Source organism: Hyperolius riggenbachi, chromosome 5 (assembly GCF_040937935.1).
Source record: "Hyperolius riggenbachi isolate aHypRig1 chromosome 5, aHypRig1.pri, whole genome shotgun sequence".
NCBI classification, from domain to species: Eukaryota; Metazoa; Chordata; class Amphibia; order Anura; family Hyperoliidae; genus Hyperolius; species Hyperolius riggenbachi.
Window position 1 is genome coordinate 215,759,889 of NC_090650.1, and position 72,089 is coordinate 215,831,977.

The window sequence follows — 72,089 nt, forward strand, 5'->3', positions numbered from 1 at the left end:
CAAACCATGCGCGGCGATTCAGCTGTGAATCACCACACATGCATGGATATGGCAGACAGTGCAGTCTATGCACTGTCTGCTGCCCCTGCGATTGCGTTTCCATAAGTGCACATGAAAGCGCGCTATATGGAAATGAGTCCTTAAATGCAGAAAAGGAATTTCCCATGACTACTTCCTGTGGTAAGATATTCCTCGTTTTAACCACTCTTACTGAACCTTTGTATAAGCCTAGGGACAAAACGTTCATCTACCAAGCTTTGGTGTTGCCTCTAATGTATTTATACATGTTAATTAAATCATCTCTAAGGGCTGAAACCCACTGGGAGTCGCTGCAGCTCTTTTAAATCGCACCAGCGCTGTGTGCAGCGATTACTACGGCGATTACAATTGCGTTTTGGTACAATTTCAAGTGCTATATAGTAAACTGTACAGTGCTTCCAATTAGCGTTTAGTTATTTTTTTTTTTATTAACTTTATTATACTTACCAGTTGTCCTGATGTCTGGCTTCCATCCGTAGCCCTAAAGGAAGAGTTCATAGGTGCATCTCTAGGACCAATCAGAGAAGCACCTGTGACCTCTTCTGTGAGGGGGCTTGGCTACGGAGGGAAGCGGGACATCGGGACACCCGGTAAGTATAATTAACTTTATGTAAAATTTCAAATGCTTGCCCCCCATCACTGAATAATCGCTTTTCATTTGCAATTAACCCTAAGGCCCGGTTCACACTTGCGGTTTTGCAAAAACCGCACCGGATGTCCGGACCGCACCGGAGCCGGATCGGACCTGAACCGTACGGTTCCTGTCCGGATCCGGTCCGGTTGCATACGGTTTCCGTGCGGTATGAACACGGTTGCGGTCCGGATCCGGATTCTTAAAGAGATAACAACCTGTATAAAAACAAAAAAAAATGTTGGGGTCTGGGAGGTCAGCAGAAGGGGGACCTGTGGAATCAGGCCCTCCGCTGTTTAGCACTCACCTCCACCTCCAACATGCTGCCAACATCTCCAGCTCGTGCTGCTCCACTCCAAAATGGTTGCCCATGTGTCCCCGATACAATATCGCCGCAACAATCCTCATAGGAAGTGGGGTAGAACATCCGGATTTTTTGCCAGTGTGTTGTGCGCTCTCCGGTTCTCATTGGTTTCCATTGGCCGGATGGTGCAGTCCGGCTCCGCCCCGGATACGGCTGCCGGAGGAGCCGGACCAAAAAATAGCGCATGTTGGAACGGACACCGGAGTCCGGATCCGGTCCGGCTCCGGTCCGGACGAAACGGACACATGTGAACCCTGGCATAGACTTACATTGCTATGCCGTGCGTCCGTTTCGTCCGGCCAGCATGCGGTGCGGCTCCGGCACGGCTATTCCGGATAGCCACCGCTAATGTGAACCGGGCCTAATCGCAATCGCACTAGTGGGTTCCCCACCATTTAGATACATTGGCAAAGGTTTTTTTTTAATTGCGGGCTATTGTCGGCGATCCAAGAATGCTGCCAAAATTAAGTGAGTCCCAGCCACTGCATGGGATTATGAAGAATGTTATAGGGAATCATAAAAAGGTAAGTATTTTTGTTAAAAAAATTATTTAGATTATGTTCACAGTGTCACTGTGTATTTTTTTCCTTGTACTTCTTTATAGGGAAGGATAAGGAGTAATACAATTCTCATATACTTTTTTCCTGTGAGAGAGAGGGGAATATATGGAATCACCCTATTTAAAAGGGGGCATCTCAATTTTCACCATACTGACTAATTACCTCCACTCAAAGAGGGGATGAGTCCTTTGGCCTTAAAATGAGCAAGGAAGCGTTATAAAAGAGGTAAGATAGTTTTTCTCCTTGTTAAGGTAGCTTTAATAATCTCTAATATATACACCACATATGCTGATATTATGCAGGTGTAAAGCCCAAAACTTATGGGTTTTCAAATTACCTAGAGAAAGCCAGTCTGGGCTGGGGACAAGGTCAAAATTATTACTTGTTATATGTATTTTTTATAGAACAATTGCACAGTGCTACTTGCACTGTATCTGTTTACTCTTTTCAATAAAATTTAAATAAAATGTAAAAAAGGTTTCACCAATTGACCCAGTAAAAAAAATAAATGTTTATGCATAGTGATGCTAACGAGTTAAAAATCACAACAATATTCTTCTTTCCCATCACATTTTTTGGTGGGGTTCCCATAAATGTTCTTGACGTCCCCAGTAAATTTGGTGAAGATAGTACGTTTGGATGGCTAAGAGTTGAAAGGGAAACAAAGATATTTCACAATAGAATTTAATGAAAAAAAACACCTGAACTGTGACAAAAAAAAAACAAAAAACCTTTAAATTGCCTGGGCCTTTTTCTATTCCCCCATATTCTTTAAGGTCCTTTGGTGTCCTCCAGGTCCTCTACCTTGTGCTGCTGGACACCCCCTTAGAAAGATCTCCAACAAGGCTTAATCGCAGGCTACTGCACATTGTAGCACTTCCACTCAAAATACACATCATTTGGCAGCATTTCCCCCAAGACACCACATAATTTGGCATTGTTAACCCCCCAAAAAATGCATAAGGCAGCATCTCCCCACCCCCCAAAAAACAAGCAGCTTTTTACCCCAAAAATTCACAGGCAGCAACCCCACCCCAACAAATATACAGCTTTTCAGCCCAAACACACATTAGGCCGTGTTTTCTCCCTTAAAATCATTTGGTACCCTATTAATTTGGTACTCCCCTGCCACTCAGTTAGTGCCCCCTAATATCCCTGGTGTTAGTGGTGGTAGAAATTATTTACTCACCTTTCAGATGACTTTTATCTTGTCCTCCAGTTCTGCTTCCAAATCTTCACAATAGCAAACCTCCTGCACTGCCTCAGTCTGTAATGTAGTCCCGGGTGATGCGGTTAGAGTGTGTATCACTCTGCATTATAGCTCTTATTACAGCTGGCCCCAAAGGGAAGAGGGGTGAGAGTTCCTCTGCTACTCTGCATTCAGAACTTCTAGGAAGAGAGTGGGGTTAGAGATTTGCACAGCACAAGGCCAAAAGCAGTGGACGGGCCACAGCAAAAACTCTGGTGGGCTGAGTGCCACCAGTTGGACAGCACTGCATTAGGGAATCAGCATCACTTCTTTCTTACTCAAAACAGATTCCTGGTCATTGATACAGAGCTATAATCTATTAACAATAAAAGAGACTCCGTAACAAAAATTGCATCCTGTTTTTTATCATCCTACAAGTTCCAAAAGCTATTCTAATGTGTTCTGGCTTACTTCAGCACTTTCTACTATGACAGTCTCTGTAATAAATCAATGTATCTTTCCCCTGTCAGACTTGTCAGGCCTGTTTCTGGAAGGCTGCCAAGTTCTTCAGTGTTGTGGTTCTGCTATGAACTCCCCCTTCTGGCCCCTCTCTGCACACTGCCTGTGTGTTATTTACGATTAGAGCAGCTTCTCTCTTCTCTCTTATCTTTTACAAGCTGGATAAATCATCCTCTGAGCTGGCTGGGCTTTCACATACTGAGGAATTACAAACAAGGGCAAAACTGTTTGCAGGAAGAAAAGAGCAGCCTGAAACTTCAGTGCATGGGGGAAAGAAACACACAAATGATCTCTTGAGATTCAAAAGGAATGCTGTATACAGCCTGCTTGTGTATGGATGTATTTTCTATGTGTGGACATGCTGTACATCAACCTACTTCCTGTTTTGGAGGCCATTTTGTTTGTTTACAAACAAACTTTTTAAAACTGTTTTTAACCACTTTTAATGCGGCGAGGAGCGGCGAAATTGTGACAGAGGGTAATAGGAGATGTCCCCTAACGCACTGGTAGGTTTACTTTTGAGCGATTTTAACAATACAGATTCTCTTTAAGCCTTAATATCTCCTTATCCAACCATGCAGGTTGGTTGGCCAGGATCAATGACCAATACAAACCCACAGGATCAAAATCCTCCTTCTTGCAAAACACCTTTGTACCTAAGTCAAGAAAAGAGAAGCTCAAACCCACCTTTGGTGCCCAATTAGTGTACTGTATTATAATGGTTGCTGCTTTGGGGTGCAGTGAGAATATTAGAATGTGTGCAGCGAGTGTATTAACTTTTGGGTGCAGCGAGTGTATTAGAATGGGTGCAGCTTTTGGGTGCAGCGAGTGTAAAGAGAATTTGATTACCCCTACTCCTCCTGTGCATGTGGGGGTGGGGATGTGCCCTTTGTCTCTCAACACTGAGACAAGTGTGCTGGGCAGGGGGTAGGTTTTGTGAAGGTTTTGCAATGTATCTCCCAGTGAGAAAAGTCATGAAGGTTGGTATTCCTCATTGTTCCTCATTGCTCATTGCCACCTGACCTGCAGGATTAGATAATGGATTGTTAAGGATTTGGTAAACAGGATGGCTATGTTGATTTAAAAACTTTTTTTTAGTGTAGAGAGCTGTGGGAGTCTAGGGTTCTCTGACCACCAAGGACACATTGCTGCCTGGTTGGGATACAATCACATTCAGCCCAGTGGATGAGAGGTTAGAGCAATGCACAAAGCTAAACTGATCACAATTGTCCTCTAAACTCAGTTTCTAGCGGTGACACTCCATGTATTTTAATGCTAAAATAAGAGTACTTCTACAGATGATGCATACAGTGCTGAATGTTCTAGCAATGTGGAGATCAAATCTAGCAATATTAAAATGTGTGATTAGTCTTTCAAATGTGACATTTGGATGACAGACAATTTAATAAAATTGCTATAACTCTGATTAGATGCACTTGAATACAAAGCTTCATTTATCATTCACTAGTCTCCAGTGACTTTTGTTCTTCTGTCAGGCAGTAGCTGTATTACAGTTAGCCATTATCATAAAGTGTGGACATTCATGGAAATAAATGAATAGTAAAAATAAAAGTTTCATTTGAATGCCAAAGATGTGCTTAAGGTTTGTTATTAAGGTGCTAAATGGCTCTGTGTAAGTAGCAGTGAGGTTAGATGCAGAATGGTTCATAAAGATGCCTACCTCACCAAACAGCTCTCTAATGAGGTGTGATACTTGAGATTACCATGACTCACTTTTACATAGCCAATTTAAACAAGGTTAAGCTTCACATTAGGCGAATCACTAATGAGGCTCTCCATAATCATTTTATTGTTCCTCTTTAAATAGAAATTACCAAGTTACACACTTACAGTTTTATTACACACATCTCTTTGTTGTCAAATAACTTCCAAGTTTTTAAGAGTAAAAAGTCAGACCATTAGAAAATAAATTAAAAGTTTACTCGTTTGAAGACAACATCCAGGGACCTGACCGTATAAACGTTATAAAGTGAACAAGATGTTACAGACTAGCATTAAAGCGGATCCGAGATGAAAAACTAAATATAACAAGTGACTTGTCTATATATCTTATCTAAAGTTTAGATAGTTTACACAGCAAATCTATCTTCAAACAGCTTCAACAGTATATTAATATTTTTTCCTGTGATACAATGGGAGCAGACATGTTTTCTGCTTGTCACTATTACACAATTACACACACAGGCAAGCTTATCTGTATCTAGGCATGCTAATCTGCATATTCTGTGAAAACTCCACTCTTATCTCCTCCATTACACAGGCAACTGATCTGTATCTGCACTGCAGCTCTCAGATTGTGAAAACTCTGCCTCTGAAATCTATAGCTAGTAACACCTTTTTCACCTGCCCAGATTGAAATCCCACAATCCCTTGCAAGCGCCAAGGCACTCTGGAGAAGCTGTGGGTGTGGCTTGTTTAGTTTATAGGAAGGGTATTAAAGCAAAACAAGTATTTGGCTTGAGGAATGCCCTATAAACTATATGTAAGGAACACAATTATGCAAGGAGTAAAAGTTCATCTCGGATCCACTTTAAGGCCCATTTTCCTTTAAAGGGAACCTAAACTGAGAAGGATATGGATTTTCCTTTTAAAATAGCTGGCTGCCTGCGATCCAGCACTACCTCTCATAACACAGTAGAGCGGTTACCCTTGCTTTGTAAAATAATACCAGTTGCCTGTGACTCTCCTGCTGATCCTGTGTCTCTAATAATTTTAGCCACAGCCCTCCAACAATTATAAACATCAGATGCTCTGACTGGATTAGCTGCATGCTTGTTTCAGGTGTGTGATTCAGCCACTACTGCAGCCAAAGAGATCAGCAGGACTGCCAAGCAACTGGTGGTGTTTAACCATTTCAGCCCTCAGATGTTTTTCAACTTATGCATCCAAGCAATTTTCACCTCCCATTCATTCATCCATCAATAACTGTATCACTACTTATCACAATGAATTGATCTATATCTTATTTTTTCCACCACCAATTAGGCTTTCTTTGGGGTGGTAAATTTTGCTAAGAATTATTTTTTTTCTAAAGGCATTTTAACAGGAAAATTAAGAAACAAATGGGAAAAATTCCTTATTTTTCAGATTTTTGCCATTATAGCATTAAAATAATACATGCTACCATAAATAAAACGCACACATTTTATTTGCCCATTTGTCTCGGTTATTACACCATTTAGATTATGTCCCTATCACAATGTATGGTGCCAATATTTTATTTGGAAATAAAGGTGCATTTTTTTCAGTTTTGAATCCATCACTATTTACAAGCTTATAATTTAAAAAAATATTAGTAATATAATCTCTTGACATGCATATTAAAAAAAAAGTTTAGACTCTTAGGTAACTATTTATGTTTTTTTTTTTCAAATTGTATTTTTTTTTTTCAGTAAAAAAAATGTATTAGGGTATTTTTTGAGTGTGGGGGGTAAACAGTTAATTTTAATTTAAATTTATTGTGTTTTATGTTAAAAAAAAATGTATGAACATGTAGTTTTACTATTTGGCCACAATATGGCCACAGTGATTTTCTTTAATTCCCATCCTGTAAGGCCCGGTTCACACTTGCGGTTTTGCAAAAACCGCACCGGATGTCCGGACCGCACCGGAGCCGGATCGGACCTGAACCGTACGGTTCCTGTCCGGATCCGGTCCGGTTGCATACGGTTTCCGTGCGGTATGAACACGGTTGCGGTCCGGATCCGGATTCTAAAAGAGATAACAACCTGTATAAAAACAAAAAAAAATGTTGGGGTCTGGGAGGTCAGCAGAAGGGGGACCTGTGGAATCAGGCCCTCCGCTGTTTAGCACTCACCTCCACCTCCAACATGCTGCCAACATCTCCAGCTCGTGCTGCTCCACTCCAAAATGGTTGCCCATGTGTCCCCGATACAATATCGCCGCAACAATCCTCATAGGAAGTGGGGTAGAACATCCGGATTTTTTGCCAGTGTGTTGTGCGCTCTCCGGTTCTCATTGGTTTCCATTGGCCGGATGGTGCAGTCCGGCTCCGCCCCGGATACGGCTGCCGGAGGAGCCGGACCAAAAAATAGCGCATGTTGGAACGGACACCGGAGTCCGGATCCGGTCCGGCTCCGGTCCGGACGAAACGGACACATGTGAACCCTGGCATAGACTACATTGCTATGCCGTGCGTCCGTTTCGTCCGGCCAGCATGCGGTGCGGCTCCGGCACGGCTATTCCGGATAGCCACCGCTAATGTGAACCGGGCCTTAGCAAGCACTTTCACTTACAGGAAGTATAAGGAGGACAAGCTGTTTTTTTTGGTCAGAAAAACAGCGGCTTCTTATAAGAAGCTGTCGGTCTTTCTACTGGGGACTTAGATCAATGAATGGGAACTATGTTCCCATTCATTGATTTCCGGGCTAACGGGGGGCAACACGTGAGCACGCGGGCGCGGGAGTGTGCAGCAGCGCAACAGCAGCCATCTGGATTTGATAATCAAATAAAATGGTTAAAGGATACATCCATATCCCTCTGGGTAATGTTTTGTCACTAATAGATCATAAAATGCAGAGTACAGTTAAAAGGGAATAACTGCGACTGTTTCCATAAGTGTAATCCGATTGTGGCACAATTTTTTGTATCCTCATCCCGCCATATTTTCGATGCAGTTGAGTTTTTTATACTTTGTATAGCAGCTCAATCGCAGTAAAGGAAATTAGGGAGAAACAAAATTGCAGAGTGATTGCGATAATGTTTCATACAGGAAAAGAGCCCTCACTCTGATAGGGTATAAAGGTCTGTTCACACTATGGCTCCTATGCAATTAACTTTTTCTCCTAAAGTGGTATGAAACTTAGCATTTCTTCTTTGCTCTAAAAGATTATTTACAACATAAAACCTAGTACTTGAAAAAAAAAATGGTAGCAGAAAAGTATCCAAACAGTTTTCACTAGTGCCAAATGCCGCGTTTCACAGGGAAATTCTCTTTATTTCTTCAATAGTTTGCCATCCAAATCACACATGCTGCAATTTCCTGAAACATGCCCTCAAATCCCTATAGCAGTGTATGGTACGGCTGAACAATCAGTATGTGTCCTCGCATCACTACAAGTGCCAACATGCGTCCTGCAAGACGCACGTTGGCTAAGTAGTAAATGGCCCTTAAACACAGCACTTTCTTCTTCAGTGGGAAGCTTAGTTCCGACACAAAGGAGGGGGTTACATTGTCTTTTGTTTACATTTCCTTATCAGTCACAATTAGTAAACTAGTAAACATTTTTAAGGTGGCCATACACTGGTCGATTTGCCATCAGATTCGACCAACGGATAGATCCCTCTCTGATTGAATCTGATCAGAGAGGGGTCGTATGGCCAACTTTATTGCAAACAGATTGTGAACCGATTTCCGCCTGAAACCATTCACAATCTGTGGTGGTGGTGGTGGTGCTGCCGCCGCTCCCTCCCATCCCCCCCCCCCCACATACATTACCTGCTCTGGCCCGGCACGAATCCCCGCTGTCACTGCTGTCTTATTCTCCGCTCTGGTTTGGTCTAGTCTCTGGCATGCTTCACTTCTTCCTGCCCGGCAGGAAGTTTAAACAGTAGAGCGCCCCAGACCAGACCAGACCAGAGCGGAGAAGACAGCAGTGACAGCGGGGATTCGCGCCGGCCGGAACAGGTAATGTATACCCACTGTATTGCGTCGGTTGTCGGGCATTCGAACACCGCTATCGACGCACTCCCGACCCGCCGGCGATCGAGAAAAATCTTCCGCACGGACAGATCGTCGGGAATCAACGGGAACGATCGATTTCGGACGGAAATCGATCGTTCTGTCAGCGGTGTGCGCGGCAATTTCACAGCCGATTCGATCACTGTGATCGAATCGGCTGTATATCTGCGGGAAAATCGTTAGGTGTATGGGCCCCTTTAGCAGTGCTGAAATTCAACTGCACACATAGCAGAAGCAGAGGGAGGTGAGACATGATCACTAGATAGATTGTGATATATAAATATAGCAGCTATGCAAAAAATGCAATGGCAGCTTTGAAGGCAGATAAAAATTTCTTTGGGACCTTGTAATTTGTAAACAGACAATATTACTTGAGCATAAAGCAAATACGATATCTTTAGGGGTAATAAAAATAGGAAAACAATTTTTTATTAAATGATATGTCAGCGTTTTATCCCCTGAAAGTTTTCTCCTTGGTGATTTTTTTCACAACTTATCAATAAAATGCCTTTTGAACTACCGGAAAGTACTGAGAATAACTTTGACAGTACATTTTCACTAAGTTTTGGTACTTTTTCAATTGCAATGTGCTGCAAACTTATTTGAGGGCTGGTGCACACCAAGCGGCTTTTTCCGCGTTTTCAGATCCGCTTGCGGCTGCGGATCTGCTTGGTCAATGTATCTCAATGGGGTGGTGCACACCAGAGCGGCAGGCGTTTTGCAGAAACGAAAAATGCCTGGGTGAGGCATTTTTTGGATTTCGGATGCGTTTCTGCCTCAATGTTAAGTATAGGAAAAACGCAAACCGCTCTGAAAAACGGCACTTCAGAGCGGTTTTGCAGGCGTTTTTGTTACAGAAGCTGTTCAGTAACAGCTTTACTGTAACAATATATGAAATCTACTATACTGAAAACCGCAGCAGCAATCCGCAAAACGCTAGCAAAACGCCTCATAAAAATAAAAAAAAGCGTTTAAAAATCTGCTAGCATTTTGCGGATCTGCTAGCGGGTTTTGGTGTGCACCAGCCCTGAAAGAGAAGATTAAAATGTATCTCCTAAGAGAAAACTTAGGAGAAAAAGTGAATTGCTTAAGGAGCCATGCTGGTTGTATATTAATACATACAATAAGTGCATGGTAATGCACAACACAACTCTGAATGTAGCCTTTCACAATTTCTTACAGCATTATGCACTTCATATTTTTTTTTTTTAAACTCTTTTTATTGAAGAATGTATCAATGAGTTATAAACATTACATTCAGTACAAAGTTCCATATGACATTTGTATAAGAAATACCATTTCAGGAATTATAAAACTGACAAGGTTGCAGGGTATATTATTAATTATTAGTCCAGTGTCAATCAAGTGAAGAAAACTTAGATATGAACCAAAGTTCTTGTGAGACTTAGAGAGTTAAATTACATAGTACTAGAGTCCAGTGTAGAATCTCACGAAAAATTCTGTCTGTTACGATCGATTAGAGTTGCAGACACTGCAATCGGGTCCATCCTGCAGAAATTAGTACTTACATAAAATATAAACAGCAACTTAGAAAAACATCTATAACTTAGCTACACCTTGGGCCTTATAGTATGTGGTCAAAGTAATAAAGCTTAAGAATTACAATTACAATCGAGCGGGGGGGGGGGGGAGCACTCCCTTTGTGTTGTGTCTCAGTCACAAGTGGACCTTTATTTGACTGAATACTAACGAATATTATGAATCTCAGTGATCATTGACGGTGATGGGGCTGTCTAGCCAAGGCGTCCAGGTAAGCAGATATTTACTAATACAACCACGATTTTTATAAGTTATCTGCTCTAGTGACAGGTTAGCATTTATAAGGCTCTTCCATTTTGCTATAGAGGGGAGTCTGGGATTCATCCAGTTCAAAACGATGGTCTTATTGGCAAAATAGCATGTTTTCCTAATTAGGGCTCTGTTTTGTTTGGTCCAGACTTCTTCATCTAATATGCCGAGAAGAGCAATTTGGGGGGAGGGGTCTACCTTCATCTCTAAAACCTGCGAGATAATTATGAAAATATCATTCCAATAGTTTTAAAGGTGCGGGCAGTTCCATACCATATGGAAATAGTCTGCTGCGTGTAACTTACATCTAGGGCAGGAATCTGATTGGGAGTTTCCCATTTTCATCAGTCTTTTAGGGGTGAGGTAAGCTTGGTGTATTAAATAGGTTTGAATGAGTCTATCGTTTGCAGCTACAGAGATTTGCGCAGGCAGATCCCACACCCCCTCCCAGTCCTCATTAGTTAAGGTTGGAATCACCTCTCGCCACCTGTCATATGAAGGATCACTGTCCGTTTTGGCAGTTACTGCGTATGAATATAGGGTTGAAATGAGGCCTGCAGGGCCCTGAGTTTTAAATATACCTATTAGCGGGAACTCAGAGAGGGATGGACATTCTCCTGAGAATTGCGTATTGAGCGCGTGTCGTAACTGTAAATATTTGTAGAAGCTTTGTCTGGGGAGACTAAACTGGAGCTGGATTTGCTGAAAGGTTTTGACCACATTAGCATCATATACCTGGTGAATATATTGCACTCCTTTAGCTATCCACCATCTGGCTTCCTGGGATGCCGCTAGCTCTGAAAAGGCAGGGTTAAACCATAAGGGGGTGTCTGGAATGGTATCTGAATATTTTACTACTTGCTTAATTTGTGACCAAATTTTGTAACTAAGTCTATGGACTGGAAGACCTCCCCTTCCAGCAAGTGTGCGTGCCTCCAAGAAACCCAGTAAAGGGCAGCTTCCCAGGTTATATGCGATGTGGCACTCAGATTTTGGCTTTAAGGTTTCGTCAAACCAGGATTTCATATATCTTAGTTGTCCAGCTAGGTAGTAAAGATAGAAGTCCGGGAGTGCCAGACCACCTGAATCTTTAGGTTTTTGTAGTGTAGCCAGTTTAAGTTTGGGCCTAGTGTTGCCCCAGATAAATGGGGACATCAGAGCGTTAAGGTCCTTGAAGAACCTGACAGGTACAGTAACTGCAACATGTTCCAGTATATATAAAATTTTTGGGAGGAGTATCATTTTGATCAGGTTTATGCGGCCAGCCACAGAGAGTGGTAGCTTCGACCATAACTTAAATTTGGACTTCACTAGATCTAATAGGGAGAATAGTTTTTTTGACAAAATATCTGATGGATTTTTGGTTATGGTTATCCCTAGGTATTTAAATTCTTCTACTAACGGGCCAGGACATCCTAGTCTACGAGGATTAATTGGGGTAGTTCCAAAAAACGTTATGACAGATTTGTCCCAGTTGATTAGTAATCCTGAGTACTTCCCGAAAACTTCAAGAAGCTTAATAGCCCTTGGCAGAGAGACTTCCAAATTATCCATAAACAAAATCATATCATCCGCATACAGCCCTATGCGTTCCTCCAGTTCCCCAATAATTATCCCCTGATATATCCGATCATTTCGAATAACAATGGCAAGGATTTCTATGGCAAGAGCAAACAGCATAGGCGACAATGGGCAACCTTGTCTTGTACCCCTGGCCAGCGAGAATAGTTTTGTTTGCTGATTATTCAGTTTGATGTTTGCAACCGGGTGATTATATATCATTTTAACCCATTTTATAAAATTGTCCTCTAGCTGAAATCTCTCTAGGCATTTGAATAAAAAAGGCCATTCAATAGAGTCGAAGGCCTTCGCCGCATCTAATGCGGCGAAGGCCCAGTCCCTCTGCTCCTGCCAAGCCATCTGTGCGACCACCTGTACCCGTCTGAGATTGATTGAAGTTGATCGTCCTGGCATAAACCCAGTTTGGTCCTCATTTACAAGATCTAATATTACCCGTTTAAGCCTGTTGACTAGCACCTTTGTAAGGAGTTTGTAGTCAGAATTTAGGAGTGAGATTGGCCTATATGAGGCACAATCTTCTGAGTCCTTTCCAGGTTTTTAGATTACAACTATTGTGGCCTCATTCATGGAGTCGGGTAGAGTATTGGTCTGTGTACAATATAGGAGTATGTCATTAAAGAATGGTAATAGGACTCCTGAGTATTTTTTATATAGCTTAGTGGGTATTCCGTCTGGCCCTGGAGATTTCTGATTAGGCATATCTGTGAGGGCTATTTCCAGTTCCTCAATTGTAATGGGGTTATTCAAAAGTTTAGCCATGTCCTGATGCAGGGTAGGAAATTCTATTTTATCTAGGTATTCATCAATCTCAGACTGAGGTACCCTAAGGGAAGAAGAATACAGGTTAGTATAGAATTCAAGAAATCTGGCATTGATACTTGTTATATCTGTGACCCTATTGCCTTCCCTGTCTCTAATGCGTAGAACATTTGTACCTCCCCTATCTTGTCTAACCATATGTGCAAGGAGACTGCTTGATTGGTTACCCATTTCAAAGAAATGCTGCTTAGTGAAAAAAAGTTTTCGTTTGGATTTCTCGTCCGTGTGGATTTTATATATACGCTGCGCCTGGAGCCATTGTTGTTTATTAGTTTCATACGGAAAAGAGGCGTATGCGTTCTCTGCTTGCTCTAAGCTCTGGGTGAGATGCAGTTCTGTTCTGTGCGTGTCCCTCTTAATGAAAGAAATAGATGACTTAACGCATCCCCTGAGGTAGGACTTAAAAGAGTCCCATAGTATTGCCTTGTTTTCAGTTGTGCTGTTAGCAGCAATATACTGCGTCAATTGGTCAGGGATTCTGTCATTTTTACCAAAAAGAGATAACCAGAATGGGTGTATTGAATAATTGAGTTGCCTTGGGGGGCCCGCACAGGACAGCTCGCAATAAACAGGTGAGTGATCAGATACTCCTCTCACTTTGAATTCCACTTTTTGTATCATTGTGGCTAGCCCCGGGCAGCCCAGTAAATGATCTATTCTGGAAAGCGTGTTATTATGGGAGGCGCAGCAGGTATAGGCTCGTATGGATGGATTCCTAAATCTCCAGATATCCAACCAGCCTGCACCAGTCAAAAAGGATTGTAAATATCCATCCCCCGTACCACCAGAGTGTGGTAATTTGTCTAAATTGGGATCGAGCATCAAGTTAAGATCACCGACGCAGATAGTGATCGCATTAGGGTACATGGTAGCAAAAGATAAAGCTTTAGTTAATATACCTATAGTTGTACCAGGGGGGTTGTAAATACACAGTAGGTTGAATAGTTTCCCATTGATTCCCGCGTGGATAAAAATGAATCTGCCTTCGCTGTCCAGGAGTACCCGATGCGCCTCCCATCTTATCCGTCTATGAATCAGTACCGTCACCCCTCTCGAGAAAGAAGTATGACATGAGTGTCTAGCCCATTGCACCCAGGACTTTGTCATTCGGTTGCAGGTGTCCTTAGTAAAGTGCGTTTCCTGAAGAACTACTATATGGGGGCTATAGCTTTTGATTTGTGATACAACTGCGCTTCTCTTTTGTGCAGCGCCCAACCCCCTCACGTTCCATGACACTATTCTTAATGTTTCAGCCATTGCCATACCTTCTAATTATACATAGTGACTGTTTAAGAGTAAGAGGGAAGTTTTGATAAATCAAGTAGCCCCGCCCCGCCCGAGCCCATAGTGCAGACAACATAACATATTTAACATATAAACACCTCCTCAACATGAGGAAAATAGTATAGAAACAGAGATAATGCAGATTCCTGCAGCAAATCAAATGGGGGAATTGCCTTTAGGATAATATCCCAGGCAATTTCTAGCCCAGATGGGTAAAATGCAGAGACACACAGATAGTGAGATCATAAACAGCTACATCAGGTTGTATTCAAAAGACTGATCTGTAGTTAAGGTCTGTTAATCAGGCACATAAGGGAAATCAGGGCAAAGTCTTGCCTGCAAATAGAGAGAGAAGGAAAGAAACTGAAACCTTTCTGAAGCAAGGCTGAGCATGGTTTCAGAGGGTAGTGATTATTCCAAACTGGGCAAAGTACCTTTCGTTGCCAACCAGTCCGCGACTTCCTTAGGTGTAGAGAAAAACTGGATTTTACTCCCGTCTATGACCCTGAGACGTGCAGGGTATGCCATGGAGTATTTGTAATCCTTAGCTTTCAGGAGTTTCTTAACGGCAATAAAAGAGGCTCGAATTTTTTGAAGTTCAACAGAGAAGTCAGGGTATATACTTAGAGAAACATTTTCAAAAGCGATGGTTTGCTTCTGCCGAGCCATTTGTAGAATTTTGTCCCGGTCTTTACAGTTCAGGAGCCTGGCAAGAAAGGGACGAGGAGGGGCTCCCGGGGGGAGAGGGGATGCAGGTACACGGTGTGCTCTTTCCACTGCATATGCTTGAGAGAAGTTCTCCCTGCCGAATTCCTTGACCAGCCATTCTTCGATAAATTCGGAGGGGTCTTTACCCTCTGCCCTCTCAGGGAGGCCTATAATCCGGATATTATTACGGCGTGAACGGTTTTCCAGGTCATCAGCTTTTTGTCGCCAGAATTCCACTGTTTTAACTAGTGCTTTATGATTACCTGGTAAAGGTTTAACAGTGTCCTCTAGTTCAGAGATTCTATGTTCTGTGTCTGTGACCCTGGATCTAATGTTTTGTAGATCTTGGCGAATTAGGCCCATATCAACTTTTACCTCCTCGAGTCTCCCGGTGAGATCTGTCTGCAGGGTTGATATAGCCCCTAGTAGCTGGTCTGCCACTTGTTTTAAAGTGGGCTCTGAGGCCTCCTGTTCTCCCTCGTCTGCGTTAGAGAGCTCGTCGTCATGGTTAGTGACCGTTCCCCACTCCTCCCCTGCTAACTGCCCGGCGGCGTACTCCGTATTTTTTTCCGCGTCTAAGTCTGGCGCTTGATTTTTGTTCTGACTCCTGTCCCCCGCTTTGGTGCCTTTAGACTGACCGTGTTTCGTAGATGTCCTCAGTGGCAGCGGGCCGTCCTTCTCCGAGGTGGTCGGAATGCTAGCGAGATCTTCAGCAGGGCTCGCCGCGCCCTTCCCAGTCTTGCGGGCGCCATCTTGGTTTTCAACTCGGGCGAATTCTTTAAGTTTCTCCATTGCCGTCTGCCTGGTATTCATCACGGCTGGTAGAAGGGGTGTCAGCACAGAAGAAGGAGCCCAGTTCGGCGATTTAAGTGCCCGAATTCACTGCAGGATTCTGCACTTCATAATTTAAAGCAAATATAGGCATAAAGTATATGTTAAAGGCTATACTTATTTTAATAAATGCATACAATATACATAGGGTGATGCTTAAAAACTAGTAAATCTTTCTGGAGTTTCAGTATTTTTACACAGATATATTATGGGACTTTGATCAAACAAGAAGAGGTATATCTACGGACCTCAGTACATAGCCGGTATTTGCAGAGAAGTCACAGACAATGGTCAGAGGTCCATCGAGTCTCTAAAGCAACATGCAAGCCATACAACAAATTCAATCTGGACTCACTAACGTGCTGTATCACCACTGTTTCCGCTGTTTCAATACAAACGAAAGACTTGGAGAATTTTTCCAGAGCAAGGGTTGAGTCTGAATTGGATTTTTTGTATTGCTTGAAGGTTAGAACTTTGTCCACATTAAAATAATAACTTTACCATGCTGTGAGTAAGCAACAAAGCATCCAGCCTAGCCATCCAGCTCTCTATGGTCCATTCAGTCATCTCCAAGGGAGCATAAAGAGCTGGATGGGTAGGCTATATGGGACTGCTCACCCAGCTTGCCGGCCCCATCAGTTCTCTGTGATTCAGTCACTGGCAAGGGAGCACAGCTGCTCGGGTGGTTTGGATGGGACCACCCAACCAGCTCTTTATGGTCTGGAGGCAGTGGCGTCAGTACAACTCTGGAAGAGGTGACAGATGAACAGGTTGGTGGAAGCGGAGATGTCCAGACTATAGAGATGGGGCAAAGAGGTGCCAGCACAGATGTGGAAGGTCCAGATTTGTGGGTTTGCGACTCTCCAAACCTGCAAACACTAGCATGTGGGTTCACCAATCAGCTGTTGAACCTCATGCAAGCAGTTTGCACCATCAGGTTTGCCTGAATCGCACTGCACCAATTTTGTCCAAAACTAAGCCCAAGCTGTTCTTATGTGCTGTTCCATAGAACACAACAAATTACTGTGTGATTACATTTCTGGCACAAGCAATTGGCACTTTGAAGACCTACATAACATAATTATTTATTTGATCAATAATAGCAATGAAATACAACAGACGCTTGGTTGTCTTACTATGCTTCAGCTTTAAAGTGGATGTATATTAAGAGGATATCAAATTTGAAATTACTGAGCTCATTCTCAAATGCCTATTGCCTAGCTATCATGCTAGTCTCACACCTGCAATAATCATGCAGGTAGTGATAGTTAGGAGGCATTTTCAACTACATATGATCCTGCATAAGTGCATTTATGAGTCATTACTAAAACCAGCCAAAAAATTTGAATCTATGTTGGACAATACATGTACCTTCACAGTCAGCAGTATGAGGAAATCTAAAATGATAACAAAATCTCTGCACATAGCAGAAAGAAAAAAAATCACAGGAGTGTCGATAGAGAGTGAGTCTAAAGCAAAATAAAAAAAACAGATACTCACCCAAGGTGAGGGAAGGCTCTGGGTCCAAATGAGCCTTCCTGTTCCTCTCCTGGTGCCCTCCTTCCAGCACTGGCTCCCCCGAGGGCCGGTCTGCACTGTGCATGCACAAGCACGCTCTCTCACACATGCGCAATACAGATCCGCTCGTCTTCGGCAGCACTCAGGCCCCCGAAGACTTCCAAAGCCTCTGGAGAGGAACAGGAAAACTCTATATGACCCAGAGCCTTCCCTCTCCTTAAATGGGTATCTATTTAGTTTTGTTTTTTTATTTTGCTTCAGACTCCCTGAAAATAACTTCTAACATTTTTTGAAAAAATACACACTGCTTAAATAAATTAAAGGAACACTGAAAACACATCAGATTGCAATGAGAAAAAAAAATCATGCTATAAATCTATGATACAGATTGGGTAACTTGTTATGAATGCCACATCATTTCATGGAAATGAAAATGATCACTCTACAGAGGGCTGACTTCAAAGGAACCCTGAAAATCAAAGCTAAAATATGATGTAGCTGGCTAGTTGATACATTTTCATTGTAGCAAATCAAAATTATACTCAGTAGTTTGTATGGCTCTACATGCTTGTACACATGTATGGCCTTGTCAGAAAGAACCTAAGACCCACTGCACCAACGTAGAGATGGCCCGAACAGTTCCCGGCGAACTTCCAGGGTTCGCGATCGCGTAGAACCGCAAACTTTTCTGGAAGTTCGGTTCACCCCCATAGTGCATCATGAGGGTCAATTTTGACCCTCTACATCACAGTCAGAAGGCGCATTGTAGCCAATCGGGTTACACTCCCTCCTGGAGCCACTCCCCTCCCCCTTATAAAAGGCAGGCAGCGTCAGGCTTTGGACTCACTCGCGTGCTTGCATTAATTAGAGAAGGGAAAGCTGCTGCAGACTCTCATAGGGAAAGCTTAGTTAGGCTCTTGTAGGCTTCTTAGCTTGCTCCTTGCCGATTCTTGTTGCTAAAAAGCACCCCTCAACAGCTCTTTTGAGAGCTAATCTTGTTCTTGTGATCTGTTTTTTTTTGTGTGTGTCCCACTGACACTTGTGTTGCATAAGAAAACACAATTTGATTCCCATAGAGAGAGCCTATATATATATATATATATATATATATAAAATATAACTTTTATTGTTCTACATTAAAACCATATTGTATTGTTTTACTTTTTACTATATGAAGTAGGTATAATATTTCATGATCAATAATTCGACCTGCAGGTCAAAATCACAATTGGTCACACCTATTCCTCACTAAGATTGCTTTGTGCTATTAAAGCGGAATATAACCCTGCATTTCAACTTTGCTCTAAAACATTATTTACAGCATATTATATGCAACCAGCATTTTTTTTTTTTTACTAGACCAGCATTGGAAGAGTTAAACGCAGAGGTTTAAAGTTCTGTGGAGAGATATGCAGAAGCTCAGATAGATACATTTAACTAAATAGAATGTAACAAGTGATAAATGTTACACACTCTTTGGCTGTCCTCCAGCTCCTTCTCAGTCAGAGAGAGCGAGTCACATTCAACACTTAGATACATTTATGTAAACAAAATGTATCTATGTAAGCTTCGGATGCGTCTGCAGTTCTCTCCAGGAACTTTAAAGCTCTGTGTAACCCTTCCAATGCTGGTCTCGTAAAAAAAAAATGCTTGTTGCATATAATATACTGTGAATAATGTTTTAGAGCAAAGTTGAAATGCAGGGTTATATTCCGCTTTAAAGACCCCCCACCACAAATCCAACATGTTTCAACTACCTATAATGGAGTCGTCATCAGGGATAATAAGTGCTATGTGCTAGGGTGCTAAGTGCATAAACACATCACATTGCAATCACGACATATAGAAAATAAAGCATGAGAGCTGTGCTCTCAAGCTCAGTCAAGCATCAAGTGAGCTCAGTCCGTGAGCAGCCTTATATACTCTTCAGAGAGGTGGAGTCATGCAAATTTGAAACCACCCTCTTGAAAGCTGCTCCTATTGCTCAGTATATCCATCAATCAGCATTTGCTATCTATGATTGGCTGCCCTATCGGTGGTAATGATGTTATAAAACAATGACAGGCCCGTCATTTTAGGGAGAAACATAAGGGTGACACCTCATGTTTAAAATATTTTGTGATTCAACAATGGAAGATGGGGCCGAGAGGTGGCAACCTGGATTTGAAACTTTGGCAATTGGAAGCCAAATGGATTTACCGTCTGGGAACCCTTAACCCAGGCGGGTTAAATGAGGGGTTCACGTATACTCCCTTTATTTAAGAAACATACTACTTTTTATCAGAAATATAGGAATGAGTAGTCCTGTGAAGTAGAGGCTACATTGAATATGGAGAGATGTTCACATACAATATACTATCTATATGTCTTGGAAAATACCTGTAACGATTGGTGTCAGCACACAGAGTGTATCTGATTATTGGTGATCTGCAGTATCACCAATAATACAGATGTTATACCTGATTATATGGTGATCTGCAGACTCACCAATAATACAAGTATAGCTTGACACAGGACACCTAATGTAATGTGAGTGTTTGGTGCAACAGTAAGAAAGGTTATCTCCCGAGGAGCGGGAGATACAGACATTACTGCAACCAAGGATTCCCTGAAGAGCAGGGAATTGGACTGCGCTGCAGCTAGTGGACACCTGAGGTGCAGGTGGCCTCTGGCTGTGTAGACACTAACCTCCTTAAGAGGAGGAGATGGAGGTTGTACTGCAGCCAGGGATTCCCTGATGGACCGGAAAAACAGACTGTACTGCAGCCAAGGATTCCCTGATGTGCTGGGAATCAGACTGTACTGCAGCCAGTGGACTCCTATAAGTAAAGTTCCCTGACTGGACTGTAAGAAGGACTTCCTGAGGAGCAGGCAGCCTTTACAGCTAATGGACACCTATAGAGTTGGTGTCACAAGGAGTACAGAGAGACTGTTCACCCAAGGGACGAGTGACAGCCAGAAGGGTCATACAAGCCAGGTCGTCAACACACGAGCAGATAAAGTACATAGACGGAAGACTGATACGGTATCCGGGTACAGGCAAGGTTGGCAACGGGTAGACAGATAGGCAAGGTACCGAATCAGTAAGCAGGAGAGAGGTCAGCAAAGCCAGGGATCATAACAGGTATCAATATAGCACAACCCTAGTCTGAGGTGTAAAGTCCTTGGTCTCAACACCTGGGAACTAGTCTGAAGTATAACAGTAGGAACACAGTAATCTCCTAGTCTTAGGTGTGAGGTCCTTGGTCTCAACACCCGGGAACTAGTCTGAAGTATAACAGTAGTAACACAGTAATCACCTAGTCTGAGGTGTGAGGTCCTTGGTCTCAACACCCGGGAACTAGTCTGAAGTATAACAGTAGTAACACAGTAATCACCTAGTCTGAGGTGTGAGGTCCTTGGTCTCAACACCCGGGAACTAGTCTGAAGTATAACAGTACAATAACACAATAGCGCCTAAAGCGGAATCTGGCTAAGTGTGAATTCCCAGTTCCAACTGGTTCTAACACACTGTAAGATCTGACTGAGGTCTGAATGCTCACACGTGAGTATTCGCAACGGCAGACAACCAGCAACTGACAAGCAAGTCCTATATATACTTACAGCGCTCCGCAGCGCCGCCCCAGCCACTCAGCCAATCCAGAGTCCAGCTTGGAACAGCTGATCGGCCTGATCAGCTGATTCCCCTTCTGCTGGCATAAAGGTCCTGTCGCCTGGCGCGAGCGTGCAGCTCTCCATGTGTGTGCACTAGAAAGACCAGGCGAACCAGAGACATGTTGCTGCGCGGAAAAGGCTGCCGGCTTGGACGCGGAGACAGCCGCCCTGCCGCTTGCCCGCGCGGCGGCATCTCCGCTATTCATTACAATACCACAGGATAAAGTAGCTGGTAATATAAATGGACAAGTACATGTGATTATGACATATGGTGGAAATAGTACCCAACCACTCAGTCGATTATAATTATGAGTGGTATTATGCCCTAGGGTGATATATCCCTGTCTTTGTCTCCAATATTTGTGGAGAGATAGTATCATCTTATATGATAATATGCAAATGCAGTCATCCCCTATATATTATTAATGTAGGACATCTACACAATGAATTAATAATCCTCTTTAATATGAATACTTACCTCATCCCATAAATTAATATAGTTATCCATATGACAGAATGTATGTGTCTCTTGAATGACTTATCAGAATAGAAAGTGAGAATAGGAACAGTAAAATGCCTCAGTAAGAATTACAGTCTTACAGATGCCTCCTATAAATCTATCTGAATATACCGTCTCAGAAAATCCTGATAACAGGGAGTTCCATAGCATTTATATATATATATATATATATATATATATATATATATATATATATATATATATATATATATATATGTATATATATATATATATATAATATATATATATATATATATATATATATATATATATATATATATATATATATATATATATATATATATATATATATATATTACTGGCCAATGCAGAAAGATTTAACAGCGCCGATGCATTGGTCAGGTTTGCCCAATAAATACAAAGGACCTATTAATATGCCGGCTGGAATAATGTAGTGCCGCACCGTACATTTGTTTACAATTGCTGTACAGCGCGAAGTGGTGCAGGGGCAGAGAGACCGGATAATACGGCAATAGGAAGCAACTAATGCATTCCTATGGCAAACGAGCGGAGCCCAATGACGTCCGCAATAGAGGTGGAACCCGGAGGCAGAGGGCCAATGGGGAGCATCCAATGCTTCCTTATGGCGAGCAAGACGGCGACCGGCGTTACAAGCCGCCGGTGCAAATAGATTATTGCCGGTAAGAGACTTGAAAGATAGAAGTGGAGAGATTTTGAGATAAAAACATTGGAAAATATAAATAAAAAACTCACAGAGGCTCAGAGGTGACCAAATACAAGGAACACCCTGATTTTAAACTTTAGGAAAAATTACAAAGGAAAGTACATGCACATAAAGAGTCGATTAAAACTAAGAAACAAAAAATACACCTGGGATTGGAGGGATTTTAAAACCGGGAAGGTATATAACTGGAAAAAATCCCTAAATAAACCTTCTCCCGAGCCAGCAACTTCAGCAACAGAAACTGAATCTGAATCAGAAGGGGAAACTCCGAATACAGGAACAAAACCCAAACAAGGAGCTTTTTTAGGCAAGGGCAAGAAGCCAAAACTAGCAGGGCCGAGTACACCTCGGGAACTTTGGAATCGAGAGAAATGGGCATACAAGCGCAGGAGCAGGGAGGAGGAATGGCAGAAAGTAATACAATGAGAGTAGCAGAAATTTCTGTCCTATCCAAGGGCTTGACATTTGTACCAAGTTAAGACTTCAACCTTTTTGAAACAATAAAAGACATCAACTTGTTCGGTAGGAAGTTGGCTATCTATAAATATATGAATTCCACTACTATGAAATCCAAAATGGCAGCTGAGAATGAGATTCGTTATTTGGAGATCCTAAATGAATTATTGGAGGAAAATAGAATGGGAGAAGTGAACCTGAGAATTCCAGAAAGTAATTTGGCAGGGGAGAGCAAATTCTGTCCCTCGATTAGTTCATATCCCCCAATCCAAATATTCTTGGAAACGGTGGAAAAGGATCTGGAAAAATTGGCCCATGATAAAAATGGGGGGACAAGTAACAACTTAAATAAGGAAGAAAGAAAAGCTCTGGAAAAATTAGGTAAAAATGATGAATTAATCATCAAAAAATCAGACAAAGGGGGTAATATTGTTGTGATTGGAAAAGACCAATACATAAATATGTGTATGCAAATTTTGAACAATAAGGAGAATTATATTAGACTTGAAGGAAATCTAACAGATGTCTTTTATAAAGTATTGGAACTCCTGCTGAATACAGCAGTAAGTAATAATATGCTAACTAAAAAAGATCTGACATGCACCCTGGTTAGTGAACAGTGTTCGCCACTGTTCGGGTTCTGCAGAACATCACCCTGTTCGGGTGATGTTCGGGTTCGGCCGAACACCTGATGGTGTTCGGCCAAACTGTTCGGCCATATGGCCGAACTAAGAGCGCATGGCCGAACGTTACCCGAACGTTCGGCTAGCGCTGTGATTGGCCGAACGGGTCACGTGTAGTGTTGGGCGAACATCTAGATGTTCGGGTTCGGGCCGAACATGGCCGAACTCCGAACATAATGGAAGTCAATGGGGACCCGAACTTTCGTGCTTTGTAAAGCCTCCTTACATGCTACATACCCCAAATTTACAGGGTATGTGCACCTTGGGAGTGGGTACAAGAGGGAAAAAAATTTAGCAAAAAGAGCTTATAGTTTTTGAGAAAATCGATTTTAAAGTTTCAAAGGGAAAACTGTCTTTTAAATGCGGGAAATGTCTGTTTTCTTTGCACAGGTAACATGCTTTTTGTCGGCATGCAGTCATAAATGTAATACATATAAGAGGTTCCAGGAAAAGGGACCGGTAACGCTAACCCAGCAGCAGCACACGTGATGGAACAAGAGGAGGGTGGCGCAGGAGGAGAAGGCCACGCTTTGAGACACAACAACCCAGGCCTTGCATGAGGACAAGAAGCGTGCGGATAGCAATTTGCATTTTGTCGCCATGCAGTCATAAATGTAATACAGATGAGAGGTTCAATAAACAGGGACCGGAAACGCTAACCCATCACAGATGTTCATTGTTCATGTTACTTGGTTGGGGTCCGGGAGTGTTGCGTAGTCGTTTCCAATCCAGGATTGATTCATTTTAATTTGAGTCAGACGGTCTGCATTTTCTGTGGAGAGGCGGATACGCCGCCGATCTGTGACGATGCCTCCGGCAGCACTGAAACAGCGTTCCGACATAACGCTGGCTGCCGGGCAAGCCAGCACCTCTATTGCGTACATTGCCAGTTTGTGCCAGGTGTCTAGCTTCGATACCCAATAGTTGAAGGGTGCAGATGGATTGTTCAACACAGCTACGCCATCTGACATGTAGTCCTTGACCATCTTCTCCAGGCGATCGGTGTTGGAGGTGGATCTGCACGCTTGCTGTTCTGTGTGCTGCTGCATGGGTGTCAGAAAATTTTCCCACTCCAAGGACACTGCCGATACCATTCCCTTTTGGGCACTAGCTGCGGCTTGTGTTGTTTGCTGCCCTCCTGGTCGTCCTGGGTTTGCGGAAGTCAGTCTGTCGGCGTACAACTGGCTAGAGGAGGGGGAGGATGTCAATCTCCTCTCTAAAGTCTCCACAAGGGCCTGCTGGTATTCTTCCATTTTGACCTGTCTGGCTCTTTCTTCAAGCAGTTTTGGAACATTGTGTTTGTACCGTGGATCCAGAAGGGTATAAACCCAGTAATTGGTGTTGTCCAGAATGCGCACAATGCGTGGGTCGCGTTCAATGCAGTCCTAGGCCGAAGAGGTCATAGCCTAGGGTCACAAAACCTGTTTATTGGGCAATTTCAATGGTGGCGAGTCTGACGTACATAAATCGCAGCAATGGCCGTTAGCAACGTCTGAATCTCACGAAATGTCTCATGCAGGTAGAAGACATATTGTTAGACTTGGGCTCCAAAGATGGGTTCCCTACATCTCTGCAAACCAGAGTTACAGGGCTCCAAATTTGGTAAAATCCCCCATAGGCTTTCATTGGGCCTCCTATTTACAGTTCCAAAATCTCACATCTTTTCAAAGGGCAATTACTCAGCAGTGGCAAATTTTCTAGCATTGTAGGGACCCTTAGGGGGAACATGACTGGTGAGTTTCGGGCCCCTAGGCCGAAGAGGTCATAGCCTAGGGTCACAAAAACCTGTTTATTGGGGCTATTTCAATGGTAGTGATGGTGACGTACATAAATCGCAGCAATGGCCGTTAGCAAAGTCTGAATCTCACGAAATGTCTCATGCAGGTAGAAGACATATTGTTAGACTTGGATTCCAAAGATGGGGTCCCTACATCTCTGCAAACCAGAGTTACAGGGGTCCAAAATTGGTAAAATCCCCCATAGGCTTTCATTGGGCCTCCTATTTACAGTTCCAAAATCTCACATCTTTTCAAAGGGCAATTACTCAGCAGTGGCAAATTTTCTAGCATTGTAGGGACCCTTAGGGGGAACATGACTGGTGAGTTTCGGGCCCCTAGGCCGAAGAGGTCATAGCCTAGGGTCACAAAAACCTGTTTATTGGGGCTATTTCAATGGTAGTGATGGTGACGTACATAAATCGCAGCAATGGCCGTTAGCAAAGTCTGAATCTCACGAAATGTCTCATGCAGGTAGAAGACATATTGTTAGACTTGGATTCCAAAGATGGGGTCCCTACATCTCTGCAAACCAGAGTTACAGGGGTCCAAAATTGGTAAAATCCCCCATAGGATTTCATTGGCTCCCTATTTCACTTTCCAAAATCTCACATCTTTTCAAAGGGCAATGGCTCAGCAGTACCAAATTTTCTAGCATTGTAGGGACCCTTAGGGGGAACATGACTGGTGAGTTTCGGGCCCCTAGGCCGAAGAGGTCATAGCCTAGGGTCACAAAAACCTGTTTATTGGGGCTATTTCAATGGTAGTGATGGTGACGTACATAAATCGCAGCAATGGCCGTTAGCAAAGTCTGAATCTCACGAAATGTCTCATGCAGGTAGAAGACATATTGTTAGACTTGGATTCCAAAGATGGGGTCCCTACATCTCTGCAAACCAGAGTTACAGGGGTCCAAAATTGGTAAAATCCCCCATAGGATTTCATTGGCTCCCTATTTCACTTTCCAAAATCTCACATCTTTTCAAAGGGCAATGGCTCAGCAGTACCAAATTTTTTAGCATTGTAGGGACCCTTAGGGGGAACATGACTGGTGAGTTTCGGGCCCCTAGGCCGAAGAGGTCATAGCCTAGGGTCACAAAAACCTGTTTATTGGGGCTATTTCAATGGTGGTGATGGTGACGTACATAAATCGCAGCAATGGCCGTTAGCAAAGTCTGAATCTCACGAAATGTCTCATGCAGGTAGAAGACATATTGTTAGACTTGGATTCCAAAGATGGGGTCCCTACATCTCTGCAAACCAGAGTTACAGGGGTCCAAAATTGGTAAAATCCCCCATAGGATTTCATTGGCTCCCTATTTCACTTTCCAAAATCTCACATCTTTTCAAAGAGCAATGGCTCAGCAGTACCAAATTTTCTAGCATTGTAGGGACCCTTAGGGGGATCATGACTGGTGAGTTTTGCCACTGCTGAGCCATTGCCCTTTGAAATGGTGTGAGATTTTGGAACGGTAAATAGGAGGCCCAATGAAAGCCTATGGGGGATTTTACCAATTTTGGACCCCTGTAACTCTGGTTTGCAGAGATGTAGGGACCCCATCTTTGGAATCTAAGTCTAACAATATGTCTTCTACCTGCATGAGACATTTCGTGAGATTCAGACGTTGCTAACGGCCATGGCTGAGATTTATGTACGCCACCATCACTACTATTGAAATAGCCCAAATAAACAGGTTTTTGTGACCCTAGGCTATGACCTCTTCGGCCTAGGGGCCCGAAACTCACCAGTCATGTTCCCCCTAAGGGTCCCTACAATGCTAGAAAATTTGGTACTGCTGAGCCATTGCCCTTTGAAAAGATGTGAGATTTTGGAAAGTGAAATAGGGAGCCAATGAAATCCTATTGGGGATTTTACCAATTTTGGACCCCTGTAACTCTGGTTTGCAGAGATGTAGGGACCCCATCTTTGGAATCCAAGTCTAACAATATGTCTTCTACCTGCATGAGACATTTCGTGAGATTCAGACTTTGCTAACGGCCATTGCTGCGATTTATGTACGTCACCATCACTACCATTGAAATAGCCCCAATAAACAGGTTTTTGTGACCCTAGGCTATGACCTCTTCGGCCTAGGGGCTCGAAACTCACCAGTCATGTTCCCCCTAAGGGTCCCTACAATGCTAGAAAATTTGGTACTGCTGAGCCATTGCCCTTTGAAAAGATGTGAGATTTTGGAAAGTGAAATAGGGAGCCAATGAAATCCTATGGGGGATTTTACCAATTTTGGACCCCTGTAACTCTGGTTTGCAGAGATGTAGGGACCCCATCTTTGGAATCCAAGTCTAACAATATGTCTTCTACCTGCATGAGACATTTCGTGAGATTCAGACTTTGCTAACGGCCATTGCTGCAATTTATGTACGTCACCATCACTACCATTGAAATAGCCCCAATAAACAGGTTTTTGTGACCCTAGGCTATGACCTCTTCGGCCTAGGGGCCCGAAACTCACCAGTCATGTTCCCCCTAAGGGTCCCTACAATGCTAGAAAATTTGGTACTGCTGAGCCATTGCCCTTTGAAAAGATGTGAGATTTTGGAAAGTGAAATAGGGAGCCAATGAAATCCTATGGGGGATTTTACCAATTTTGGACCCCTGTAACTCTGGTTTGCAGAGATGTAGGGACCCCATCTTTGGAATCCAAGTCTAACAATATGTCTTCTACCTGCATGAGACATTTCGTGAGATTCAGACTTTGCTAACGGCCATTGCTGCGATTTATGTACGTCACCATCACTACCATTGAAATAGCCCCAATAAACAGGTTTTTGTGACCCTAGGCTATGACCTCTTCGGCCTAGGGGCTCGAAACTCACCAGTCATGTTCCCCCTAAGGGTCCCTACAATGCTAGAAAATTTGGTACTGCTGAGCCATTGCCCTTTGAAAAGATGTGAGATTTTGGAAAGTGAAATAGGGAGCCAATGAAAGCCTATGGGGGATTTTACCAATTTTGGACCCCTGTAACTCTGGTTTGCAGAGATGTAGGGACCCCATCTTTGGAATCCAAGTCTAACAATATGTCTTCTACCTGCATGAGACATTTCGTGAGATTCAGACTTTGCTAACGGCCATTGCTGCGATTTATGTACGTCACCATCACTACCATTGAAATAGCCCCAATAAACAGGTTTTTGTGACCCTAGGCTATGACCTCTTTGGCCTAGGGGCCCGAAACTCACCAGTCATGTTCCCCCTAAGGGTCCCTACAATGCTAGAAAATTTGCCACTGCTGAGTAATTGCCCTTTGAAAAGATGTGAGATTTTGGAACTGTAAATAGGAGGCCCAATGAAAGCCTATGGGGGATTTTACCAAATTTGGAGCCCTGTAACTCTGGTTTGCAGAGATGTAGGGAACCCATCTTTGGAGCCCAAGTCTAACAATATGTCTTCTACCTGCATGAGACATTTCGTGAGATTCAGACGTTGCTAACGGCCATTGCTGCGATTTATGTACGTCAGACTCGCCACCATTGAAATTGCCCAATAAACAGGTTTTGTGACCCTAGGCTATGACCTCTTCGGCCTAGGACTGCATTGAACGCGACCCACGCATTGTGCGCATTCTGGACAACACCAATTACTGGGTTTATACCCTTCTGGATCCACGGTACAAACACAATGTTCCAAAACTGCTTGAAGAAAGAGCCAGACAGGTCAAAATGGAAGAATACCAGCAGGCCCTTGTGGAGACTTTAGAGAGGAGATTGACATCCTCCCCCTCCTCTAGCCAGTTGTACGCCGACAGACTGACTTCCGCAAACCCAGGACGACCAGGAGGGCAGCAAACAACACAAGCCGCAGCTAGTGCCCAAAAGGGAATGGTATCGGCAGTGTCCTTGGAGTGGGAAAATTTTCTGACACCCATGCAGCAGCACACAGAACAGCAAGCGTGCAGATCCACCTCCAACACCGATCGCCTGGAGAAGATGGTCAAGGACTACATGTCAGATGGCGTAGCTGTGTTGAACAATCCATCTGCACCCTTCAACTATTGGGTATCGAAGCTAGACACCTGGCACAAACTGGCAATGTATGCAATAGAGGTGCTGGCTTGCCCGGCAGCCAGCGTTATGTCGGAACGCTGTTTCAGTGCTGCCGGAGGCATCGTCACAGATCGGCGGCGTATCCGCCTCTCCACAGAAAATGCAGACCGTCTGACTCAAATTAAAATGAATCAATCCTGGATTGGAAACGACTACGCAACACTCCCGGACCCCAACCAAGTAACATGAACAATGAACATCTGTGATGGGTTAGCGTTTCCGGTCCCTGTTTATTGAACCTCTCATCTGTATTACATTTATGACTGCATGGCGACAAAATGCAAATTGCTATCCGCACGCTTCTTGTCCTCATGCAAGGCCTGGGTTGTTTTGTCTCAAAGCGTGGCCTTCTCCTCCTGCGCCACCCTCCTCTTGTTCCATCACGTGTGCTGCTGCTGGGTTAGCGTTACCGGTCCCTTTTCCTGGAACCTCTTATATGTATTACATTTATGACTGCATGCCGACAAAAAGCATGTTACCTGTGCAAAGAAAACAGACATTTCCCGCATTTAAAAGACAGTTTTCCCTTTGAAACTTTAAAATCGATTTTCTCAAAAACTATAAGCTCTTTTTGCTAATTTTTTTTTCCTCTTGTACCCACTCCCAAGGTGCACATACCCTGTAAATTTAGGGTATGTAGCATGTAAGGAGGCTTTACAAAGCACGAAAGTTCGGGTCCCCATTGACTTCCATTATGTTCGGAGTTCGGGTCGAACACCCGAACATCGCGGCCATGTTCGGCCTGTTCGGCCCGAACCCGAACATCTAGATGTTCGCCCAACACTAACCCTGGTGAAGTCCGCAACAATAGCCACCTTCTACTCATTTCCCAAAATACATAAGCGATTGGAAGATCCCCCAGGACGACCAATAGTCTCGGGCAGTGGATGTCTCACTGAAAGGATTAGCCAATATGTAGACTTCTTTCTAAGACCCTTTGTAGTCAGCTTCCCTTTATACATCAGGGATACGATGGATCTACTTAATAGATTACACAGAATAATGGTTAATGAGAACGTGTGGTTGGCCAGCCTGGATGTAGAATCCCTCTACAATAACATCAGACACAATCTAGGCATTGAAACAGTGAAATACTTCCTACGATCTAGAAGTATTTATCTGGAGGAACACTCTAGGTTCATTGTGGATCGCCTGTATTACATGTTGACCCACAATTATTTCCTATTCCAAAACAAATTTTATTGGCAAAGAAGAGGATGTGCTATGGGCACATCGTGTGCCCCCTCTTATGCAAATTTTTTTCTCGGTTGGTGGGAAGATACGATAGTCTTTGGTGAGGATCTGGCTGTGTATACCTCGCACATTTTGTTCTGGGGCCGTTTCATAGATGACGTGTTCATACTGTGGGACGGCCCCAGGACTATGTTTGTGGACTTTGTTGAGGTCTTGAACAAAAATAATATTGGAATGCTCTTCACATATGAAATTGACCGAAACTCCCTGAGTTTCTTGGATGTACAGATTACAAAAACAGATGGGGGAAGACTTGAAACTAAAATCTACCGTAAAGCTACCTCCACAAACTCCCTCCTGGCATGGAAAAGCCATCATCCAGTTCCTCTAAAAAAGGGGATCCCAAGGGGTCAATTTCTACTGGCAAGGAGGAACTGCTCAAGCCCTGAAGATTTTGAATCTAAATGTATAAATCTTCATAAAAGATTCAAAGAAAGGGGCTACCCAGAGAATATAATTATTGAGGCAAAAGAAAAAGCACAGGAAACCAACAGAGAGGACCTAATGACCCCCAAAAAGCGGGACCAAAATCAAAAAGAGGGAACAATGCGCATTATAAATTAATATCGTTATCCATATGACAGAATGTATGTGTCTCTTGAATGACTTATCAGAATAGAAAGTGAGAATAGGAACAGTAAACCGCCTCAGTAAGAATTACAGTCTTACAGATGCCTCCTATAAATCTATCTGAATATACCGTCTCAGAAAATCCTGATAACAGGGGGTTCCATAGCATTTATATATATATATGAATTACTGGCCAATGCAGAAAGAATTAACAGTGCAGATGCATTGGTCAGGTTTGCCCAATAAATACATAGGACCTATTAATATGCCGGCTGGAATAATGTAGTGCCGCACCGTACATTTGATTACAATTGCTGTACAGCGCGAAGTGAAACGAGCGCTGATTGGTGCAGGGGAAGAGAGACCGGATAATACGCCAATAGGAAGCAACTAATGTATTCCTATGGTGAGCGAGCGGAGCCCGATGATGTCCGCAATAGGGGTGGAACCTGGAGGCAGAGGGCCAATGGGGAGCGTCCAATGCTTCCCTATGGCGAGCAAGACGGCGACCGGCGTTACAAGCCGCCAGTGCAGATAGATTATTGCCGGTAAGAGACTTGAAAGATAGACGTGTTCCCACGATTTTGGAAATACAGAGATAATTGAAAATAGTGTTTTATAACATCATTACGATAGGGCAGCCAATCATAGATAGTAAATGCTGATTGATGGATATACTGAGCAATAGGAGCAGCTTTCAAAAGGGTGGTTTCAAATTTGCATGACTCCACCTCTCTGAAGAGTATATAAGGCTGCTCACAGACCGAGCTTACTTGATGCTTGACTGAGTTTGAGAGCACAACTCTCATTCTTTATTTTCTATATGTCGTGATTGCAATGTGATGTGTTTATGCACTTAGCACCCTAGCATGTAGGACTTTTTATCCCTGACGATGGCTCCATTATAGGGAGTTGAAACATGTTGGATTTGTGGTGGGGGGTCTTTAATAGCACAAAGCAATCTTAGTGAGGAATAGGTGTGACCAATTGTGATTTGGACCTGCAGGTCGAATTATTGCTCATGAAATATTATACCTACTTCATATATTAAAAAGTAAAACAATACAATGTGGTTTTAATGTAGAACAATAAAAGTTATATTTTATATGTATATATAGGCTCTCTCTATGGGAATCAAATTGTGTTTTCTGATAATTATCAGTTTATGTGTATTGAGACTTGTGTTGCATAGACAGCCTTGGTAATTCCTATTGTGTGTGCCACTTCCAGGCCCAGCACATTCGGTGACTACCTGTGTGTGTGACAGGTGCACATTGTAATACCCATTACTGCATATACCTACCTGTTGTTCACTGTGCACCCACCTACCTACGTGAGCACACGCAGTGTCACTGTGCCTGTCCGGTACCTGTCTGTGTGTGACAGGTGCATATCGAACTACCCATCACTGCATATACCTCCCTGTTGTTAACAGTGCACCCACCTACCTACGTGAGTGCACGCATTGTCACTGTGCCTGTCTAGTACCTGTCTGTGTGTGACAGGTGCACATTGTAATTCCCATCACTGCATATACCTACCTCTTGTTCACTGTATACCCATCTACCTACGTGAACACACGCATTGTTAATGCCACCAATCGCTGTACCTGTTTACGGTACGTGTGTGTGACAGGTGCTCATTTGTAATACCCATCACTGCATATACCTACCTGTTGTGTTCAGTGCACCCACCTCATCACTGCATATACCTACCTGTTGTGTTCAGTGCACCCTCCTACCTACATGAGTGCACGCAGTGTGATATACCAATCCGTGCATACCTGTTAACTGCACCTTGTATTAGTCAAGTCAGTTCATACCTTTCACTTCATCCCCCCAGATATGGAAAAAACTGACAAAACAGGTAGAGGCAGTGGTAGAGGCAGACCCAGTGGAAGGCCACCCGGCAGGTCTGTGCGAGGTCCTGCTGATGTGATTTCGTGCGGCCCTGGCCCGAAGTACAGTACTCAGAAGAAGGCACGTCCCATCAACTCCCAAGATTGTCAGGATGTGGTTGACTATTTAACACAGAACAACTCATCTTCCGCAGCCACCAGCGCTACTCCAAGTACCACATCCACTACATTTGACAGTTCGCAGGAGTTATTTGGTGGGGAAATTACTGATGCACAGCCATTATTGTCACAACCAGATGAAGGCGCTAAGCAAGTTACACCACCTCATATGTCTGAGTTAGGCGACATTATGGACGTAACGTGTGAGGAGGAGGATGATGAAGTACCTGCTGTTGATGCAGTTTTGGAGGTGTCTGAGGCAAGTGAAGCTGGGCAGGATGATTATGATGATGACGATGATACGGTGGAGAAACAAGTTGCCAGTGAAATGCCTCATTTGTGATAGCCCGATTCACTGAAATTTGACCCTCCTTATGTTCTCTTGCCTGCTAGAACAGGAGAAAGCTGTCACCCAGTACCTCTACAATTACAGTAGAAGGACACAATCTAGGGAGAAGGGGATATTCTGGCCCAACAACTGGACACTCATGCGAAATGCATGCAGGCTCATGTGACCGTTTGAGGAGGTGACCAACCTGGTGAGTCGCAGTGAAGGCACCATCAGTGACTTGATCCCGTACGCTTACTTCCTGGAGCATGCCGTGCGTAGAGTGGTGGATCAAGCTGTAGAGGAGCGTGAAACAGGAACAGTTACAGGAGGAATCGTTGTGGGATCAATTCTCATCAGAACCAGATGTTTCCTCAACACCTGCGGCAGCACAGACGGGGGAGGAGGAGGAAGAGTCATGTGGGGAAGAGGAGTCAGACTCGGATGATGAGAAAGGTGTTTCTTTGGAGGAGGAGGCAGCGGCAGAAGAACCACCGCAGCAGGCGTCGCAGGGGGCTTGTGCTGCTCAAAGTTCCCGTGGTATTGTTCGTGGCTGGGGGGAGGAGGAGTGTCACGGAAGACCCGTGAGAAAAGAGAACGCAATCGCAATCGGTTTACTGCACCGATTGTTGTTGACGTGCCAGATCAGAATCGTCTGTCTGTGGATACCAGGCAGTCAAGCCTGGGGGTCTCTGTTGCAACCATAGGTGTTAGGGTTCTTTTCATGAAAGCCAAGTGTGCTGTCTGATAATGCCTGTGTGGTTAATTAACTTGATCAAAGGAGTCCCTTTCCTGCCAGTGACACCAGGTGTGAAAGCTTCCCCCAGCAGCAAGCAAATGGCAAGTGTTACTGCCTTTTGAAGAGACAGGATAAGCTCAGCATGAGACCAGACTGTCTGACTCCGTCAGAAGCAGAGAGTAAGTGAATGCTGTATATGATTTTTTTGCCTCTTTACGGAATCTAGTATCTAGGATAATTATGAGAGTTGCATCATTGGGTTTGTAGTGTCTTGCTGAATCTTTTGATACCAGTCTTGAAGGGCAAGGGGTACTTTACAACCAAGTTATTAAACTTCTCAGGAACGGGACCCTCTACCCTAATCAAGTCTAATGTCATAGGAATTGTCATAATCTGAGGAATATTAATCTGCTATCAGCACAAATGTGGCATTTATCAGTTTTGAATTACAGCGTTTTATAAGTTTAAACCTAAATCTCTCTCCCAGGGAATGAACTGTGATTGGTTTGTTATTCAGAGGGGGCAGGCGTTGCCACACCAAAAACCAGCTTCATCAAAAGCACATTGCCAGCATGCGGACCTCAGTCCTCCCCTATGTACCATCACCGGATCAAGCCAGCCAGAGGACCACGTGGCTGGCGGCCATTTTCCTGAACTGAAACAAAGGACATTTTCCATGGGCTTAGATTTCCCCAGAAAGGACATATTTCCACGAACTTAAGTATTTTATTCCCTTTTTATTTTTTCATACTGCACTATTATTTGTCTCTATAATTGTTGTTTTCTGTATATATTAATTATTTATGTTGCATTTTTAATAAACAACGCTAACCTTATTTATTTATTCGGCTACACCTATTATTCAGCAACACAAAACTGAACCCTGGCTTCTGAAGAGCCGCTACTATTGTTGATAGCTAGATAAAATAGAGTGTGTTTAACTGTTTTCTAGAGGTCTAGAGTCAGCCAGTCAGTGGGTTCCTCTGTCCCATGGTAACAGAGGTGTGGCAGTTATACCCTGAAATAGTGTGTAATTTGTATTACCGTAACTCACAGGCTCCCTTCTAGTCGGTCTGCTGCCAAAATCCCAGCGGTTTCTGCGCACCGATTGCGACCACAGATTGTATGGTATGTGTGCTGAAATCGATAGGAAGGCATTGTGCGGTCCGGCCACTAGGGGGCTTGTGACAGTGGTGGCAGTGGTGGGATCTTTGTGTTGTGCTGAAAATATCTCAGAGAGCGCTGTCAAATTAGCCCTGTCGGGAAACAAACTAATTTGTTGGATGTAGCTCAGTGCAATTTATTTTTTATATATACAGAGAGACTGTGTAGCCAGTACCCCTCCCCAAAAGTTTTATTTTATTTTGCGTGAAAATGTCTGGGAACTACAAGACCATGTGCCAAGCAGATCTGGCAAATCTTTGTCAAATGTGGGGCATTGACACCTTCCGCAAGAACAAACAGGACATGATAACAGACTTGTATCAATGGGATACCCGGCAACTTCGGGAGCGGGATGTGTCCGCTGAGGTGGACACCAGCCCATATGACTCAAATCGAGGGGAACCAGAGACTAAAGATCCTATGCGTACAGAGGTTGAGCATCCTGCAGGCCCTGCTACAACAGTTACGCAGGAGACTGTCAGTATAGACCCCGATCTCAGAGGTTCTCCAAGTACTCGCCTGGAACCGCCCAGTACTGGACTGTCCATTTGTGCTGACCCAGAAATGCAGCTGGCATTACAAAAGCTGATGGACACTGACCTGGAAAAGTACCTGCAGTACATAGCGGAGCAAAATCAGGAAGAATGCCAAGCCGCCGCTGCAGAAGCACGTGAGGAGCGCCAGGCTGCAGAACAGGAGCGCCAACGACAGCATGAACTGAACACGGCCAAGGTTCAACAGGCCAGCCGGAGTTCATCGCCCAGCCTCCCTGCTGAAGGAGCCGCCTCCCCTGTAAGTGCAAAATTTAAATTTGCTATTATTGAAAAAGACACTGACATTGACTTGTTCTTGCGATCTTTTGAAAAAGCGTGCAATCAGTATCGTCTGTCCCAAGACCAGTGGGCCAGACATCTGACGCCTTTGCTGCGCTACAAAGCGCTTGATGCTTTCACAGAGTTACCTGCGGAAAAAGATAATGATTATGCCGCTATAAAAGACGCTATCATTACTAAATATCAGCTGACGCCAGAAGCTTATCGCAAAAAGTTCAGGTCCTGGCAGAAAAAATCTACGGACTCTTATCGAGATGTGGTCAGTAGCTTACTCACCACACTCCGCCAGTGGACTCTCGGCCTCACCAAAGGGTCTTATGATGTCTTGTAGGACTTGATAGTCCTAGAACAGTTTCTGAACATTTGCCCTGCTGATGTACGACAGTTTGTGCTGGAGCGCAAGCCTCCATCAGCGACTGTAGCTGCAGACCTCGCTGAAACCTTTGCGACTACCCGGGTGCCTGACACACGAAGGACTGCACCATCCAGCTGGAGAGGAGGTCAGCCCAATACCTTGGCAGACTCTCCTGCCCCTGTGAGTCATCCGCCACAGAGGCCACCCAGTGCAGCTGCTGTGCCCAGGCCTGCAGCACCTGAGGGGGTCACCTGTCACTACTGCCGCCAGCCCAGACACATGACATTTGACTGTCCGGAGCGGAGGCAGACACTGCCAGCACCTGGATCACCTGTAAAACCTGTACCTCACCCACGACAGATGCAACCAGCCAGCAAACCATAGCCTGGATCATCAGATTTTGTTTTGTTTGCCCGCGGAAAGGAAATCCGCAGCCGAACTGACCAGCAGAAGCCTGTTAGAGTGAACAACAAGATTGTCACCGGATTCCAAGACACCGGAGCAGACATCACGTTAGTTCACTCACACCTTGTGACAAAGGAAAGCATCAGCTCCAACTGATCCCTTGCCCTTACTGGAGTAGAGGGCACTCTTTTACACATAGCCCAAGTGAGAGTGAAGCTCGACTGGGGGGTGGGGGTTCAAGAAAGGGTTGTTGGGGTTGTGGATGATCTCCCGATCCCTTTGTTATTGGGGACTGATTTGGGCAAGCTTGTGTCCTATTACGAACCTGCCGCAACCGCCTCGACGCTCACGGAGGGAGACGGACTCCCCGCCCACCACCAGGTACTTTACACACTGGGGGGAGCACCAGGGGGAGGTGGGTTGAATGTGCCCAGTTCAAGGGTACCGGGTTCAATAGTACCTAAGTCAAAGGTACCTGTGTTTAATGTACAAACTGTCCGTGATGAAAATGTTACTGTACCTGTCACTGTCATTAATGCATGTGTCAATGATGTGAAGAATATCAATTATTGTAATGCTAATGCTGTGCCTGTACTAGCAGTCACCCAGAGTGCTGCAAGGGTTGTGGGCTCAGTGCCGAACTCCTCATTCAGTACTGGCGAGAACTTTCAGCCGCTGCCCTTATGTGACATGAGCCAGCTGGCGGAAACTGAAAGTGCTGAAAGAGTTGTGGGCTCGGTGCTGGACTCTTCATTCAGTGCTGACCCCAGAAGTGAGAACTTTCAGCTGCTGACTTCATGTGTCATGAGCCAGCTGGCTGAAACTGACAGTGCTGCATTCACAACTGCGCTACAAAGTGACCCAAGCCTGGAGGCGCTCAGGCAGCAAGCCTCTGAGCCCCTCGCAGATGGGATTGCTTTCAAGGTGTACTGGGAGGGTGGAAAACTGTACAGCGAGTCTGTGCAACCCACCGCTGGTAGATCACATGTGAATACCAAATGGCTTGTGGTCCCGAGTGCGTTCAGGGGACATGTGCTGAAATCCGCACATGGTAATCCTCTGACAAGGCACTTGGGGGTCCGCAAGACACTTGCCTGTATTCGAAAACAGTTTTATTGGCCCAAGATGAACAGGGATGTGGCAAAATACTGCAAGGCATGTGCCGTCTGTCAGGAGCTGGGAAGATGCAAGGATTCCCGCGGGGTTCCATTAGGTCCACAGCCACTTAGCGAGGAACCCCTGCGTGGGCTGGCTGTTGACCTGCCCAACCTACTGCCCGTTGTCAGTAGTCCTGGCAGACGCCACATCCGAACGCGGTGGCGCCAACGCCCTGTCCAGAAAGGTCCATGTCGGGTCAAACCTGAGGGTAGCGGACAGCGACCTCTCCAGGTGGACTGAGCCGCAGGCTCCAATGGGTTATCCCACCATACCGGCAGCTTGAGACCCGTCAGCCAGATCAGCAGCAACGCCACACATCTTGTGGATGCCTGGCTGAAGCCTTTTTCCTTGGAGGGAGGTGTCACGGAAGAGCCGTGAGAAAAGAGAACGCAATTGTAATCGGTTTACTGCACCGATTGCCTTTGACGTGCCAGATCAGAATCGTCTGTCTGTGGATACCAGGCAGTCAAGCCTGGGGGTCTCTGTTGCAATCATAGGTGTTAGAGTTCTTTTCATGAAAGCCAAGTGTGCTGTCTGATAAGGCCTGTGTGGTTAATTAACTTGATCAAATGAGTCCCTTTCCTGCCAGTGACACACACCAGATGTGAAAGCTTCCCCCAGCAGCAAGCAAATAGCAAGTGTTACTTCCTTTTGAAGAGACAGGATAAGCTCAGCATGAGACCAGATTGACTGACTCCGTCAGAACCAGAGAGTCATTGAATGCTGTATATGCTTTTTTGACTGTTTATGGAATCCAGTATCTAGGATAATTATGAGAGTTGCATCATTGAGTTTGTAGTGTCTTGCTGAATCTTTTGATACCAGTCTTGAGGGGCAAGGGGTACTCTACAACCAAGTTATTAAACTTCTCAGGAACTGGACCCTCTACCCTAATCAAGTCTGATGTCATAGGAATTGTCATAATCTGAGGAATATTAATCTGTTATCAGCACAAATGTGGCATTTATCAGTTTTTAATTACAGCGTTTTATAAGTTTAAACCTAAATCTCTCTCCCAGGGAATGAACTATGATTGGTTTGTAATTCAGAGGGGGCAGGCGTTGCCACACCACAAACCAGCTTCATCAAATGCACAGTGCCAGCAGGCGGACATCAGTCCTCAGGGTCACCTATACCTAGCTATACAGGGAGCACCTAGGCTACATACATATATATATATATATATATATATATATATATATATATATATATATATATATATGTATATATATATACTCTTTCATATAATTATTCCAAGTTCAAAGTAAACCTAGAGATACAAGTTAAGAGCTAGTTCACACTAGGTCCGGAAACGTATCTGTGGCTCCATTTTAAAAGAAGAGAAGAAACAGGAGCGCCTCTCTGGTGCATTAACGTTTAATTAGAGAAATAAGCGCATTAAAATTACACTTACAGTGTGTAAGGACAGATATAGCGTGTCTCAAAGCCTGCCGTCAGCTCCTCTCCTAGCTCTCTCGCTTGGCCAGAGCGAGAAGCGCGATGGTGCGATGTGGTGCGCACCACATCGCACCATCGCGCTTCTCGCTCTGGCCAAGCGAGAGAGCTAGGAGAGGAGCTGACGGCAGGCTTTGAGACACGCTATATCTGTCCTTACACACTGTAAGTGTAATTTTAATGCGCTTATTTCTCTAATTAAACGTTAATGCACCAGAGAGGCGCTCCTGTTTCTTCTCTTCACTTTCACAGATTGCTAGAGCCACCCAGCGCTTGGAGCAGCACCTGGGAGCATCTCCACTGCCATTAAGTGTTACAGCAGCGCAGGAACACACTTTTTTCACTCCATTTTAAAAACCTGATCATCAAAACCGGAACCACGGATAGCAATGTTTTTTTTTTTTTTCAAATTCTTTTATTTGATGTAAACAATGGAACATACATATAGTAGTGCAAAAGTTGTCAACAGAGCTTAATGTCCGTACATTATAAGTACTTATTCTTATTAAATGTACCCGTATTACAAAGGAGCATAACGGTTAACATAAGATCGTATAAAGCATTTCAGTATTAAAGAATAAAAGTTACTGAGAATCAAACTTGCCTCGAGAGAAATTGCTCCATGTCTACCTCTACATTTTCTTACATTTTCTCATTATCACAAGTAGTCTTACTTTAAAACAGAACACTATAAACAGGGTAGTCTCAAGGGTGTTATTTGCTAAGGTATAACGTGCTTGTTGGTAGGGCATAGTAAAATGCAATGTCAGGGGAGCTAAGGGAAAAAAAAAAAAAAAAGAAAAGGAGCTTCATTCAGGGTCTGAGTTGTCTATCAGTTCACCTCCCATTTTTGTTTAAATTCCAAGGAGTATCTATATATCAGCCAAATCCTCCAGATTTTGGTAAACTTTTCAGATCTGTTTTGTATAGAGTAAACAATATTTTCCATATCATAAATTAGGTCTAATTCTCGCGTGATGTCCGCAATGGATGGTAAGCGGTTGGTCCCCCAGCACCTAAGAATCAAGGTTTTGGCTACATTTAGTATGTGTCTCACCACCGACCCTTTATAAGATCTCATTTTCCAGTTGTTAGAATTCAGGAGGTAGAATTGCGGGGTGAACGGAATGTCTCTATCAGTCATTTCTTTTAAAATGCTTTCAATTTTTCCCCAGAGAATTTTGATGTTTGGGCAGTCCCATAAGATATGTATCAAGGAACCTGCAGAGGCTTTACATCTCCAACAACTGGGATCTCTGTCCGGGAAGATGTTGGCTAGTCTGGTTGGAGTATAGTACCAACGTGTGAGAATCTTATAATTGGTTTCCTGTATGCGTGTTGTCAAGGATGTCTTGTGTGCATAGATACACATTGAGGTCTTTTGAGCAGCAGTAAAGGTGACCCCTGTGTCAGTTTCCCAGGCTTTGATAAAAGGTAGGGAGTCTACATCTTGATCTGAGATTAAGTCGTATATCAGAGATAAAGTCCCTCTCAGGGGGTCTCTGGCTAGACACATTTTCTCAAACTCAGTTTGGGCCCGTAACGATGCGGGAGATATGTTAGCCGTTTGAAGAAAGTATTTAATTTGCACTGAACCCCACCAATCTAAGTTTGGTTTTCGAAATTTGTTTCTTAGCTCAGTCAGAGAAGCCCAGTTGTTGAGGTGGAACATGTCATGAGCCTTAACAGGGCCGGTGGCTTTCCAATATTTCAGGAACCCTGGCTCATATCCAGGTGCGAATTCAGGGTTGTCCCAGATAGGTATCAGGGGGGACGGCCAGGGTGATATATTAATATCAGAACGCGTTTTAGAGAACACTCTCAAGGTATTTTTGACCAAGTCTAACCCAGACCATTCCCTTTTTGGGTTAGTTGACGACCAAGGCAGGTTTGTTAAGGGAAACAGCGTCTCAGACTGCTCAATTCTAACCCATTGTTTAGTCTCTGCATGTCTATGCCAGTCTATTAACCTAGTAAGTACCGCTGCGTAGTAATAATTTTGTATGTTAGGTAGAGCCAGGCCTCCTGCATTTTTGGGTCTAAAAAGGATCTTCCTTTGAATTCGGGGTGGCTTGCTTTTCCAGATGTACCTATTAAAGATCATCTGAGTTTTTCTTAAGAAGGCATTCGGGATCTGCAGAGGGAGAGCCTGGAACAGATATAGGAGACGTGGCATCAAATTCATTTTTATTATTGCTATACGCCCCATCCACGAGAACTGTGGCTTGTCCCATTTTTTAAGGTCTGTTGCCAGGACCTCCAATAGCGGTGGGAAATTCTTACAAAATATGTCCTTAAGATCTGGTGTAATTTTGGTTCCCAAATATGTTATATAGTGTTCGTTCCATTTGAATGGGTAATTCTTAGCTAAATTGTGCTGAAGATCTCTAGGTAAGTTTATATTGAGGGCCTCACATTTGTCTGTATTAATTTTGAATAGAGACAGTTCCCCGAATTGTTTGAATTCATTTAATAAGTTGGGCAAGGAGATAAGCGGATTGGAAATATAAAATAAAAGGTCGTCAGCGTAAGCTGCTATTTTTAGGTTTTGGTCTCCTTTGCTAAGGCCTCCAATATCAGTATTCTTACGTACGTGGCACAGGAAAGGCTCCAGGGACAGGGCGAATATAAGGGGTGAGAAAGGGCAGCCTTGGCGGGTGCCATTGGATATCTGTAGTGCAGGTGAGAGGGTTCCATTTATTCTAATACGTGCTGAGGGATTAGAGTACAAGGCTTTTACACATTTGAGCATTCTTGGCCCCATATTAACATGTTTGAGTACAGTCATCATCCAAGTCCAGTCCACTCGGTCAAAGGCCTTTTCGGCATCAGTCGAGAGCAACATTATTGGTATATCATTTGACCGAGCGAGCTGGACCGCGTCTATGGTTTTGATAGTATTGTCCCTACCCTCTCTTCCTGGGATGAATCCCACTTGGTCCCAGTGTATTAAATATTGCATATGAGTCGAAAGCCTATTCGCCAATATTTTGGAAAAAATCTTTAGGTCCAGATTTAGCAGGGAGATGGGCCTGTAACTGGCGCAAGATGCGGGATCTTTATTGGTTTTATGGATAACCGAGATGTGTGATTCTAATGCCTGAGGGGGGAATGTTTCCCTATTTTCCGGGTCTGCTATCCTGTTAAAGGCCTTACACATATGTGGGACTAAGATGTTTTTGAATGTTTTATAGTACTCTATCGGAAATCCGTCTGGTCCCGGAGCCTTTCCTGATTTGATCTGAGAGATCACCTGTGCTACCTCATCTTCTGATATTGGGGATTCTAGTTCTGTCATCATATCTGTGGTCAGTCTTGGCAGGCCGGCATCTATGAGGTATTGGTTCATTTTATCTCCCAGGTGTAGCTCTCTCTCCACACCGGGCTGTCCCAGTAGATTGTATAATTTAGAATAGAATTCATTAAAGGTTCTAGCAATAGATTCATTACGTATGTGTCTATTCGCCTTCGCGTCAATAATCTGGGGTATATAATTTCTTTGTTGTTGGGAGCGTAGTGCTCTCGCCAGCATTTTGCCTGATTTGTTTCCCCCTATATAGAATGCGTTCTGACATCTATGTATGGCTTTTATAGACTTCTGGCGCATTATCCTTTGTACTGCTTCCCTGGCTTCCCTAAGCTTGATCAGGTCTTGAGGTGTCTGTGCATGTTTGTGACGCTGTTCCAGGCGAAATATCTCCGCAGTAAGGTCTACGAGCTCTTTTTCATTCTGTCTTTTTTTCCTTGCTCCAATCTGAATCAGGCGCCCTCGTATTACACATTTGTGCGCCTCCCATATCATGGGATAAGGCACTTCAGGTGTGGAATTTATTTGAAAATAGGTTTCTAGTTCCCGATTAATCGCCTCTTTAATTTCCAAGTCTGGTAGTAATGAAGTGTTTAACTTCCAATTGAAAGGGCAATCTTTCTTGTGTTTACAAAAGAGTTCTAGGGAAATGGGTGCATGATCTGAATAGGAGATTACTCCTATCTCAGCTTTGCCTGTGTCTGAGAGGAGATTGTGCGAGATCAATATATAATCAATTCTCGTATATGTAGAGTGCAATGCTGAGTAGAACGTAAAATCCTTGGTAGAGGGATTCAAAAGCCTCCATGCATCAGTTAGTTGTCTGTCCTGCAGGGCTTTGCGCAGCCTGTTAAGTTGTCGGAAAGGGATAGTAGAGTTACCCTTAGAGGTGTCAATTTTAGGATTTATCGCCACATTTAGATCGCCTCCCATCACTACACTACCTTCACGGAATTGGTCTAGGATATCGAGGAATTTCAAAAGAAAGGGCACCTGATTCAGGTTTGGGGCGTATATAGAGCAAATAGTGTACCTTTGGTGGTTAATGGAGCATTTCAGTAGAAGAAACCTGCCCTGGTCGTCTTGTTTGGTCTCTATATCCGTAATCGGTAGATTTCTGTTCAACAAAATAGCAACCCCCTTTGTCTTAGAGTCCGGTGAATTGCTTGTGAAGAGCATTTGGAAGCGTTTATTGGTAAGTTTCGGTGTGGTATTTCCCTTAAAGTGTGTTTCCTGTATCAGAACGACATCTGCCTTCTGTTTTTGCATATCATATAGGAGTGCCGTCCTTTTCTCTGGGATATTTAATCCCTTGACATTGACTGAAATAATTTTCAGCTGTGCCATTGATTTTGTGTGACAGTTAGTAGCGTCATAACAACCTCTTGAGACTTGGGGAATGGAAGAAAACTAAACGAAACCTTTAAGTATATAACTGTAAAAAGGTGATTAAACAACACTGTGTGAGTACCAGTCTCATGGACTGACCTATGTGGGACTGGGGCTGTCATGTCGACTAGTTCCCAGACTTTCACTCCCCACCCGGATTAGGGTCCTACATTAGTAACATAAATCATAACCTAGTTGCTGTAGCTATCATGTTAAAGCTGAGCATCTCACATTCTCCGTCTGTGATCGAAAAATGGCTGTCCTGGGGTGGGATAAGAGATGCAAATCATTTTTTCTCGGGGTGGTGTCAGTTGTTAATATGGTGTGGTCCCCAGGAGGGTATGGGGGAAAACATTGGGGTCAGGAGATGGAGCAGTAGCGAGACCTTTGAGGTCAGGAGATGCATAAATAGAAGGGCCTTGCTTATATTACTCCTATTCAAAGCCCTCTTCTTCTTCTGTGTTATTATTACATAGTCAGTATATGTTAGTATTTAATAGTTGTGTGAGGGAGTGGTATTTTTTATGGGGCCTAAAAGAGCCTACACGAAGGGGTCTTGGACGTTCCTATGTGGTTCCGCCTCATTATATACTAAGTGAGTTTTTACTAGTTAGTGAGTGAGACTGTGACCTCATTAAGTTTCTATCCTATCACTTCTGCCAGAGTGTTATGTCTTGCGGGCACATATTAGTTGTATTTGTCAGTAGTACGGCTAGTTAGGTGCTTGTTAGATATACGTGTCAGCAGTATAGATCATTAAGCGCATATTGGATATACATATCAGCAGTACAGATAGTTAAGAAAACTTTGCATGATATACCGACAGTTGTTCTTCATGAGCTATAAATCTTTATGCTTATGGTCACAGATCAATGAAGTCGCCCTTGAGTGGACGTTATCTAAGATCACATTATTGCCCACACCCGCTCGAGGAAGAAGTGCGACATAATATAGCTGAGGAAGATAGACAATAGCTCTTTTCCATACTCTCCCATTGTCTTCTAGCCCCCGCTCCCCTTCTTTCTAGCAGTCCTTTCCCCTAAACAGCTTGATGCTGCTGCGCTGGATGTTCCCCTTGTATGGCGAGATATGAACTCTCAGAGTTACATCTGTCTCGTCTCCCCCTCAGCCCCCCCGTGCAGACCCCCCTCCCCACCTAGCTATAACTCCCCCCTAGGATCCTGGCAATATCTAAATGCCACCGTTCACTTATCTGTCACTTGACGGTAGTAGCTCAGTTTTAGGTCGCCCTGTTAGTTCTTTGCTGCTCGCTGTCGTCGGTTGCGTTGAGGTATTCCCAGGAAAAGTTGTTCCGGCTGCCAATCTGGAACCTCTACTTCGGAGATATCTAGTGCCTTGTAGAGCTCTGGTAGATCCGCCGGGTTACGGAGCACGAAGGATTTGCCTCTCAATGTGATGTGCATTTGGAATGGGAAGCCCCATTTGTATGTGGCTCCTTGCTCCTGCAGTTCTCTGATTAGCGGTTGAAGTGCTCTGCGTTGAGCCAGGGTGCTTGGTGCCAGGTCCTGGTAAAGGGTGATCTGGTTGCCCTCATATAATAGTTCCGGCCTTTGCCTTGCTGCTTTCATGATGTTTTCTTTCAAATAAAAGTGATGGATCCTACATACCACATCTCTAGGCGGATCGTCTTCAGCCGGTTTGGCCCGCAGTGCTCTATGGATCCTGTCCATTCTTATGGGGGTATCGTCCGGGTTACCAAGTAGGCCATTGAAAATTTTCATCGCCGTCTCGGTAAGGTGCTCGGGGTCTACCGACTCAGACAGGCCTCTTATTCTTATATTATTCCTGCGGCTGCGGTTCTGTAGGTCCTCCATACCGGAACGAAGTGCCGCATTCACTGAGGTTTGGGATTTATGCGCCTTTTGTAGTGTCGCTAGGTCAGCCCGTACCGCCGCCAGATCTACTTCAACTGCAGAGATGCGGGTACTGTTGTCGGAGACCGTGGATGCTAACGCCTGTAGTTCCGCCCTAGTATTGGCGGTAATCCGGTCAGCCAGTTCCGTGAGGTCGGTCTTGGTGGGCAAACTGTGGAGATAGTCCCATATTTCGTTAAGGGAGCGGGTTGTAGCTTCATTCGTATTATCTTTTCCCTTTGTGCCTCGTGTGGCTGGGGTCTCCGCCATTTTAGTTTGATCTCCGGGAGAGCGTGTAAGAAATTTCTCAACGGTTTGCTGGGATGAGTTTTTCTTGGAGGCTGCCTTAGATGTGGTATTCCTCTTCCTGGGTTCTCCGGGCATACTTTGAAGTCAATTGATGTGAAAGAACAGCGTTCATTAGGTTAATTTGCTGTATCCGAGTGAGGAGCTCTGTCCCGGCATGTCTTTACGCCGCCATGGCTAGCTCCGCCCCTGACGGATAGCAATGTTAAAAATAGCAGCTGTCTTCACCCAAACAAAAAATGGATCTGTCTGCGTTTGCAGGGACCTGTTTTTAAAAAACCGTACCAGAAGGTACGGATCTGCTGCATTTTCACGCAATGGATCTGGAACCTGATACACGCAGGGTTAGTGGCAGGCAATAGGAAAACAGATCCCCCTCTACAAAGGCAGATTTGGACACAGAAACAGATCCGTTTCTGTGTCACAGCCTGTGGGGGGTAAGAGGGGACCGCCATGCTGGAAGGTGATAGCAGCCAGGACGGGGGTGGCAGCGGTCAGCAGGGATGCCCCCTCCCTCACCTGGGTCCCCTGTCCCCGCTACTCCCTCCAGCTACATGGTGCAAAAATGTAATGTATAGCAGCGGCGAGCGGGGAGCTTAACTCCTCCTAACTGCTGCACATGTGAACTGTTGGTCATTTCAGATGCAGCCTTTGTGGTATGTGCTGGCCCTCTCCTTGCTGTCCATTAAAATGTAAGTTACACATTTTTGCTTAGCTGCTCCACAAGGTTACACATATGTTGTTTTTAATTTAGGTTAGGCCACTTGCCCAGAGGTCTGCCTCACCAAGGCGCAAGTGTCCAGTATATTATACTTTGCATGCAAACTATAGTGGAAGCCAAGGTTCCTCCATAGTATAATAAATGTAGCATTTGTTTTGGATGCAGGGCATGCATTTTCAGCCTAATAGAGGTGGTGCATGCCTGAGCGATTAACCAGTCAATTGCAGCATGTTTTTAGGGATGCGCAACCTCCCCCTTTTCATAATTTTGCTAGTATGTAACTACCAGGTTAGCTGCTCAGAGCCTGTATTCCTGAGTTTCCCATTTGCATGGTAAGTAATAGTTATGCATATGATTTGCATCTGAATTGAATGCGAAGTGTGCAGATAGCTTATTATAGGTGCTGCACATGTGAGCTGTTGGTCATTTCAGATGCAGCCTTTGTGGTATGCGCTGGCCCTCTCCTTGCTTTACCTCCTCTTCCTACTCCCTCCACTCACCACGTCACTGCCTGCAATGCCGCCCTCCGAACTATAGAGAGGGGACTTCCCCATTTGCGTTCCCTTAGCTAGGAGCACGGACCGCTAGGAACACGGACCGCAGGCTTCGTCCAGCAACCACGCCTAGTGTGGACCTAGCCTATGACTGCACTCCCAAGGGTAACTAGCTGAGCAAATTTGAATGTACATAAAGTAAAAGAATTGGTGCCTGTATTAACTATAATGTAAAATAATTAGTGCCTGAATAAAACAAAAACATCAAGCGCTTTCTGTGCAGATAGCGTTTAGTGAATCTATTCTGATATTACGGTAATTGAAAGAGTACATTGAGATATTTTGAGAGCCTGGTATAAAAATGCACATTATTTATAAGAACTTTTTTTGCTGCAATGAGTAAGCAAGCTACTTCAGCAGATGGATAGGTACATTTGGTAATAATACATGATGCTCTTGACTCAGCTATGCATAGGAATCAAAGAAGAATTAATATCTTTAGACATCACTTACATGTGTACAAGCTGGATTCAATAACTCAGTACAATGTCTTTGTGTTGTTGTAGAGACCTTACTTATGAACTGCTGTACTTCAGTGAACGATTAGTTACTGGAAAAGAAGAACTAATGTTCTTTTTAGTAGCTATTACACACTCTGCAGCTATGATTGAGTCAGTGTTATAAAATATCAGTAACAAATGAAGAATTTAAGCTTATAAATCACTTTACCTACTAATTTTCATTAAAACACCATTATAAACCTGAAAAATTGCCAGTTCAGGAGACTGGAGTGATCTGTCAGCTGGAAATGTAATCATTTGACTCAGTAAAAGTTGTACTGATTGCAGTACAAGTGTCTAACAAATCACAATTTTCATAACTCATGCTCTGTAGCACTTCCTGTAATGTGACAAATTTATGGTTTGGCTTCCAATGCTTGTTGTACCTTGTGGCTTTATTTTAGAGAATGCCTTTTCCTTCCAAGTGTTCACAGACATCACAGAAATGGCATGTGAATTATTTCTTTTATCCATGGTAATAGTTTTTTTCCCTGCTCTTGGTGTACCGGGCAAAATTATATCTCATTGTTCATACTGACATTTTAATATAGGCAAACTTTTTAAAGGAGAGGTAACTGCTGAAACAAATATCTCCTTTATGGAATGAAATGCTACAGTCCGTAAAACAGCTCAGGATGATGTTATATATCAAATGAAGGAACTCAATATGCCTTGCAGGAAGAATTATTTACCTGTGGCCACACAATAGGCGAGTCAATGATTGAAGAGGATCTAAGTGTGTTTGCAGACCAAAGACTTCATACTATCATGCAGTGCCAGCCAGGGGGCTCCAAAGCTAGCAACATTTTGCAAATCTACTGTAGTCAAATAAGCATAGACCAGAGGGAGAGCAGTAAAATGATCTGGAGTGTGTAGTTCAAATTCAGTTACTGCTTCAAAAATAGGATGTCCTTGACTGTAAAAAGATGCATAGAGCAGCAGCTAAATATGGGACATGGGGGAAATCTGTTTTTTGAGGAAAGACCATCTGAACCAAATTTCAAAGACTTGTAAAAAAGGATTCTTGGGAAAATTATTGATTTGTATAAATATATAAATGGCTCCCATAGAAAACTCAATGCAGTTGTTCAATTTAAGGTCATTACAAAAGACCTTCAGCAATCATGGATGGGACACCAGATCTTAGCTACACCGCTTTCACTGCTTGTAGAAAAGAGAGAAAAGTAATGGTAAGAGCTGGGTATTTCCAAGGAAAGTTATAGCTAAGGTTAATGGCGGGAGGATGGTGAAATGGTGCTGAACACAAGGCCACCCTTATTCTTTGTACATTCATAGGCTGATAACACAAAGGGGTCAGATCAGTATCTACATTGTAAAAACCTTGTAAACCATTTGATCTGATGACCACAGAGGACTTAATAGTTCCCACTCTGACAACAGCACAGGTCCCATCAAAAATGTAAAGTTAATACAAAAGCATTTATGCTTGTGCAATGTTTTTGAACGGATTTGTGGCAAGTTGATAACTAAGCCACTGCAAGTTTACTGACACCTAGCTGAATTTAATATGTAATAAAGGATAATGCCAGCAAAACTCTTTGCAGTTGAGTTTACATGGGACACTCTGTGATTACATATTAGATCAAGGATCTGTGTGGCCCTAGTCCTTGAGTGGTTGGCTTTGAGCAGTGCATATCTAGACCTCACGTTATGTGGAAAGCATAGCAGGTTGCAACCCTGGTTCAGCTATGTGCTATAATGCGATGTATTTCGTTTGAATTTTTTGGCGGCCATATATCATTAATACAGATTGCATTCGTGCCCTTCTCTATTTTACTTTTAATATGTTTTAAGTGTTTTTATTTATTGTTATAAATAAGGATTTATTTACTATAGTGACCTGGTGCGACTTGCGATTTTTCCCTTCTTGTATCTACATAAATTCCAAAATCCGGGCATATAGTGCAGAATTGTCCAGAAAACATTGTCAGGAAGCCTCTTTAATATTGGAGCCTGTAGCATCCTAAAACCACAACATATTTCTTGTTTAGACACTGCTTAGAACAAAGGTAGTAAAATTGAACATCCATTATGAGTATGACAGCCATGATTCTGATTAATATGCCCTGCAATCTTAGTAATGCAAATTAATAAGCCATTAGTGCCATTAATAACCCATCATACACCATAAGCAATAAAATGAATGTCAAAGTAATCAGTGATAATACACGCATAGATATTTGCTTGTGTTAATATGAGTAACCTGTGTAACCAGTTATCTTGATATAGAACAGAAAGTAAGCAGATTTGGGATTTATTGCTAAACATCATACAACTAATAACTGTAAAGGTGTCCCTATACGATTTAACAAAAGCGTTCAATTCACCCTTTTTATCTACTTAAGCCTTTTGGACGTAGCTGCTACGTCCAAAAGGCTGCCCCTACTCCCGCTCGCCGCCACGGCCGAACGGGCACGGTCCCCCACGTGTTCTTGCCGCTGCACATTAGCCTGGATATCAATCAATGGGAATGCATAAAAACATAAATAGTTACCTTAGGGTCTGAAGTTTTTAATATGCATGTCAAGAGGGTATATTACTATTATTTTTTTAAATTATGAGCTTCTAAATAGTGATGGATGCAAAACTGAAAAAATGCACCTTTATTTCCAAATAAAATATTGGCGCTATACATTGTGATAGAGATATAATTTAAATGATATAATAACCGGGACAAATGGGCAAATAAAATACGTGTGTTTTATTTATGGTAGCATATATTACTTTAAAACTGTAATGGCCGAAAACTGAGAAATAATGCATTTTTTCCATTTATTTTTTTTTTAATTTTCCCATTAAAATGCATTTATGATAAAATAATTTTTAGTAAAATGTACCACCCAAAGAAAGCTTAAATGATGGCAGAAAAAACAAGATATAGATCATTTTGTTGTGATAACTAAGTAGTGATAAAGTTATTGGCAAATTAATTGGAGGTGAAAATTGCTTGGATGCATAAGGTGGAAAAACACTGAAGGCTGAAGTGGTTAAAAAAAAATAAAAACCCTTTTTTATAAAAAAATAAAATAAAAATCAATTGCATAGAAAAAATTAACGTAATTTGTTTTCCCGATCGGAAAAATTGGTATGATTTACCAAATGTTCTGTCTAACGTGGTAGAAAATTCTGATCACTTTTTTTTTTTTGTAAAAATTGAATAGTGCACACTGCATTTTATTTTTTTCACATATTTTTCTTGAGCTAATGTTGATTGAAGCTTAATGAGCCTAAGTTTGTATACCACTACTTTTATATTATAATAGATAATGGTGATTTTTGGTAACATTTTCATTTTTCACAAAACATTTGGTGGAATTTTTAGTAATTGCTATTTTTGTATGTGTTTATAGATAGACTCTGTATGTGCCTACTTGACTGGAAAGAAAAAAGTTTATGAAGTTGTATTTTCTGTTAAGCCTCTGAGGAAGCAGCATTGTGTCTGTGAAATGTGCTTTAGGCATTGATTTATCTTATGCTGCACTGTGGTTAAGCTGAATTTGCCAAGTTTTTATGATTTTTGTACATTGTATTAAGTCGAGTGTGCAATAAAACTTAGTGTCAGAATCTCTCCTGTAGCATGTTGAGTCGGTTGCAGTAGCAGTTCTGACTTATCTTCTTGCATTCAGTTGTGCATTCGCAATGAGTCTCATTGTCATTTGCATTCGCTCTGCAGTTCACAGCAGCTCAGGATGCTGTCATGACTCCTCCTATTGATTGCTACAGTTGAACTGCAGCCAGATAGCCCTGGATTTCCTACATGCATGTTGTTGCATAATATTGCATGCATTTGTTATGAGAGTCTTTCAGCTAGCAGCTTGTAATCAAGCTGGCTCAGGATTGAGTAATTACCATTCAGCTGTGTGAGAATTTGCATGCCTGCATCCATTGGCTGATGTCGACATAAAAGTCTGCCTCCCATTTCAGACTCCGCCCGACATAGCATACAGCTCCCTGAGTTGTTGCTGCCTGGGTCATTTATGTGAATTGTACAGGATCTTCTCAAAAAATTAGCATATTGCGATAAAGTTCATTATTTTCTGTAATGTACTGATAAACATTAGACTTTCATATATTTTAGATTCAAATATTTGAAGCCAGCCAGGCGAGGAGAATTCAGAAGCCGGGTGAGAGGTGTCTACTATATTAAGGGGGCATTCTGCCCATTTATGTGAAATGCTGTCTATTTATGTGCCTCATGACTGCTGAATTTGTCTTGTTGGGGGACTCATGGTTACTGGATTTATCTTGTTGGGGGACTCATGGTTACTGGATTTGTCTTGTTGGGGGCCTCAAGATTGCTGAATTTGTCTTGCTGGGGGCCTCATGATTGCTGAATTTGTCTTGTTGGGGGCCTCATGATTTGTTGGGGGCCTCAAGATTGCTGAATTTGTCTTGTTGGGGGCCTCATGATTTGTTGGGGGCTTCATGATTGCTGAATTTGTCTTGTTGGGGGCCTCATGATTTGTTGGGGGCCTCAAGATTGCTGAATTTGTCTTGTTGGGGGCCTCATGACTTGTTCGGGGCCTCAAGATTGCTGAATTTGTCTTGTTGGGGGCCTCATGATTGCTAACTGCGAGACTATGGGAAAAGCTGAATCATCATTATATGAGACAATAGCATTAAACCTACTTTTTTTTTAGCTTTTTAAAACAGAATATAAAACTGGGGGGTTCTAAAAAAAAATAAATTTTTCAGGAGTAGGATGGATGAAATTGTTTATCTTCACAATTTATTTTCAACTTGGAGTATGCTTGGAAGAACAAAGAGAAATCGAGAGCCCAATATGGTGTAGTATTGTTAAGTTGGTTGTGGTTTAAAGCAAAAAATCTTAGATATACTCACATGGGTTACCCATAGGCAACCACTTCAAGTGCAGGTAGGGAGTATTATAACCTGACCCCACTCAGGTTTTTAAGATGTTGTTCTCTGTAGATAGGAAATGGGGTAGTACCCCTCCACCGAGGGTGGAGTCAAGATTTCAGCAAAGCTTGGTGTACAGAGGCGCCAGAGTACAATAAAAACGTTTAAAAACCGTCTAAAAGAGGGGGATGTTCAGGTGGACTTACCTCCCTGGTCTGGGGTGCCATGTCAGCTGCTGATGTTGGTCCACTGTGTTTTATCAAGGGCAGGGTCAATGCAGCTAGCTATCAGGAGATTTTGGAGCACTTCATGCTTCCATCTGCTGAAAAGCATTATGGAGATGAAGATTTCATTTTTCAGCACGACCTGGCACCTGCTCACAGTGCCAAAACCACTGGTAAATGGTTTACTGATCATGGTATTACTGTGCTCAATTGGCCTGCCAACTCTCCTGACCTGAACCCCATAGAGAATCTGTGGGATGTTGTGAAGAGAAAGTTGAGAGACGCAAGACCCAAAACTCTGGATGAGCTTAAGGCCGCTATCGAAGCATCCTGGGCCTCCATAACACCTGAGCAGTGCCACAGGCTGATTGTCTCCATGCCACGCCGCATTGAAGCAGTCATTTCTGCAAAAGGATTCCCGACCAAGTATTGAGTGCATAACTGAACATAATTATTTGAAGGTTGACTTTTTTTTGTTTTAAAAACACTTTTCTTTTATTGGTCGGATGAAATATGCTAATATTTTAGATAGGAATTTTGGGTTTTTATGAGCTGTATGCCAAAACCATCAATATTAAAACAATAAAAGGCTTGAACTACTTCAGTTGTGTGTAATGAATCTAAAATATATGAAAGTCTAATGTTTATCAGTACATTACAGAAAATAATGAACTTTATCACAATATGCTAATTTTTTGAGAAGGACCTGTATATTCTACAGGCACATAATCGGTACCTGGCGTTGGAGATTACTATGGCCAGAGGTTTACTATATCAGAGTTTACTATACCGAGATTCTACTGTATATCAGTTGCAGGAAATCATTGTGATGTGCAGATCCTGATGTCTTTATCTGCCAATCAAAGCCCAATGTAATGAAGTAAAGCAAAAACATTGATTGCTTGCCGAACAGTGCCGGTGTAGTGACATTTTTTGCAACTTTATCAGATTTTGCAACCGCATGCACTTATTTATAGGTATAGCTATCAGCAAGTGCAACCTAACCATTGACTATGGTTACCTATCTGTATCAGAAAATGCAACCCAACCAAACCCTATTCTCACACAGAACCCTCCTCTCTTGCTCAACTAATAACCCCCCCCCCCTCGGAGGGAACAATCCCCCCTCTTGCTCAACTAATAACCCCCCTGGAGGGAACAATCCCCCCTTCTTGCTCAACTAATAACCCCCCCTGGAAGGAACAGTCCCCCCTTCTTGCTCAACTAATAACCCCCCAAGGGAACAATCCCCCCTTCTTGCTCAACTAATAACCCCCCCTGGAGGGAACAATCCCCCTTCTAGCTCAATGGGATCCGTGGTTGCAAAAAATTACAGGCGTGTTAACAGAGAGAAGCCACGCCTATGCAGTTATATACTGTCCTCTATGGCAAGTTGCAAAATATGATGGGTTGCAAAATTTTTCATTACACCGGATTCAGCCACTGTGATATTTAAATACTGTTAAAGTATCTGCTGATGCCTCCCACTAGATTGGTGTGGTGAAAGATTTTGCAACCTAACAGATTTTGCAACTTGCTTTACCAGTGCCTGTACGGACTGTGCATAACTGCGTATGCGCAGCTTCTTTCAGTTACCCCAGCTATAATTATTTGCAACTGGCCAGTCACCAGTCTACGCATGCGCAGTGCGATCCCTCCGTCCCTCTGCGGCAGCCTGGAGTACTGTGCAGGCAAAGGATGCTCCCAGCCACACTGCGCATGCAACAACTGGCCGCAACTGGCTGAAGTTATGGGACCCAATACCAGAAGAGTGAGGACGGCACCGTAGGAGTGATTCGTGTGGATGGAGCTGGAGGAAGCCCCAAGTATGTATAACACTTGGGCATTTACTAGCAGGGGCGTAACTAGAAATCACTGGGCCCCCCTGCAAAAATTTTGTATGCCCCCCCCATAGGTGCCAAATAATCGTTTAAAATAAAGCGTTTCACTATAAAATAATTGTAATGGGTCAGCGTTTCACCATACAATAATCGTAATGCAACAGAAATTAAACGTAAAGTGGGCAGCATTTTACCAGAAATTAATCGTAAAGTGGGCAACATTTCACCAGAAATGAATCGTAAAGTGGGCAGCATTTCACCATAAAATAATCATAACATGGGCAGCATTTTCACCATAAAATAATCGTAAAGTGGGCAGCAGTCTCCAGAAAATCGCAATGTGGGCAGTAGTCTCCAGAAAATCGCAATGTGGGCAGCAGTCTCCAGAAAATCGCAATGTGGGCAGCAGTCACTAGAACATTGTAATGTGAGCAGTAGTGACCAGAAAATAATCGTAAAGTGGGCAGCAGTCACCACAAAATATTCGTAAAGTGGGCAGCAGTCACCAGAAAGGCAGCAGTCACCTGAAAAATCACAATGTGGGCAGCACATTTGTAAGCAGTGTTGCCAACTCATGCTTTAATTACTGACACATATGAATGATACAGGTTTTGTGGCTAGGTAGATGCAGTTAAGGTACTGATTATGTGAAAGTAGCCCCAGAACCTGTATAACTTAGATGTGTCAGTAATTAAAGGGATGAGTTGGCAACACTGTTATTAAGTACTGTTCATATCGTTAATTGCGGCTTTTAATATCATGTGCTACCATTTTCCCACCAGAAAAGTTTGGCCAGTACACCTTAACCCCCCCCCCCCCACCTGCAAAGTGGCTAGTATGACGATCCCTCTCAACATTTTATGTGTGCCCCCCCCCCCCCCCTACTAATCTAATAGTCCTCTTGTTCCCCTATGTATAGCCAGGATCATTCCCCTCCAACACCCCAAAGAAAAAAACTAAGTGGCCAGCATTACTGACCCTCTTACCTCACCTTTCCCATGTATATTACCCTCCCACAAAGATTGATGTCATTTGAGGCCAGTTCTTCTCCCTTCCCCCCCCCCCCCCCCCACACACACACACACTCCCTGTGGCTGAAGTACTTCACCTGCAATGTCTGTCCCCTCCACCTTTGTATTTTAATGCACAGCAAAGCAGTTTATAATTACATTGCACCTCATCCAGCGCTGTGCATTGCTCCTCTCCTCTCCTCTCCTACACTTTCACCAGTGTACTGTGCTTCCCGAGTTTGTCACATTACAACTCAGTCAGGAGATGCACAAATGTAAATGATTCATTTACATTTGTGCAGATCCTGACTGAGCTGTCATGTGACAAACTCGGGAAAATGATAGCAGAGGAGCGCTGATGAAAGCAGAGGAGAGAGCAGGGAAGAGGGATGCACAGCACTAGACGAGGTGTATGCCAGAGATATTATACACCGCTTTGCATTCCATTATGAGGAGGACAGACATCGCAGCCTTCAGGAGGAAGCAGGGAGAAGCACGTCAGCCTGAGTGAGGGAGTATCAGCTGCCCTGCGAGTAGCGCAGCTGTGTAATAAAGCACAGAAGATGAGATCTGGGCAAGCCTGCACACAGCGGCTCATAGCAACTTCTTCTTTAACAACAGTTCTGCACTAGGTTTGATAGTTTTTTTAAGTGCGGCAGAAAAGTAGCTTTTTCAGACGACCCTCCCCCCTCCCATGACGAGCTTATTGATGTGCGCATGCGCAGGGCTGAATGTAGCTATTTCGGACGGATAGCTTTTTCAGACAGGACACAGGCCTCCCTAATCACTTGCACACTATTATGTCGGTTAGATTTTGCAACTGTTGGTCAGGAAACGCTGTTGAAAACAAAGAAAGCCCTGAGAATCCCCCTTAAAAAGATGGACTGGCCCAAAACCTGTCATCTGTCACATTTTTTCGCTGCCTACTTTTTTCGCGAAATAACCCCTTTAAACAGTGGAAAGGGTAAAACTAATGCACACAATGAAACAACCATACAATAATTTATAGAATCTCAGCCAGAGGAAAAGGTTTTGCAAAGGTAATAATAGAACATATTATGATAGCTTAGTGAGCTCCACATATTGTAAAGTATATTAAAACATATATACTGTAGTTTTTCAGTTATTGGAAAATAGTGGACCAAACAAATAAAGCTCAATGGGCCGTATGCAATTCACTTTTTCACCTGACGTTTCTCCTAGGTGATATTTTGAAACTTGTCAGTAAAATTACTTTTAAACCATCAGCAAGCAAAAAAATGCTCAAAATAATTTTGATGGTACTTTTTACCTACTTTTTGATACTTTTTCAATTGCAAAGTGCTAAAATGAAAGCACGTTGGTGGAGGCGCCCAAACGTATATAATGGCAGTTTATAATTGGTAAAGGACATCTCTTACCTCCAAAAGAAGACTCTCATGGATGGAACAAAGGAGTCTTTATTAAAAAACGGTTATACTGTAGACAACGCGTTTCACGGGACACAGCCCGCTTCCTCAGGTCAATAAGACAGATAACCTAAAATCAAAATATTTGTTTCAAAACATTTGCTTAAGATCTGCACGGCAACGTAACTTTACATCTTTTTGTTGTTATTATTAACACTATATCTGCATTGTTATCTATATAGGCAATTACTAGACATTTAGTGTTGATAAGTAAAATTATAAATAAATAAATATATAAATAGTATACGTTCTATCTGGAAAGGTAAATAAATATAAAAAATAGTATACGTTCTAGCTGGAAAGGTACCCACCTATAATAACCATACATAACCATAGATGTAAGTTAACCATAGTTATGCATTAATAGTTGCCAAATGGTGACAGCCTTAGTATCAATACATGTTCATAAACATGGAAGCATAAATATATGAAATCATACTCAAATCTAATATGAAACAATAAACTAATTGTACATATCACATATGATTGATTATAATAAATGACCATTACTGTACATAATGCCCAGAATCATATACTGTAGTCTGCAATAAAAGTTATATTGTATACGTAACCCTGGTATAAATTGTGCCTCTAAATGACTATGTGTGGCACGTTAGGATGTTGCGTACATATCTTGCTGTATACTGCGTGCATCACTATATTTGTATATGTGGGAGTGTTTCTATATATGAATAAGCCTTTTTTGGGGTAATTAGGTCTAAAAAATGTGGGAATAATATTATGTCCTGGTTGGTTTATGATATATACATGATAAGATGGGCTTATATGAGGGATGTGATTATGGTGGGATGCGTGCAGAATGTATTCCTAATATGCAGAAGCTCCGAGAGGTATTCCTATGCAGAAGCTCCGGGGGGTAGTGTTGTCCGGATCATGAACGATTCGGATCTTTGATCAGGATCTTTTTTGTGAGTCGAATCATCCGGATCATCACAATGAACGATTCGGTTCACAGTGGAAGTCTGCTGGAAGAAACAGGAACTGCAGCTTCTGCTGAGTTGTGAAGCGTTAGGGACTCGGGAGTGAGAGAAGCAACTTCTCCCAGCTCACTGAGGGTGAGGGATCACATTACAGCAGCATAAGCAGCAGCTCTTTGGTTACAAAGTTAATAACTCCTAGTCTCACACGCCCACTATCACTGCTGGCCATGTGTCCGCACTCAGCCACTATCACTGCTGGCCATGTGTCCTCACACAGCCACTATCACTGCTGGCCATGTGTCCTCACACACCCACTATCACTGCTGGCCATGGGTCCTCACACACTCACTATCACTGCAGGCAAGGTGAAAGGGTATTTGGAGGCTGCCATATTTATTTGCTTCTAAACAATACCAGTTGCCTGGCAGCCCTGCTGACCGTGTGTCTCTAATACTTTTAGTCATAGACCCTGAACAAGCATGCAGCAGATCAGGTACTCTGACTCAGGTTTTACTGAATTTGCCATATGCTTATATGTAAAGAAAGAACCGAGAGCCCAATATAGTGTAGTATGTCAAGGCAATTGATCAAATGAAACGAGTATAGAGTAATACTCACAAACCAGGATTACCTCCAGGCAACCATTGTATAAGCAGGTGAGTAGATTGCCCTGTCCCCACTCAGGAATAAGAAGTCGCTCTCTGTAGATATGAAAAAAAGGGGTATCCCCCTCCACCAAGGGTGAATGTTAAACATATTGTAAAAGAGAACAGAGGCACAAAAAGGATAAAATCAATAATTAAAATATTTAAAAATTGCTTAGGAGGCAGTGGTAGACTTACCTCCCATAAGCAGACACAACAAGCTGTGTATTCAAGATAAGGTATATTTATTGGTACACTCCAGGGGTTAATCGCAACGCGTTTTGCAGGCCTAAACCTGCTTCATCAGGCAATAAAGGGTAGGAGTACATGAAAGCAGTATGTCCGGGTTACACTTGGCGCCTCAGCCATATCTTTGTTCCTGGGTTTTGACTCAGACACTACTTATGCCAGATGATCAGCAGGGCTGCCAGGCAACTGGCATGGTTTACAAGGAAATAAATATGGCAGCTTCCATATTCTTCTCACCTCAGGTTCCCTTTAAAGGAGTACTGTGGTTTTTTTTAAAAAGAAAATTGGACACTTACCTGGGGCTTCTACCAGCCCCCTGAAGACATCAACTCCCGCGCCGTCCCTGCAGGATCTTGCGTTTGCCACCACCGGTCACGCTGTCACTGTCACTGCGGCTGCACGGCCAGGTCAGGCTCTTGTGCGCTACAATGTGCATCTTACGCGGGTGCACTGAAGTCATCGGACGTCCTACAGACTGTACTGTTCAGGCGCAGAACTACTGCGCCTGCACAGTACAGCCTGGAGGACGTCCGATGACGTCAGCGCACCTGCGTGAGACGCACGTTGGAGCGCACAAGAGCCCTACCTGGAAGCCGGCCTGGCCAGGTCGGGTGCGCCACCGCAGAAGATCGGGAGCCTCTAGAGCAGCGTCGAGGGCACATCCTGCCTGCCATGGGCTGGAGGAACCCCTGGTAAGTGGATTTGTATTTGTTTTTGTCCCTGAACCCTCCCTTTAATGTCTTCCGGGGGCCGGTAGATGCCCCAAGTAAGTGTCCGTTTTTGTTTTTAAAAAACCTCACAGTACCACTGGCGCACGGAAGGGGGTTTTCCGGGGGTCTGGAACCACCCCCTCGCACCTAGACCGGAAGTGCCTCCGGAATCTGAGCAGCGGCAGCCACTGCATGTTATAGTGCAGCTGCCGCCTGCTGATGTGTGTGCGCAGCAGGGGGGCCCGGGGCCCGCCAGCCGTGTGGGGGGGGAGTGCTGTCACCCTCCTGATTGAGGGACCCCCCAGCCAGATATACTACTTCTTCCCCGCAGCCCCACAGTCTCCCGGAGGCAGAGCAGGGCTACGGCAAGATGGCTGCCAAAGCCCTGCTCTGGAGACTATTTGTGTCTCCAGTACAGGGCTTCGGGAGCCATCTTGTCATAGCCCTGCACTCTGCCTGTCAGCGCGGGAGATGTGCTGCAGGAGGATCGTCGGGGAGCTGGTGCCAGATGCCAGGAGAGGAGAAGACTTCTGTCAGGTAAGTGAATTGTTTTTTTTTCATAGGTGCATTTTTTTTCTAGTTTCTGCTGCCTACATTGTGATTTTCAGGTGTCTGCTGCCCACATTGCGATTTTCTGGTCACTGCTGCCTACATTGCGATTTTCAGGTGTCTGCTGCCCACATTGCGATTTTCAGGTGTCTGCTGCCCACATTGCGATTTTCTGGTCACTGCTGCCCACATTACGATTTTCAGGTGTCTGCTGTCCACAATACGATTTTCTGGTCACTGCTGCCCACATTGTGATTTTCAGTTGTCTGCTGCCCACATTATGATTTTCAGGTGTCTGCTGCCCACATTATGATTTTCAGGTGTCTGCTGCCCACATTGCGATTTTCAGGTGTCTGCTGCCCACATTGCGATTTTCAGGTGTCTGCTGCCCACATTACGATTTTCAGGTGTCTGCTGCCCACATTACGATTTTTATGTGACTGCTGCCCACATTGAGATTTTCTGGTCACTGCTGCCCACATTGCGATTTTCAGGTGTCTGCTGCCCACATTGCGATTTTCAGGTGTCTGCTGCCCACATTACGATTTTAAGGTATCTGCTGCCCACATTACGATTTTCAGGTGTCTGCTGCCCACATTACGATTTTCTGGTCACTGCTGCCCACATTGCGATTTTCTGGTGCCTGCTGCCCACATTGAGATTTTCTGGTAACTGCTGCCCACATTGCGATTTTCAGGTGTCTGCTGCACACATTGTGATTTTCAGGTGTCTGCTGCCCACATTACGATTTTCTGGTCACTGCTGCCCACATTGTGATTTTCAGGTGTCTGCTGCCCACATTGCGATTTTCTGGTGCCTGCTGCCCACATTGCAATGTTCTGGTAACTGCTGCCCACATTGTGATTTTAAGGTGTCTGCTGCCCACATTACGATTTTCTGGTCACTGCTGCCCACATTGTGATTTTCAGGTGTCTGCTGCCAACATTACGATTTTCTGATGACTGCTGCCCACATTGCGATTTTAAGGTGTCTGCTGCCCACATTACGATTTTCTGGTCACTGCTGCCCACATCACGATTTTCTGATCACTGCTGCCCACATTGCGATTTTCAGGTGTCTGCTGCCCACATTGCGATTTTCTGGTAACTGCTGCCCACATTGCGATTTTCTGGTGCCTGCTGCCCACATTGCGATTTTCTGGTGCCTGCTGCCCACATTACGATTTTCTGGTGTCTGCTGCCCACATTACGATTTTCAGGTGTCTGCTGCCCACATTGCGATTTTCAGGTGTCTGCTGACCACATTACGATTTTCAGGTGTCTGCTGCCCACGTTACGATTTTTATGTGACTGCTGCCCACATTACGATTTTCTGGTCACTGCTGCCCACATTGCGATTTTCAGGTGTCTGCTGCCCACATTGCGATTTTCAGGTGTCTGCTGCCCACATTACGATTTTCAGGTGTCTGCTGCCCACATTACGATTTTCAGGTGTCTGCTGCCCACATTACGATTTTCTGGTCACTGCTGCCCACATTGCGATTTTCTGGTGCCTGCTGCCCACATTGAGATTTTCTGGTAACTGCTGCCCACATTGCGATTTTCAGGTGTCTGCTGCACACATTGTGATTTTCAGGTGTCTGCTGCCCACATTACGATTTTCTGGTCACTGCTGCCCACATTGTGATTTTCAGGTGCCTGCTGCCCACATTGCGATTTTCTGGTGCCTGCTGCCCACATTACGATTTTCTGGTGTCTGCTGCCCACATTACGATTTTCTGGTGAATGCTGCCCACATTGCGATTTTCTGGTGCCTGCTGCCCACATTGCGATTTTCTGGTGACTGCTGCCCACATTACGATTTTCTGGTGCCTGTTGCCCACATTACGATTGTCTGGTGTCTGCTGCCCACATTGCGATTTTCTGGTGCCTGCTGCCCACATTGCAATTTTCTGGTAACTGCTGCCCACATTGTGATTTTAAGGTGTCTGCTGCCCACATTACGATTTTCTGGTCACTGCTGCCCACATTGTGATTTTCAGGTGTCTGCTGCCAACATTACGATTTTCTGATGACTGCTGCCCACATTGCGATTTTAAGGTGTCTGCTGCCCACATTACGATTTTCTGGTCACTGCTGCCCACATCACGATTTTCTGGTCACTGCTGCCCACATTGCGATTTTCAGGTGTCTGCTGCCCACATTGCGATTTTCTGGTAACTGCTGCCCACATTGCGATTTTCTGGTGCCTGCTGCCCACATTGCGATTTTCTGGTGCCTGCTGCCCACATTACGATTTTCTGGTGTCTGCTGCCCACATTACGATTTTCTGGTGAATGCTGCCCACATTGCGATTTTCTGGTGCCTGCTGCCCACATTGCGATTTTCTGGTGACTGCTGCCCACATTACGATTTTCTGGTGCCTGTTGCCCACATTACGATTTTCTGGTGTCTGCTGCCCACATTGCGATTTTCTGGTGACTGCTGCCCACATTGCGATTTTCATGTGACTGCTGCCCACATTACGATTTTCTGGTCACTGCTGCCCACATTGCGATTTTCAGGTGTCTGCTGCCCACATTGCGATTTTCAGGTGTCTGCTGCCCACATTGCGATTTTAAGGTGTCTGCTGCCCACATTACGATTTTCAGGTGTCTGCTGCCCACATTACGATTTTCAGGTGTCTGCTGCCCACATTACGATTTTCTGGTCACTGTTGCCCACATTGCGATTTTCTGGTGCCTGCTGCCCACATTGAGATTTTCTGGTAACTGCTGCCCACATTGCGATTTTCAGGTGTCTGCTGCACACATTGTGATTTTCAGGTGTCTGCTGCCCATATTATGATTTTCAGGTGTCTGCTGCCCACATAACGATTTTCTGGTCACTGCTGCTCACATTGTGATTTTCAGGTGTCTGCTGCCCACATTGCGATTTTCTGGTGCCTGCTGCCCACATTGCGATTTTCTGGTAACTGCTGCCCACATTGCGATTTTAAGGTGTCTGCTGCCCACATTACGATTTTCTGGTCACTGCTGCCCACATTGTGATTTTCAGGTGTCTGCTGCCAACATTACGATTTTCTGATGACTGCTGCCCACATTGCGATTTTCAGGTGTCTGCTGCCCACATTACGATTTTCTGGTCACTGCTGCCCACATCACGATTTTCTGGTTACTGCTGCCCACATTGCGATTTTCAGGTTTCTGCTGCCCACATTGCGATTTTCTGGTAACTGCTGCCCACATTGCGATTTTCTGGTGCCTGCTGCCCACATTGCGATTTTCTGGTGCCTGCTGCCCACATTACGATTTTCTGGTGTCTGCTGCCCACATTACGATTTTCTGGTGAATGCTGCCCACATTGCGATTTTCTGGTGCCTGCTGCCCACATTGCGATTTTCTGGTGCCTGCTGCCCACATTACGATTTTCTGGTGCCTGCTGCCCACATTACGATTTTCTGGTGCCTGCTGCCTACATTACGATTTTCTGGTGTCTGCTGCCCACATTGCGATTTTCATGTGACTGCTGCCCACATTACGATTTTCTGGTGCCTGCTGCCCACATTGCAATTTTCTGGTGACTGCTGCCCACATTGCAATTTTCTGGTGAATGCTGCCAACATTGCAATTTTCTGGTAACTGCTGCCCACATTGCGATTTTCTGGTGCCTGCTGCCCACATTGGGATTTTCGGGTGACTGCTGCCCACTTTACGATTATTTTCTGGTGACTCCTGCCCACATTATGATTATTTTCTGATGACTGCTGGCTGCTGCCCACATTACGATTATTTTCTGATGGCTGCTTATTATATATATACACTGGCTGTATGCAGGGGGATCTGACTATATACACTGGCTATATGCAGGGGGATCTGGCTATACACACTGGCTATATGCAGGGGGATCTGGCTATATACACTGGCTGTATGCAGGGGGATCTGGCTATATACACTGGCTATATGCAGGGGGAGGCATCTGGCTACATACAGTGGGTATATGGGTATATACAGGGGGGGATCTCTGGCTATATATACAGGGGATCTGACTATATACACTGGCTATATATACAAGGGGGATCTGGCGAAATACAAGGGGGAATGTACTGAACGGGGAGTTATCTGGCTATATACTATAAATGGGGATCATGTGGTTACTTATCCTAACTGGGGGGGCCTCATCTGGCTACCTGTGTGATAAATGGGGGTCATCTGGTCACTTATACTAAAGAGGGGTGGGGTAATTTCGTTATCCATAATAAAGGGGGGTTATCTGGCTATTTAATCACAGCCACATTATATATATTTTGGCGAAACACTACTGCATCATGTGTATTTTGTAGGGAAACACAGCGCATTGTGTGTATTTTGTGGAGAAATGCTGTGCATCATGTGGATTTTGTGGGCAAACGCATGCACGATAGTGTGCGGCTTGCCAAAAGAGACCTATCAGGAATCCCCCCCTTGAAAATCCTGGATTTGCCCCTGAGTACTCCTTTAATAGATCCTGTGTGTTGCTGTGCTGCATACACACCTGTTGCTTTGGTGGTAAATAAATAAAGCTCAGATTTACAGAATACCCAGCATGCTCAGGGAGAATCAGATGGGCAGGCCATAAAATGTTAACTCTTAACTGTTAACTTAACACTGGAGGGAATAAGGCCCCTTGCTTGCTAAACCTCTCTCTTTAGGTGGGGAAAGGTTATCTTATCATCAAGGGCGTAGGGCCCGTGGTCGCAGCGGTCGCCTTGGCGACCGGGCCCGGCTCCTGAGGAGGCGGGGGAGGGGCCCGGGGGGCCCATCTCCGTTTGGAGGGCCATGCGCCCGTTTGCGCTGGTAGGAGGGAGCCGCAGCCGCGGGGAGGGCAGCCCGACCTCTTCCTCCCTTCCTCTCCCCGGGCCCCCCCCCCCTCAGATGCAGAGTAAGCGGCTAACGGAAGCGCTATAGGCAGAACTCACCTCCCTGCGTTCCACTCGCCGCTGATCTCCTCTCTGGCTGGCTCTGCATAGATGTTGTTACACACGCAGCTTCCGGCTAAACAGGAAGCTGCGTGTGTAAGCATCTATGCAGAGCCAGCCAGAGAGGAGATCAGCGGCGATTGGAACCAGGGACGGAGGTGAGTTCTGCCTACAGCGCTTCCGTGAGCCGCTCACTCTGCATCTGAGGGGGGGGGGGGGGGCCGGGGAGAGGAAGGGAGGGAGAGGTCGGGCTTCCCTCCCCGCGGCTGCGGCCCCCCCCCCTCCATTATGGGGACGGGCAGCTACCTAATCTATCCTGGGGGGCAGCTACCTAATCTATCCTGGGGGGCAGCTACCTAATCTAACCTAATCCTGGGGGGCAGCTACCTAATCTAACCTATACTGGGGGGCAGCTACCTAATCTATCCTGGGGGCAGCTACCTAATCTATCCTGGGGGGCACCTACCTAATCTAACCTAATCCTGGGGGGCAGCTACCTAATCTATCCTGGGGGCAGCTACCTAATCTATCCTGGGGGGCACCTACCTAATCTAACCTAATCCTGGGGGGCAGCTACCTAATCTAACCTATCCTGGGGGGCACCTACCTAATCTATCCTGGGGGCAGCTACCTAATCTATCCTGGGGGGCAGCTACCTAATCTAACCTAATCCTGGGGGGCAGCTACCTAATCTATCCTGGGGGCAGCTACCTAATCTATCCTGGGGGGCACCTACCTAATCCTGGGGGGCAGCTACCTAATCTAACCTATACTGGGGGGCACCTACCTAATCTATCCTGGGGGCAGCTACCTAATCTATCCTGGGGGGCACCTACCTAATCCTGGGGGGCAGCTACCTAATCTAACCTATACTGGGGGGCACCTACCTAATCTATCCTGGGGGCAGCTACCTAATCTATCCTGGGGGGCACCTACCTAATCCTGGGGGGCAGCTACCTAATCTAACCTATACTGGGGGGCACCTACCTAATCTATCCTGGGGGGCAGCTACCTAATCTATTCTGGGGGGCAGCTACCTAATCTAACCTATACTGGGAGGCACCTACCTAATCTATCCTGGGGGCAGCTACCTAATCTATCCTGGGGGGCAGCTACCTAATCTAACCTAATCCTGGGGGGCAGCTACCTAATCTATCCTGGGGTGCAGCTACCTAATCTATCCTGGGGGGCACCTACCTAATCTAACCTATACTGGGGGGCATCTACCTAATCTATCCTGGGGGCAGCTACCTAATCTATCCTGGGGGGCAGCTACCTAATCTAACCTAATCCTGGGGGGCAGCTACCTAATCTATCCTGGGGGGGCAGCTACCTAATCTAACCTAATCCTGGGGGGCAGCTACCTAATCTATCCTGGGGGGCACCTACCTATTCTAACCTAATCCTGGGGGGCAGCTACCTAATCTATCCTGGGGGGCAGCTACCTAATCTATCCTGGGGGGCAGCTACCTAATCTATCCTGGGGGGAAGCTACCTAATCTATCCTGGGGGGCAGCTACCTCATCTAACCTATACTGGGGGGCACCTACCTAATCTATCCTGGGGGCAGCTACCTAATCTATCCTGGGGGGCAGCTACCTAATCTAACCTATACTGGGGGGCAGCTACCTAATCTAACCTATACTAGGGGGCACCGACCTAATCTAATTTATACTGGGGGCACCTACCTATCTAACCTATACTGGGGGCACTTACTTATCTAACCTGTATTGGGGGCACCTAGCTAGCCTATACAGGTGGCAACTAAACTGGCTACCTATATTGGAGGCACCTACCTAACTAACCTATACTGGGGGCACCTACCTATCTAACCTACGCTGGGGGCAACTATTCTGGCTACCTATATTAGAGGCACCCACCTAGCTAACCTTTACTGGGGGCACCTATCTATCTAACTTATACCGGCGGCGCCTGCCTATCTCACCTATACCGGGGGCAACTATACTGGCTTACCTATGCCTGACTACCTATACTGGGGGTACCTATAGCTGGCTATAGGGATTTTGATATGTGTGTGCATCCGTCGGGTGTTGTCGGGGGGGGGGGGGCTGTTGTTGCCGGGGGGGGGGGCCCACATCCAGATTCCGCATCGGGGCCCAGAGGTTTGTAGCTACGCCACTGCTTATCATCCTGCACGAGTCTACATATCACTCGTGCATGATATATCAGTGAAGTTGACACATAGCTTGCTATACTAGCAGCCAGAACAGAATGTACAGTGCAGGGAAAGTCCGATCCTGCTAGTCATTTCACCCCCAGTCTGCTTCCCTAGTAAAATGATTCAAAGATTCGGTTCAAAGATCCGGATCTTTTCAATGATCTCATTCGATTCATTCTAATCCTTGAAAAGATCCGGACTTCCCATCTCTACCGGGGGGAGCTCTAGAGATACAAAAGATTGTCTTACCTTATTCCTAGCCGTGCAGAGCAAGGGCGCATAGATCAAGTGCGCCAGCTCGTCTTGCTGGCTTAAATGTAAATGCCTGCGATGATTAACTAAGGCACTTCCGGTTCCTGCGTGAGGAGCTATGACTTTGGTATGTTTGGTCTACTGTCTGTATGTGTGGTGGCAGCCATTTTGGGTGTGATCTTTAGAATTAACTGGCTACTGTCTGCTGGACTGGCGGCAGCCATTTTGTGTGTGACATAGGGCTCATAGAAGAACTGTATGACAGCTGCCGCTAGCCAGAAGTTGTTCGGTTAGACATTACGTGGGCACCTTGGATGCAATAATGTGTAGGGAGAAGAATGTGTATATTGAATTATAGTAGCGCTGTGTGCCTGTATACACTTGAACATACAGTGGGTTGCAAAAGATTCGGACCCCTTGAAGTTTTCCACATTTTGTCATATTACTGCGACAAACATGAATCAATTTTATTGGAATTCCACATGAAAGACCAACACAAAGTGGTGTACATGTGAGAAGTGGAACGAAAATCATACATGATTCCAAACATTTTTTACAAATAAATAACTGCAAAGTGGTGTGTGCATAATTATTCTGCCCCATTTGATCTGAGTGCAGTCAGTTGCCTATAGACATTGCCTGATGAGTGCTAATGACTAAATAGAGTGCACCTGTGTGTAATCTAATGTCAGTACAAATACAGCTGCTCTGTGAGGGCGTCAGAGGTTGTCTAAGAGAATATTGGGAGCAACAACACCCTGAAGTCCAAAGAACACACAAGACAGGTCAGGGATCAAGTTATTGAGAAATTTAAAGCAGACTTAGGCTACAAAAAGATTTCCAAAGCCTTGAACATCCCACGGAGCACTGTTCAAGCGATCATTCAGAAATGGAAGGAGTATGGCACAACTGTACACCTACCAAGACAAGGCCGTCCACCTAAACTCACAGGCCGAACAAGGAGAGCACTTATCAGAAATGCAGTCAAGAGGCCCATGGTGACTCTGGACGAGCTGCAGAGATCTACAGCTCAGGTGGGAGACTCTGTCCATAGGACAACTATTAGTCATGCACTGTGCAAAGTTGGCCTTTATGGAAGAGTAGCAAGAAGAAAGGCATTGTTAACAGGAAGCATAAGAAGTCCCATTTGCAGTTTGCCACAAGCCATGTGGGGGACACAGCAACCATGTGGAAGAAGGTGCTCTGGTCAGATGAGACAAAAATTGAACTTTTTGGCCAAAATGCAAAACGCTATGTGTGCCAGAAAACTAACACTGCACATCACTCTGAACACACCATCCCCACTGTCAAATATGGTGGTGGCAGCATCGTGCTCTGGGGGTGATTCTCTTCAGCAGGGACAGGGAAGCTGGTCATAGTTGATGGGAAGATGGATGGAGCCAAATACAGAGCAAACTTGGAAGAAAACCTCTTGGAGACTGCAAAAGACTTGAGACTGGGGCGGAGGTTCACCTTCCAGCAGGACAATGACCCTAAACATAAAGCCAGGGCAACAATGGAACGGTTTAAAACAAAACATATCTATGTGTTAGAATGGCCCAGTCAAAGTCCAGATCTAAATCCAATCGAGAATCTGTGATCTGAAAACTGCTGTTCACAAACGCTGTCCATCTAATCTGACTGAGCTGGAGCTGTTTTGCAAAGAAGAATGGGCAAGGATTTTAGTCTCTATATGTCCAAATCTGGTAGAGACATACCCTAAAAGACTGGCAGCTGTAATTGCAGCAAAAGGTGGTTCTACAAAGTATTGACTCAGAGGGCCGAATAATTACACACACCCCACTTTGCAGATATTTATTTGTAAAAAAATGTTTGGAATCATGTATGATTTTCATTCCATTTCTCACATGTACACCACTTTGTATTGGTCTTTCACATGGAATTCCAATAAAATTGATGCATGTTTGTGGCAGTAATATGACAAAATGTGGAAAACTTCAAGGGGGCCGAATACTTTTGCAACCCACTGTATATGTACATCTTGATGTGGTCTTTTGTGCTGGCACTTGTATAGAGGGAAGTCTATTGGTGTATGTTTTATATGTAGAAAACTATGAACTATATAAATAAGACAAGACAAGACAAATAACATTTATATTGCGCTTTTCTCCTGGCGGACTCAAAGCTGCTGCCACTAGGACGCACTCTATAGGCAGTAGCAGTGTTAGGGAGACTTGCCTAAGGTCTCCTACTGAATAAGTGCTGGCTTACTGAACAGGCAGAGCCGAGATTCAAACCCTGGTCTCCTGTGTCAGAGGCAGAGCCCTTAACCATTACACCATCCAGCCACTATACAAATACATAAATAATTAAATAAATGCAAGAATGGATATAAATAAATAAATAAATATAGATAAATTCATTAATAGCCGATGGGTATATATTAAAATAGGTAGATGTAAATAGATCAATGTTGAGTAATTCATACGCCAGAGGCCAAAATTATTAGGCTACTCTTTCCACTAGTATTTGAGTTTGGTAGTTGTCTTAAAATATGTAAGGTGGGATATGTAAAAAATACATATAAAATAAAAATGCCTCTACTGCAGAGACCACTATGATAAAATATACGTGCACCAACTGAATGGCATGGAATGTTTGTATGGAAGAAATATGGGCCTTTCATGGCAAGAAGGGAAAACAAAAAAAGAGGAATTGTTAGTAGTGTTTTCCGTGGCCTTACTAGCAGTTGGCCTCTTAGGACAAGTAAAGACAAGTTAATAATGACAATAGTGACTGTAATGACAATGTCTCTGTGGTACAGGGAGCCTTCTGGGGGAACTCGGAGCAATCAATATGTCCACTACTGGTAAGAGTCTCACTGAAGGTTGTGCTCTATGGTTTCGTTCAGTCCCTCAGGGAGTAGTGTCTTTAACCTGAAGATCCAGAACATCTCTCTTGATCGTAGTCTTTCTGGTCTCGTGCTTCCTAGTTCCTCCACTATGTGCTCTATTCCTTTGGTTTGCATTCCACTAGGATCTTTGTTATGGTGCTCCCTGAAATGTCTAGACACACTATGCAAGTTAAACCTTTTTTCAATGTTCATCCTATGTTGTCCAATTCTTGTCCTCAATTCAATTGTTGTGTGGTCCTGCCTATATAATGTAGGCCACACGGGCAGGATAGGAGGTATATTACATATCTTATTTCACACTGGATTCTTGCTTTTATGTTGAATAGTTCATTAGTGACAAAGGATTTAAAAGTGTTGCTCCCCTCTACTATTGATCTACAGCATAAGCATCTCGTGTGGTTGCATTTGAAATTTCCTTGTTGTTCGGTGGTGGCTTCTTGGGATGTATTTTTTCTAAAAGCACTTGGCTTGCTAGGGGCAATTAGCTCTTAACTGTTCTAGCCCTATGGAATGTGCATTGCGGATTTGTTCCTATGTTCATTTTAAGGAATGGATCTGCTCTTAGTAAATGCCAGTGTTTTCCAAGAATTATTGTGTTATGGTCTGTGGAGAATCTGGTAATAAAACACGGTTCCTCTTGTCTTTGTTCATCACCTGTCTGTACCTTCTCCTTCTGTCTCAGGTGTTCTTGTTTTGAAATTTCCGTTCTTTGAACTTATGATGTATGATTTTTGCTTGTGTGTCATAATTCTCCACATCTATGCAATTTCTCTGTATTCTTCTGAATTGTCCAAAAGGTATGTTTACTCTCCACGGTTTGTGGTGGCAGCTTTTAACCACTTGAGGACCGTGGGCTTTACCCCCCTTAAAGAGAATCTGTATTGTTAAAATCGCGCAAAAGTAAACATACTAGTGCGTTAGGGGACATCTCCTATTACCCTCTGACACAATTTCGCCGCTCCTCGCCGCATTAAAAGTGGTTAAAAACAGTTTTAAAAAGTTTGTT